Source organism: Lytechinus variegatus, chromosome 1, assembly GCF_018143015.1.
Source record: "Lytechinus variegatus isolate NC3 chromosome 1, Lvar_3.0, whole genome shotgun sequence".
NCBI classification, from domain to species: domain Eukaryota; kingdom Metazoa; phylum Echinodermata; class Echinoidea; order Temnopleuroida; family Toxopneustidae; genus Lytechinus; species Lytechinus variegatus.
Window position 1 is genome coordinate 20,069,380 of NC_054740.1, and position 60,948 is coordinate 20,130,327.

At 37.3% G+C, this 60,948-nt stretch overlaps 2 protein-coding genes and 1 pseudogene across 3 annotated transcripts; all 3 read right to left on the reverse strand.

Annotated features, from left to right (window-relative positions):
• Nucleotides 1-2,438: 2,438 nt before the first annotated feature.
• LOC121408562 lies at nt 2,439-3,644 on the reverse strand (annotated as a pseudogene).
• On the reverse strand, nt 3,643-9,500 carry LOC121429695. Its single transcript, XM_041626861.1, has 5 exons — nt 6,148-9,500; nt 5,665-5,851; nt 4,343-5,340; nt 3,884-4,092; nt 3,643-3,715 (listed from the first exon to the last, which is right to left on the reverse strand). The coding sequence occupies exons 1-5, from the start codon at nt 6,277-6,279 to the stop codon at nt 3,643-3,645; spliced, it is 1,599 nt and encodes a 532-aa protein (XP_041482795.1). The 5' UTR covers nt 6,280-9,500.
• Nucleotides 9,501-25,219: 15,719 nt separating this feature from the next.
• Nucleotides 25,220-55,820, reverse strand: LOC121408571 (F-box/LRR-repeat protein 21-like). Of its 2 annotated transcripts, none has more exons than XM_041600087.1 (6): nt 55,705-55,820; nt 47,306-47,493; nt 34,484-34,704; nt 29,316-29,584; nt 27,626-27,905; nt 25,220-27,067 (listed from the first exon to the last, which is right to left on the reverse strand). In XM_041600087.1, the coding sequence occupies exons 3-6, from the start codon at nt 34,677-34,679 to the stop codon at nt 26,412-26,414; spliced, it is 1,401 nt and encodes a 466-aa protein (XP_041456021.1). In that variant the 5' UTR covers nt 34,680-34,704; nt 47,306-47,493; nt 55,705-55,820; the 3' UTR covers nt 25,220-26,411. The 2 variants fall into 2 exon arrangements, with proteins under 2 accessions (XP_041456021.1, XP_041456028.1); XM_041600094.1 differs by lacking the exon at nt 55,705-55,820 and adding an exon at nt 55,091-55,158.
• Between the last annotated feature and the right edge of the window lie 5,128 nt (nt 55,821-60,948).

Below are 60,948 nucleotides of genomic sequence, written 5' to 3' on the forward strand. Positions count from 1 at the left end.
ACCTAACTTGTTAATTTCTTCCTCCTGTTTAGCTGCCTTTGCGTTTTCTTCTTTAGTCTTACTACGAGTTACGACTAAGCTCGCAGCCTGGTTAATTGTCTGAGGGATACCCAATTCTACATCATCAACTAGCTCATTACCCACTATCAGATCAACTGGCAGGACATCTAGTAATCCTACTTTAACCCATCCAGCTATACCATAGGGCTTGCTAACGAGATATACTCTGGCAACAGAAACCACTGTTCCAGCCAGAAGTCCCTTTATCTCAAGTGTTTCCCCAGGTATGACCAGATTGGGATCCACCAAATCTGTCCTGGCTAATGATTGTGTGCAGCCGCAATCTCTCAACAGCTCTATTTCCTTGCCTCCTAACATACCCTTACTCATATAATTTCTTAACCCGCTATGGGTTTCCCTCTCTACTGCCCGAGTCCTACACAAATATGTTCTCTGACTTCTTTCTCGTGAATCACCGTGCTTATTAGGACAATTTACGGCAATGTGACCTAATTTGTCACACTTGTAACATCTTTGGGGCCTGTTATTACCTTGGGTATATCTCTTGTTTTGATGGGTCTTATCTCCTCTCCCATTACTAGAATACTGGGACCTATCCTCCCTTCCACCAGCTTGCTGGGCAGCTCCCACATTTCTTATTGGGCTATAACCCCCTGCTTTTCCCCCTCCTGACTTTCTACTAGTTACATATTGATCGGCAAGCCTAGCCATTTCTTCAAGAGTATCCGGTTCATGATCCAAAAGCCATACCTTTAGGTCATAGGGGACCTTTGTGAGCATCTGCTCTTTGAGAATTTCTTGTTTTAGTTTATTCAGATCCCAGGCGGCATCTGCACCCTCTAGCCACCTACTTAACAAGTCGGTCAACTGTACCGAGTATTCTAAGTACGTCTCGTCCTTTTTAGCGTAGCGATCCCTAAATTTCACCCTGTATGCCTCGGCAGTGAGGTCATATCTTCTCAAAATTGCCTCCTTTACTACATTATAGTTACCTATGTAGTCAGGGGATACCCTGGGAATGGGGTACGACCCCCCCCCCACAAGTACCTGAGATCACCGGCGAGTGATTCAATCACTAGTGATTCTTCAACATGTGCAACAGCACCCTCATCCGGCGAAACAGAAACAGGTCGTCTGCTTGGGACCTCTCATCCGGCCAATCTCTACTTCCATTTCGTGTCTGTTTCTTGTTTATTTTGGTGACGTTTCTTTGTTACCTTTTCTTTCTTTCTCTTTACTTTTGTTTTATTTTATTTTTTGTTGAGATTCTGGTTTTTTTATTAAAATAAGAGCTGATTATTTGTATTAATTTTGTAACAAAAAAAAATTAAACAAGCAATCCCATTTTTTCATGGGGGGGGGGGGTATTTTGGCTTTTTATTTCATTTCTTCCAATGTCTCTTTGGCATCTTTTTGTTTTCAATAACAAATCCAACCAGATAAAAATATGCAACTAAAACAATAACAAGAAACAAAGAAAAGGAAACAGAGATATGCAGAACACACATAAAAACAAATATTCTCACAAAGAATCATGCCCTATACAGTAACACACACACATAAAGATACATAAACACCCATGAACATACCCAAACACAAATCAAACACAAATATTTATCAAAACATACATACACAAACTGACTGATAAGCACAATCCAAGTATGCCTACACGCCAAAACATGCACCAACAAACAACCAAAATTTCACAATCATAAATATTCACCAATATGCACAAATAAACAACCTTAAACAAACAAGCACAAGCACAAACAATTGCATATTGCATTCAACCAAAAAGATTTACCCAAAAATGAGATACACAGTGATTGTTCTTCTAGTATTCTTTTAGTGTAATTCTCTTTCCTTTCTTTTTTTTTTGACAATATATACCAACTAATGTAAAAACACCTTTCATATGTGTGCATGGCATATTACGGAAGTAAAACAAAGAATACTATTGAGAAATACTACATGGCAATATGAATGAAATAAAATACTACATGGCAATATGAAACATATGAATTTGATCACATAAAAACAACAAAAGGTTAGGGTTGTGAATATTGAATTCCTGAGTATAACAATGTATTGAATTCCTGAGTATAACAATGTATTGAATTCCGGAGTACAATTGAATTCCTGAGTATAACAATGTATTGAATACTAATAATCAGCAATGTTTATAATGTAGAATATAAATACTGATAAAACTTGGTAATATTTGAACACACTTGAGCATAGAGCACACAATTGATATTTGGCACAAAAAAAACTCTGCTTGAGTCAATATCTTGGACATCAATTCTGTTATGTTATGCTTTGAATAGAATTGATAACATATCCACATCAAAAAATTGTTTGACACAAGGCAAACATTTTTAACAATCAAACTTTAACGATCATGATATGAATTCAAATATAAACTGTTTTTCTTGTGGAATGTAAGAACAAAAAAAACGTTTTATTAGTGTTTGGCAAGTTCCGCATTGAACAAAAAAAAACGTTTTACTAATGTTTGGCAAGTTCCGCATCAACAGCTGCTTTGAAATGGTCATAGCTTTCATAAACTCTATCTGTGTAGCCGGGAGACACTGACGAGTCAGAGAACAAAATGTGAAAGACTTTCGCATGCTTCTCTGCACTTTATCTTTAGAAGGCACATACCGCTTTCTTTGTCCATCGCAGTTTGGTTTGCCACAAGCCGCACATGGCTTCTTGGACTGCTTTGGCATGATTGGTTTGGGAGGAGGTGGGAGTGGAGGGGACGAAAGGGTGAATGGTGCCACACCCGAGGGCACGAAGGAAACTGAAGGAGCACTGGGTTGAGATGGCACTACCATCAGAATGGGGGCCTGGGACAAAGGAGATGCTTTTACAGACGGACGCGGCAAAAGTGAGGGTAAAGTAGGTGCAGCTTGTGGAGTATGCGTCTGTGACGAGTCAAAGTTCAGCTTCCTCTTCTGATCACGGACTTCACGGATTTCCAGAGGCACCGTTGGATACTGTACCTGCGGCCTGTCAGGGGGTACTAGAGATTTTGGAAGGGAAGGCGCATCTGGAACGGGTTTACTTGTCAATACCCTACGATGACTTGGAGCCTTGGGAATGACGGTGGACAGATAGTTCGTCCTCTTGTTCTCCTTATTGAGGAAATTGGTCACTGACTTTACATTGATATTCGGAAGGGGGATCCCAAGCTCAGCCAGAACCTTGTCATCTCGAACCCTATCGACTATTCGCTTGTACTGACCTTTCACTAGGCTTGCAATCTTCGTGGGAGATGACAAGCTACTGACTTTTGGCCGATTTTTCAACATTTTGATGACAACATAAAGAAGTCGGGACTCTTCTGTGATACTTGATGCCTGTGCGTATCTCATCCAGCCGAATTTGGTTTTCTGTGCAGCGCTGTTTTGAGGTGAGTCTGGACCTTGAACTCTGCCAAACAATGTATGGCCCCATTTTGATTCATACTTTTTGACGAATAATTTAGCAGATCTGTCATGATCTAAGAGAGCGGTGGCCGCGTTAGAGATCTGAAGACGTAAGTTGGCTGGAATGAGATGCTCGTCCGAATCATCTGTGAGCTTTATCAAGAGCAAAGCCAGTTTTTCGACTTCTTCATAGCCAGCATAGCATGCCATCCCGTACCCAGTCCTGGAACAAAGACTCCATCCACGAAGTACCACCATCCCTACAAATAAAAAGAATGAAAAAAGAGAACATTTTCTTTTTAATTTAAAAGAATTAAAGTATTTCGCTTGATTCATAAAAAAAATAAGTTCTTTTTACTTCTTTAGAGGTGAGCACCTACTGACATTCCATTACATAAAACAAGAGCTAAAGAATTATAGATGCCAACCTGCAGCAGTTATTGTCTGTGTACATCACTTTAGGGGCTGGGGCATTAGCACGGCGGAATCTCGAACATAGACCGCGAGCCATCCGTTGGTAGCACTCCTCCGACTCAGAAGCAACCACCACTGCTGTGACGAATTGCCCCCACTCATTAAGAATGCTTGTCAAGAAATGCATGGTATCCTGGCCATCACCATATACCTTCTTCAGGATCTGTAAAATAATGAAAAAAATTATCATATAGCCTAACCATAATACTTGCTTCAAATATTTTCTTTTGTAGGTACGTAGAAAAAAAATCAATAGCAATAATAGTAATAATAATAATAATAGCTGGTGCAATACAATACAAGTGGGTTTTTTAAGGCAACTTTATCGTCACATTATGGGCACTATTTTCTTCTATTATTAAAAATTTAGTTCTTTCATCATCATCAGCATTTATTCACAGTTAAGTACTCACCTGTTTGGTTCCATCAATGCACAAAATTTCTCCAGTGACACTAAGGATGCTCTGGCGGTAGACAGACATCCTCTCCATCTCCATGATCATATGGGCACGGCAGAGAGTCCGTGGGGAAGGGAGCACTGACTGTGAGATAGGGGGCATGTAGGAGCCTGGAGCCTTGATGAAGGAGAGGATTCCTCGCTGAGATGCCTCTGAGGTGTCTGCAGAGTGAGCCTTGAACAGCAGTGTCTGGTACAAATCCCTCCTCTCTGCATACCATTTACTGTGGCCCATCTCAAGTACTCGGTACACTTTGGTCATTGAGATAGAGTTGACCCGGTCGCTATGGAGGGTGACGACTTCCTTGTCAATGGCCCGTTTCCCTACAATGACTGCTGGAAACATGCTCTTCACTGCAGGGGCTAGCTGTTGCAGGATGCTGAGACTTGACGCATTCCAAGAGTATTGCCGTTTGTCATCATCGCCAGCAGACTTGCGCTTGTCCTTGCAGTGGTTACAACTGAGGCGCTCTGTTAGTAACGTGTACGGGAATCTTATCCCATACACAGTCCGAGCGATACTCCCATATCCGTGGCGGATAAGGCTGTAGCCTGGTTGTGCTGGGCAGTCTCGGTTGGGGCAAGGGACTTTCAGCTGCATCACCCCTACTGGCCTCCAGAAGAATGCTGTAGTGGTGAAGAAAGACAGCATCGGTGGAAGTGCACCTTGGATCTGACTGATGAGTGGCGGTGGGCTGAAGTTCATTATGGGCTTCAGAACCTTCTTTGATCCCTGTTTGGTATAGAGCCCATACACCAGATCGTTTTTCAGCCAGTGGATGTTTGGCTTGAACATCGGTTGAGTGTTGGGTGGAGGCTCCTCCCACGACTTCTGCCATCCCTCCAGTCCTGGATTACTGCTGCTCTCCTGGCTGTGCTGGCTAACTTTCAGCAGATCCCCAGCTGTTGTCAAATGTGCTTTAACACCCAGCTCAGAAGATGAAACAAGGGTATCTGAACAAAATGAAGGGGGGGGGAGACATGTTGAAATCATTCAATGACTAAGCTATAATCATAAACATGAATCTGTTGCAACAAGATTAATCAAAACCACACACCTAATATGCAATGCTTAAAAAAAAATGATAATAATAATTGCATACGGCAATCACATGCATATTCATTTCATCTCCTAAAATGTTTTGACAAGTAGCCACACTTATATAGCGAGTCAAGTTTGAAGCTGATTGGTTTACCATTTTGTGGAAAATTAAATTCTTAAGTTACAATTAGGCTTAACCATAAATTAACACTAAAGCTATTAATAGAGAAGTTTACCTGCCATGTCCAATAGCTCCTGGTCATCTGCGAAGTCCCAGTGCATGTCATCTATCTCCTCAATTTTTCCCTTGAGAGGCTCCTGAGGCATCAGCGGCTCCAAAGGCTTGGAGGACTCCTGGAGAGTTGGAGGTGTTTTAGACTTGGGCAGCTCCTTGGCTTTGGGTGGCTGTTGGGACTTTGTCTTCTGATTTGGATGGAAAAAATGAATTACGAAAATGCCAAAAATTATGATGTCATTTTGCTCCCTAAACTGGTACTATAAATCACTGTTTGAAATTGCAAATTTGAAACTTTTCACAAAATTGTGCCATTATCATATAATGGCATGATTCACGTTTGCTTATATATATATTTTTCTCATATTAAAAAAAAATAATGAATGTTGCCAGATTGATGAACAAAAGAAGATTCAATTTCACCGTATAGATGCTGTGTACCTCTTTGATTTTGAGCAATATACATTTTATCATGTACACTCACCTTGAGAACAGAGTGTACGTGACACATAACTTGTGGAAACTGGTCCGCATACTCCCAAAGAGTTGACTTCAACCACAGCATGAGTGGGTTTGTATCTTTCTTGATGCCATGCTCGACAAGGATGAACTTCATCCATCCCACATCATTTTCAATTAGCCATTTGAACGTTTTGTTGAGGTACTTTCCAAAGGTGAGATGCACCTCACCCCTCCAAGCTTCACCAGCCTTGCTCCTTGCCAGGGCCTCAGCACTTACCGGGTCGCACCAGACCTTGTCAACAATTATCTTCTCCACTTTGGCAATTTTTCATAGCTCTTGGCAGCAGGACTTGGTTTGAGCAGGGCTTCCCCCGGCTTATAAAGGCGAATGGTTGGGGTTTGGTCTTGTCTCTGATGCTTTTTCACATGAATGTCAAGGTGCTGCTTCAACGTGAATAACTTGCCACATCGCTCACACTTGAAGGCCTTGGTTTCATGGGTCTTCAAGTGCCGATTCAAATTTGAACTGGTACTGCACTTTTTGTGACAAATCTTGCAGTGCCAATGACCTGAAGGCAGCTCCATAACGTAGCTTCAACATTTCTGCAGTTGAAAAATAAACAATGTTTGCACACTGTTACATTCTTCATTTGCCCACCTCAACCCCCTTTTTTCTGCCATGTTACTGTTATAAATTCATGTATTGTAATTAGGCTGAACTACAGTACAGTACACACACATTTACATGAAAGGGGGGGGGGAGTGACACTATATTGTGAACACATGCGGAAACTCAAACAATTTGACCGGGAGTGTAGTGGGCTGGCCTCGTGGAGCTTCTGTACATTTCTGAGGAGCCTCTTTTTATCTTGTTTACAGCAAATTTTCATGAACATGGGGGTTGTAACACACATCATAATGAGTCATAATGTACCAGGAATGTTTCTTTTTAATCCACAAGCCATATTAAAAGCGATATCACTCGTAAATCACTTGCAATCAAGCTGAATCTACTCCTTAAACACCCGCGGAAACCCAAACGATCTGACCGGGAGAGTTGCAGGCTGGCTCCGTGGAGCTTCCGCACAATTCTGCGGGGCATTCATTTCATCTCGTTTTTCAAAAAATATAGCAACTCATACGTTTCTACTCACCATACACACGAGGAATGATCCCAATTTTCACGTCCATATGTAAAAAAATATAGAAAGTCCAGAAAAGGGTGAATTCATCGAGAAAACAATGCTGGATTTGAGAACGAATTCGAAGAGTCCGCCGAAGACATGAATATTCATAATTGTCAGTGACGTAGACTCAGCGAGCTGATCAACGAGAGGTAGTGATTGGTCTGTTGAAGAGAGGTGAAGAGACGGAAATTTCAGTGATTTTTCAACATAGCAATCCGATTGGTCTGTTCCTCACGAGCCCTGAGGAACAGAGAGCAATGATTGGTCTGTTGCTCAGGGCTCATGTACTTGGTTGGGAATTTACCTGGGAATTGCCTCTCTTGCCTTACCTGAGAGTAGTGGGACCAATTGACATGCCCAAATTTCCTCTGGCCACTGATATAATTTAGCCAAATTTTCAAATGTACGAAGAAAAACATCAATATCTTCCCCTTCGACAAATTTGGGTAGTGTTGGCTTGACCCCCATATACTGCGCATTTCCCCTTTCGCGCTGTCCCTGCAAATTTAGTGCTTTAGCTGCACTAACATCATTGTCTTCAATATTGAGGGGATTAGAATCTGACACATTTTCGCTTAGTGCCCGTACTAATCCATCCTTATTCAAACCTTCAAATGGCAACCCCCGTTCTTCACACATTTCTCTTAATCTCTTAACCCTAAGCTGCGATAAATTAGATACATCACTCATCATTGTAATCTAAATGAAATAATCACCATGTAATATTTCAAATAATAATCTACTAATATCTTTCTGATGCCTAACTCTGCCTTGCTCACTGTCTTACTAAGAGCTCACTTACCCTTTCTTCCAGTGTCCTGAATTGGCCTTGACTCTTTTGGACTTGAAGCTCCGTCTTGATCTGTCCAGCACTGTCTGCTCTTGGTCAGCCTTTTTACGAGCCTCTCAATCTGTCATCTGTCCTCAGTCTGCCCATGGACGGTCTGCCACAGTTAGTCTTGCTTCCACTCCCAGTTGTGCCTTCTCATCCAGGTCTGCTTTCTTTAGAAGCCCTTGAACTGCTACTTGTTAGCTTACTGCTCTCATTTGTTGAATAGCACCAGACAACCAAGTTCTCATTCCAGACCTTTGTAAATCTGATAACTCTGCTAAAGCGTCTCTGAATAGGCTTTGCAAATAACTGTAGTATAAGCCTGCTGGATGCTGCACTGAATAGAAGCTTCTCAGGTTGCTGAACTAATTATCCCTGCGAGCAATTCTCGTTCTCACAATCCTTGTTTCTAGTTACTCGTTGTCACCGAACATTGGCCTACCAGATCCGTTAGCTCTTGGCACTGCCTTTTAATCAGACTTTTCGACGAAACTGTTCTGTGGGAAATTTTTCGATCCCACCGCTGCCACCAAAATGTCACGAAACCAAGCTGAAGTATATTCTCGCCTTGACGCAAAGAAATACCCCGTCACTAAAAACTTGCGAGAAGAAGTTGATTTTATTACAGGTTCAAGACTTCAAGATGAATCTTCAACACACATGTGTATATATTTCAACACAAGCGCAATAAAATACCAGCTCTGAGACATACGTCTCCCTCTCTTTCGTAGCTATACTATCTTCTGACTAAAAGTCACTTTCCTTCCACTATTTATAACGTACCGTTACATAAATATAACCCACTGTTACATAAAAATATATAAAGCAATACATAGAGAATTCTCTACCCTATGTTTCTCCTTGTCCGAAATTACATAAACTACTCTAGCCAATCAAGACCCAGGACTGACTTATATAAGTTATATTATTCCTTATCTTGGGGTGGGTATAAAGGGATACATAAAGAAACTACTTGGAACCAATCATCTAACAGGACCACCTTACATAAGCATCGGGAGGCGTCTTTAAAGAAATACATAACAAAACTTCTTTGGACCAATCATATCATAGGAGTTCCTTACATAAGTTAAGTTGTTCCTTGTCTGAAGATGGATACAATGAGTTACAAAGAATAACCACTCTTGGCCAATGATACTATAGGGCTATCTTACATAAGTGTCTGGAAATGAACTAAAGTTTTGTAAAGAGAAACTCTTCCTGACCAATCACAGTTTAGTACTTTCTTACATAAACTGTGTTTTTCCAGACAGGGGTAATGATTGTTTATCCCTCCCTTGACGTTTGTATCAAGGACAAAGACTCCTGTTGTAGTAGAAAAGGCCCTGGCCTACTTGAAGCCATATGAACGTAAATCCTGGCATGTGAAATGGGTAACTGTATAAACTATTAGAACTTTCACATGCCTACTTTAATCTTAGGTACACACCTATCATTTAGAGCAAATATAATTTAACTGTGAGGACTACTTCGTCACACCAACTTTAAATCAAATCTGATCATGACGTTTGAAAAAGAAGATGAAAATATCAGAAATTAACGCCAACGGATAATGGACAAAATAAAATGAAAAATGGCAACTTAGCTCACATGACCACTAAAAGCACAGACCCTGTTGTACAAAGAGTTACGATTGAATCGATCAATCTCACCTATGGATGGCCATCGACGTCAACATCTATTATGCATGCTTCAAAATATTTTGTAGCTGTGATGTATATTCATGCATTCATTGTTTTTTTGAAAATTCACTGCGCTCTCTTTGCATAAAAAAGGACATTATGCACATTTTTCGTAGAAAAAATTATGAAACTGATAGATTTCCATAGAGTTACAATTGATTGGATTAAACATAACTCCCAAACCCAAAATAAGTTTTATATACAAATTCAACTTACCTCATTAGATATTGAATTCACAGAATTCAGCCACTTCAATTTGGACCTCCTTTCCATACAAACAGTAAGGGGACCAATTGTCACCTCCTCACCAGTTAATACCCTCAGATCTGATTTGTCTCCCCACAAACACACAGTCACACACCCGGCCACTGTTGTCAGCAATTTCAACCTCACGCATGCGTTTCTGTTCACCTCCTCTGATTTCACTGACCTAAAAATATAAACAATAAATGCACAAAAAAATTATTTAACATAGTTTCACAAATACAATAAATAAAACATTAAAACCTACTATTGACAGATCCATGTCATATTTATCTGTCAGACACAAGTTTCCAATCCTGTCTAGGAGGAGCTGTTCTTGCTGGTCTTGCCACAAGATCATTTGTTTCATGTCCAGCATTGTCATGTTTTCAATTCAGCATTTATTTCCAAATTCATTAAAAAGAACATAATGAGAACAAATGTATATATACACAAAGTAAAAATAAATAGCTGTTAAACATAAAACAAAGCAAAGGTATCAACAGAACAGAACTGAAACAAAAAGTGGTGATGATAAAATTATGGTTGGCACATAATTATAAAAATATGGATGAACAAAATAATGAATGGAAATCGGGCGTGCACAAAAAAGCCATAAAAAGGCTTGTTGAAACGCACATACCCAAGAAATATGAATCGTTAAAATGAAATTCAGTATATGGTATATTCATGCATTCATTGTTTTCTTGAAAATTCACTGGGCTCTCTTTGCATAAAAAGGACATTATGCAAATTTTTTGGAGAAAAAATTATGACACTGATAGATTTCCATAGAGTTACAATTGATTGGATTAAACGTAACTCCCAAACCCAAAATAAGTTTTAGCTACGTAAAAAAGTATACAAATTCAACTTACCTCAAAAGATGTTGAATTCACAGAATTCAACCGCTTCAATTTGGACCTCCTTTCCAAACCAACAGTAAGAGGACCAATTGTCACCTCCTCACCAGTTAATACCCTCAGATCTGATCTGTCTCCCCACAAACACACAGTAACACGCCCATTGTTGTCAGTGATCTCAACCTCGCGCATACGTTTTTGTTCACTTCCTGTGATTTCACTGACCTAATATATCAACGTTGAACGTACATATTCCTGTAAGAACATAAAATGAAATATTCAAAACATCCCAATACACAAAACACATTCTTACTAACCATAACATACACACCCTCAACATAAATGTGATAGACCCTGTTTCCAGTAACAAAAAACAAAGGCCACCGAAACCACAGCTGACCCAACAAAGCCATGCCCAACCTCACTGTAAACATAAACTGATCCAACTACATTACCAAATGTGGTCCCGAAAGTCAATTTAATCAAACAGTCATGCAGTATCATTACATAAATGCCACTACCACAGAAACAGTCATAAATACAAGTAAACTTTACAACTTACCCTGAATAAGGTAAATGGGAAATTGTAATACAAATACTTTAAAACTACACCACTTAACCCACCACAAAAACACTAAAATATCACACATTCATGTAATAAGTTTTTACCATAATCATATGTTCCAATCATATGTTCAAAATTTCAAACACAAATTAGTTTTATACTAAATTATAAACATTTCCCGTACATCTACACATATCTTTTACAACTTCCTATGACAAACCAAAATATTTATCTTCAAACACATCTAAGTCTTCATCATACAATAACACACGTAAAAATAATGATCAGTAAAAAAAATACTACACAACCACCTACAAATTTTTTTTAAATCAAATTATATGTAGTATGCAGGGGCGGATCCAGTCTACGCCGATAAGGGGGCCCCGGAATTTTTTCAGCCACATTTTCCGCAAACGGCCACTCGAACATGATTTTTTTTTTCTTCGAAGGGGTAGTCCTAATTGTTACTTAGCTTTATTCTTATAAATTAGCATAAATATATAATATCATAATCCATATAGTGCGAGCGCGAATCAATTTTTTTTTTTTTTCTTTTGTATTTTTCCTAAGATTCGTAAATTACTCCTCCGATACAAATTGAATACCACCGTTTTAATGTGATGATTAAAAAAAAAACTAATGATATGGCGGGCAATATTTATCAGAAATATAAATTGTAATTTCTATATTTTTTATTATTCATCAACTCATTTTTTTTAAATATTATTGATTTTTTTATGATCACCTTTTCCTCGTTAAGCAATAGTTGCTAAACACGTGAACATGGTGAAGCTGTACTGTATACCGGCATGCAGTACCGATCATGTATGTAAGTAAATACACAACCTGAGCGCGTGTTTCTCGCGGAAATTTCGCGCCATATATTCATGACTTTTCGCCACGTTGTCTGTGATTGGTTACTGCTTAGCCCACTTTCCTTAGCCCGGTTTCGATTCACACTGCATCTCTTAGCACCGCAATTGTGGTGCTAGCACCGCAATATGCCGGCTAACCCTGCTTTTTTGCAGGGCCAGATAGTACCGTACTATTTACCGTGCTCGCCCACTTTGCTAAAACGTGTGAAAACGAAGTGGGCTAAGCTTAACCCCGGGAAAATGGTGGGGCTAAGACCCCCCCCTTAGCCCCACCAATTTAGGACAAAAAGTTCAGTGTGAAAAGCATATAACAGTCTTGGTCATTTTAACCTGAGTACCTGTGAAGGACAACAAAAGATATTTGAAAAGTAGTTTGTCTCGTTTGCCTTTGTAATATCCAGACAAACTAAAAGCTACATCATCTACACCTAGGCCATATAGCACCAGGACAATTACCCATAGAAAATTACCCACTTAGAGAGGTGGGGAAGAGCCTGGCATGCCTTCCCCCCCATCCAATTTTTAGAAAAAAATCTTGCCTAAAATTTGAAATTTAGGACCTTTGGTCTCCTGCCCCTCTGTCACACCAACTTAGCTGAAACTTTGCTCTGAACTCCCCCCCCCCCTCCTCGAGCAGGATCCAGCATGACAAAGAAAATTTTGGCAAGACCTTTTTTTTGTTCTGTTGACGCAATGTCCAAATTGAGTATGATAAAGGATGGATTGTGTTGTTTACAAACTTTAACAAACGAAAAAAATGAAATGATTAGTATCTTGACAGCCTATTACTTAATTTTGAAACACACTGGCATTTAGAAGACAAAACAAACAAATCAATTCAACTTCTCGTTCTGCAGTCTACATGTCTCTTTGCATCAGAAGATTGGTTAAACTTTCTGATATTAGTCTCAAGTTGTTGCTGCATATCAATCAGGGCTAAACACTTCTAATAAATCAATGAAATTTGAAAAGGAGATATCAGTCATGATAAAGAGCAAGAAGGAGGGTCATTCATCATTTACTCTTATTATGTCAGGTGCAAATCTAGGGAGGGGGGTTGGAAGGTGTGGACCTACCTCATCAACTTTAAAAAAGATAATACCCAGTATTCATCTCGATCTATGCCTGCAAGTGCAAAAATTAGTTTGCTAATAGATATCTGATGGATGTTGTTGCTTAACAAGCCAGTTGCTGCCGCATGCAGGAACATCACCTGCACTTGACCTTTGTCATACCTCCCACCTGAGCCGGCTTCTTGACAGGCAAAAAGAACCTTCTGCTTAAAGTCCATGGCCCTCAGGATGAAGTCATGCTGGGATTCTCGGCTTACCTTTGCTGCTTTGAAAAACTTGTATAATAACTCTGTAGCATTCTTCCCTAATCTGAGGAGTTTACAAAGTGTTGGTAAGTCAAGATTCAACCTCCCCTCCAGGTAGCTACGGATATGAAGGCCTGGATCACCTGCTCTATGACTTTCTCTTCTGGGTACTTCTTTCAAAGGCCACTGTGTATTTGCTGGGCAAGGCTAGAGAATGTTAGCTTGTCTTTCTGTTAGGGCTTTCCTATTTGCCCAACAGACCAGAACACCTTTCTGATTGATTGCAAATTGTCCTCATCCTTGGCTGGGGCTTCCATGGTGTTTCTTTCCTTCCTGTTTCCCCATTTCAAACCATCAACCAGTGTACCTCCATCATGTTACCCCACACTGCCTTAGCTTCATCTTCAAGCTCATCAATTCCTCACTGCACAGATACATGTAGCATTGTAGTAGCCAAGGAAGCACTATGCGTCCCTTCAACCTAGCCTTGTTGACATCAGCCACCGGCCTTTCCAGAACCTTAGCCACTGTTAGGAGCTTGTTTTTCCGTACCTTCTTCCAGCTGATTGAGTACTTCAGCTAACAGATCCTCCAAGCCCTCTTATTTTATTTTGGAGGTTAAGTCCTGAGATTCTTCTTTTGCTTGTAATCTGAATGTCATAAGGTCATGTCTGTTGTGGTTACAAAAAGTTGGGTCTGGTGTTCACGTCGCTTTGTGATCCTTCTTTTACAATTTTCTCTCTTTTTTTTTTTGGGGGGGAATATAGTTAACTTTTATAGTCCCGTAAAATTAATCTTCATACACATGTGACACTCCAGTTGACAACATTAGGAAGGTCAGTTATACTTCATTATAGGTTGTCCAGGTTTGAGGGAGGAAAGGGTAGATGTTCTCATGAAGGAAGTGACAGATTGATTTTAGAACAGTGAAGGGAAGGGGAGGTGTAGACACAATTTCAGAAGATAAATGTCAAATTATAGATGGTGTTGTGCATGGCTAAAGAGAAGATGAAGATCAATACAGAATAATTACAAGAATTAGGAGGGGGAGGAGCAGGAATGGTGGGAGGTTGATAATTCGCCATTTTATTTCAAGCTGTGAAAACGAAAAAAAAAAGGACAAAACCATGGCATGATAGGACCTGTATGGTGATTTTAGCAGTAGTGAAGACAAAAATGTGAAAGTGATGCGCAAACTAAACATCATTATTTGGAATTCGATCATAACTAAATACGTAACTACATGAACATACATTTCCATGCACATATCAGCATCCTAAGTGCATTGTTGCACACTGCTGAGCCTTCTCCACCAACCAGGCTGATGATGCGAGCCTATTCATTTCTGGCTGAGTGAAAATTTTCAAGAATGGTATTTAGCTTTTCCAGAGCCTCCATGCTCTCACAGGGAAGTGGTGATAGAACAACTTCCTCGCCAATCTGCCCATCCACGGGCAATTGTACTTGCTAGCGCTTAGCAATGTGCATGGGCAGCTGCTCATGCCTGTCAATTCTTTATAATACCCTCTCAAGAAGAGTGAACACTCTCATTTGCAGTACTGGGAATGGGTTCCGCCTCTCTTACTGTTGTCAACTGAGGTCCCTGCACTCTCTGCTCCCTTTGTATGGATGTATTTGGGTCGTTCCCTTTGGTGGTGTTCTTTGCTGACGTGCAGATGCTTCATTTGGGCTATTGTTCTTGCCAAACAAGGTTCTTCCCTTGAATTTGATGGTAGAAGGTGTCACTGGTAAATACGGAGAAACAACACAAACTTCATCAGGCGAGCTTTCTTCGGAGTGATCCATGTCAGCATGAGATAGTCCTGGTCTGGATCCTGGCTCTCATCTTCCTCAAATCTAGCTGTAGGTTTCCTTTTCCTCTTCTTTGGAACAGCTTCAGTCTCACTATTGCTTTGGTTGGAATTTAGGGTGGTCTTATTACACCGCCTCCATTTCCTGATTCATTCTAAAGTTTCCCGGAGTTCTAGCACCTACTACACGAATGAACCCCTTGCATCTCCTGGACAATATGATAAAGAACATAATATCAGGAACGCCCCTCCCCTTGGCAACAGAAATTACAAATCAATAGCTCAGTGAAGTGTTTTTGGCATGCATTTTCATATGAAGAATGCTGACAAGACTTCCCTTCCAAATATTGCTGACTAGTAAAAAAAATGTTAAATAAAGGTTAAAACTGGACATGGGATACCCAATGGCAAGAAGTGAATACCTTCTTCCAGTTCACGACATGTGATGAATGGCCTAAAAAGACCTGGTAATGCCTTCAAGTACATGTTCTAAGAATGTTGTCATTTGCTGTATATGAGGTCTTCCAAGCTACCCCTATTTGATTCTACTGCATCCATTCCACATCTAAGACTCAATAAACTTCATATACTCAGCCCAAATAATCAACCCAGTACATGACCCAAATCACTTCTAAAACTTCCTGAATTATATTTTTCTTTCATTTTTTTATGTTTATAAATGTACATGAACGTTTAAAACTGAACATTCTTTTACTTTGTACTGTCACTATTACTGCCACTGTAAGTCCTATTGTTACTCGCTTTATGTGGATAAGCATGTATGTGAAGCCTATGTGTTTATTGAGATTAATTATATCATTATGTCGATGTAAAATGCGATTTGTAAGACATCAATTCTATGGGTCACACTTATGAAATTTATGCAACAAAGATAAAACTCATATATCATGTATATATTTGAACTCATATTTTTATATGTATGAGATGTATGGTATTGTATTTAATTTATGCATTGTAATTAAATTATGTATTGTAGAGATTATTTACTTATATGTTTGCATTGATATTAATGAATTAAATACATTTCTGAGCTATAAATCTTTAGTCAGTGTATCTTATTTCATTTGCGGAAATTGCAAATTTTTGATTTTTTTTTCGAACTGGTATGAAATTAAGAGAAGTAGAGACGCAGACCAAGCTAAAAGTGAAATTGACAAATGGTAAAATATATAAGCAACATTATACAACAATGTAAGTTTAATGCATAATTACTCTGGACAGCTGAGTATTTTGGTTTAGAATAATTGAAATTAATGGTTTCTACAATAGGCTTTATCATGCTTCTTAACGGCCTGAATTATGTGATATCAGGTTGTTATTCCCTAGTTGTGGGTATGAAAAGGATTACTTTTTTGATTTCCAGGATTTTTTTTGACAATTATCCAGTTCGCAGATGGATGAAAACCTTGAACTCTTTGCAATGTTTTTTTCTGTGATTTCTTTGTTTGGCTCTTATTGGGCCTGAATTTAAAAAGAAAAATTGTTACACAATAAAATATGCCAAAAACTAGATTTCATTAATTCCATCTTGCAGGAAAAGAAATTTGTGATAGAAATTAAAAAAAAAATCACCCAGTTTTTCTGGGTACAGACCTATTGAATCACAACGCTTCTAACAAAACATGATGTCACGATCTTGAGCCCAGTGAAAGAGCCTATTTTAGAAGCACGATAATTGAAGCTACATGTTGTAACGGAAATACTCGGCTGAACACTCAGACACTCAGCTAAACCTCCCTTTTCTCCCGCCACAGACTCTTCTACCTCCCCATGTACATGTACTGTTCTCCCTCCTTGATATAAGGGGGGGGGGGTGTTTTATCAATATTGTCTCCTGTTTTTTACCTCTCCTCGCACAAGCATACACACACTGTTCTCTTCTTCCTGAGGCCTACTTTCTCCATTTCTCTCTCTCACACACACCCATCCACCCACTCTTTATACCCTCCACTCTGTCTCCCCATCTCTTTCCCTCTCCACTCCCCTCTTTCTTCGTCTTCCACTACCTTTCATCTTAATGTTCCTTTCTATCACAATCACAACTGGGCCTGCAACCAGCAACGTCAACATCTAAAATACATATTTTTTACAATATTTTCCAGATGTAATGTATAATCAATGAAAGAGAACAATGGAAGATTTGAAGTTCAATTGGGTTTACTTTTACACTAGTCATAGCACCAAACTATTAATGATGTTATTTGTTTATATCATTTTATTAATCATCAGGTGTAGATATCAAAGGAACACAGTCTGATATTATACAATTAATGCACATTTATGAGTGTGTTATGACGATGCAGCACACTCGAGGGTATTTACAATTATGCGAAAGCAAGAGGCGCTTGCGCCGAGTGCTTTTGCATAATATTGTGAATGCCCGAGAGTTGCTCGCATCGTCACTAACATCACGAATCTTAAAATGTGCATTAATTGTTTTATAAAACGGGTCGGCAAAAAGAATTTTTCATGGAAATCTTGTTCAAATCCCTCCAACTTGTGTACGATCGCACAGACGAAGAGATCACAAGACTATCAATTATGACATCACAGGCGTATCTACTATGCGCGCCTAAGTAAGCGCATGAAAATCCTAGCCATCCTCTTTTACTGAATGCGTATCAGTTTTTACGTGCTATTGGAACTAATGCTGCACAAAAATTGCATAGTGCTGCACAAAAAATGCACAGTGCTGCACGAAAAATGCACGACTGGAAGGTTGCGCATAATTAAAGCATGAACACGTGACTTGAATACGCACTCACCATTGGCTACATCCTTGAACCCGTTTTATAAATCAATATAAAAACCAACACTGAACTTCAAATCAACCCTTGAACTTGCAACAAACACACTAAAACTAAGGTTTGACTTCAATATTGGGAGAGCAGGGAAGGTTTATCATCAGGGAAGCATTTCATGAAATGACTTGTCAGACATTTTATCCGACAAGTCCTGTCATATCCGACAGTTACCATAGTAACAGTGCCTCTCGGCCAATCAGATTCAAGGAAAGTTGTCAGATCTGACAACTTGTCGGACAAAAATGTTGATGAAACACTCCCCAGAACTGCCAACTCACACACAATCCCTATCCCACTTCTGGGGTGAAAGCACTTACACAACACCTGACAAAACACTCAACACACTCTAGTTCACAATTATATGAAGTATATTTGAACCAGAATTCTTCATAAAAAACATTTTTCATGATAGTGCTGCCAAATTCCACTGAAGGCCATTACACATTTTAACTCGCAAATATGATACAAGATATAATATTACACTCATGTAGACATCCAAGTAAAACCACTCAAAAGACAAAACTATGAACTAAGCACAAAGTGCATTCAACAGGTGTACAAAAATATAATTCACAACTGCTTTCCTGCATATAAAGGTGCATACAGGTATCCCACACATGTTTCTGTCTGTATACTGTAAGAATAAATCAAGCAACTGAATATTAGCCAGCGCTTCAGATCTGTCTATAATAATTGCCCCTAGATAGTAAACTTTAAAAATAGGAGCTTTTTTTACAAAACAAAATTCTTTACTTCCATTGGCTTGAGTAAATGACATAATGTAATAATGAGTGCATATCTGTTCACTTTTTCCAATTCAAATTTTGAAAATATCTTCACATCAAACTAACAAGGATAAATGGAATACTGATTACATACAATTTAAATAAATATAGAATCCTCTATTCAATCTAAAAGTTGCATCTTTTGCTCAAATAAAAAGTTGATTTTTTATTTCAATCAATGAAAAAAAAAGCATAACACTAAACATTTCATCAATATTAAGGTTGTATATTTAGGTGCATGGCTGGGTTTAGGCATTATTAGCATTAAATGGCTGGAGAGCAAGACTAGCACTACAGATGAACACTATTTTCACCACAAAGTATGGTCTCAAGACTAGTATACAAAAGGTTCTAGGCTAAAATACTGCATACATGCCTATCCCTTTTTTCTTTGATAGTTGGCGACATTGGCACTTATTTTGGCAATGAAAACTCTCCCGTATGAACAGGGTCTGTACATGTAAATAGACCGCATGCGTGATATGCCGAAAGTGTCACACACTCACTTTCTCTTTTGCATTTTATTACATATGGAATATCAACTTCATGTATTCACATTTTTTGTTTGCGGCCCCATGGAAATTTTAAAATCATATTTATAACAATCTGGTGTGGTTTGGTTAATGTCTTCTTTATCATACAAAGACTGGAAATATATCAATCTAGAAATTCAAATTTGTTTACTTGAAATGATAAAATAAGAATGAAACGAGTTAGAGTGGATGACATCATCAGCTTCCTCATATTCTTGAGGACGTGTACTCAGTTATATTGTGAAATAATAACTTTGTTTTTTAATTCAATTTCAGCATTATGCTTGTATGATTTTAACATTAGACATGCTTCAGAACTTCAAATCAATTTTTTTTCTAGATAACTTGGCCTTTGAATTCTAGCCCGGTCAATACTCTACATTACATGTAAGTAGTCCACATTTAAGTGAGAAGCTAGAATCATAACACAACTTTCTTGAATAAGAGGAAACTTCATAGACATGTAACTTGAGTACACAGCAATTGTTTGTTTTAACACACTGCTTATAATCAATAATATGTCAACAGTTTGTGCAACTGTACTGGCCACAAAGAGACATTGTTAGTGGTAACAGAGGCATCTGTTTTAACTGGTAATGTCCAAGTAATGCCTTATGTCATATTTACATGTTGGATCAACGTTTGACTCACAATCAACAGATGTGACTGGACCTACTGCTAAAGCTCTGTTGGCACGAAAAACATTTCTATGTGGCCTGTACAGGATGATAGGGCCAAATAAGAATCAAAGTCTAACTTGATGCCTATACATTTGATCTTCAGAACAGTTTCTTCGGAAAAAATAAATCAAAGAAAATGTATATAAAAGGGAGTTAAAAGCATCAGAGCTCATGATAGACTTGCCTAATTAATACAAAGTAAGATATCACATTGATTCATCTCCATGCAAACTGGTTCTACTATCAATGATACAGTAATTGCTCACAACAGCACGTACGTGAATCCCTCCAACTCAGTGTAAAAAGTGGGCGGAGCTAAATCGGATTTTCGCGCCTAGCAACCCCGTTAGCAACGCATGTAAGCATCGTTCTGCTCACTCTCCATAATGTCTGCGATATTAAAATCCTAAAAACCAATAGAATCCTTAAAATTTAGTAAGGCTATGAATGTTTATCATTAACATTGACTATCGGTGTACAAACTCATACCGAATTTACCAGCAAGTGATGGTTATATTACGAATTATCAGCAATTTTAATGAGTGATACAAAGTGCCAAAATTTATGAGAATATAGTGTAAATTTTGTATAGCATTTCAAAATCCTTAATTTAAATATTTTCATAATTTTTCATTGCTTTAAAAAACATCTTATCACATTTAGTATAATTTTCCCGAACTGATAACGTTGATAGATTACTGTTTCTCGGCTTTATGAGGAAATGGCAGGCCTTCAAAATCAGGTTAATTTTTGTTATATTTCTAAAAGAAAATTGTTAGATTCGAACTACTATACCAACTGTTTGCCAGAAGGAGGGTTATCATCTCATAATGTTGTGTAAATGATACATTACAATATATTTTAGGAGTGTAGTAATCCATGTTAGATAACATTTTTTTAGGATGAGTTTCGTAATGAAGAGAAAAATCAAGTTCATTCTTAGCACGCGAGCCGCAGAACGATAATTTTTAGCGCGCGCAGACATGGCTGATCCCCTGGTGTGTCGCGCGGGATTATCTAGTCCCATACTGGTGTCGGGTGGTATATTCCACGTACCTTGTCCCCTTACAGTGACCACTGTAGAGTTATATAGTGCTTCATTTTGATACTCAATCTGTGAAATACCGATATCGAAAAATGCTCGGAATATACCTGACACATATTAATGATTTTATTTTCGAGAATTATTATTTCTTTCCTGCATGAATTACAAAACGTCAATCTTATAGGTCAAGAATCATGATAGAAATTGTCAAGATTTGGAAAATATCATGTTAAGTTTGTCCAATGTCATCAGTATCTCACTGTATGTTAAACAGAAAATATAGAACAACTGTATTTTTTGTAAATTCCACGGCCGCCTCACGAACTTAAAGAGATGGTATATACAGAAGAAGAGGAAGGGCCGGGAGCCGGGTTCAGGTGTCTCAAGCGGATCGGGAGAAAGGGGGGGGGGGGTCCTTTTCCCACTCTCTTTCAAATAACCTTATTTTCTAATATTAATTCCTGTTGTTTATCGTGGAATTTTACCTTTTATCATAATTATAATTCTATACAATATGAGGATCCTACTATAAGTTTTCAAGCTGTCCTGTTCAAGATTACTGATTTTTTTCTGCGGGTCCCATTAGCCCCTTTTTCATCAATCATCTTCTCGGTGTCTCTGCTACCAAGATTGACTAGGGAGTGGAGGGAGGGGGGGGGGGCATAAGTTATCATCACTCACTTTCGCCCCAGACAAGTGCCTGTTTGATATATTTTATTGCAAGAGCTTCTCTTTTCCTCCTATCTCCCTGTTCTCTCTTTTTTTTTGTGTTTGTGACATTTTATATCTCAAAGATCAGCTCTCCCAATCTAAATTTCAACCGTCTCATATTATTCCTTCCCTTCTGTTATGGTCAAGCTCTCCTCCAATAAAACTAACCTATTAATATTTGCCCCTCTTATTTCTACCGGCCTGCAATCTCATTTTGGTCCTTTTCAGTATCCCTCATCGACCCCTCCCCATTGCAACTCACCATTATTTTAAGTCATTATCACGAGAGCATGGATAGGAAGATCTATAAAATTGCTATTACTTTGATTTTAAAATAATTTGAGTACCCCCCCCCCCCCCCGGCGGCCATGCACGTCGGTTTCATATGTCGCATGATGGTATAGGTGGCCGTGGAATTTACAAAATATACTCTTGTTCTATATTTTCTGTTTAACATATACCTTGAGATACTGATGACATTGGGCAAACTTAACAAGATATTTCCCAAACCTTGATAATGTTGTAATTTTATACAGTCAATGTTACACATTCTTGACACTAGGCAGTTTGACTTTTTTGTAGTTCAGGAAAGAAATAATAATTACCGAAAATGAAATAATTTATGTGTCAGGTATATTCCAAGCATTTTTAGATATCGGTAAACTATTAATTTCACAGATTGAGTATCAAAATTAAACACTAAAACTGCACAGTGGTCATCGCAAGGGGAAAAGGTACGTGGAATATACAACCCGACGCGGTATCGGACTGGATAATCCGAACGGACAGTCAGGGCGATCAGCCCTGACTGCACACGCTAAAATTTATTATTCTGCGGCTCGCGTGCTAAGAATGAACCTAATTTTTCTCTTCATTACGAAACTCATACTGAAAAATGTTATCCAACATGGACTGCTACACTCGTAAGTTTTATTGTTATGTATCATTTTCACAACATTATGAGATGATAACCCTTCTTCGGGAGAACAATGGTATAGTAGCTCGAATCTAACGATTTTCTTTTAGAAATATAACAAAAATTAACCTATTTCGAAAGCCCGACATTCCATTTTAAGCGATGGAGAAAATAGCCTACCAACGTTATCAGTTCGGGAAAATTATAGTTTAAGTAATAAGATGTTTTTTAAAACAATGAAAAATTGTGAAGATATTGAAAATAACGATTTTGAAATGCTATATGAAATTTACGCTATATTTTCATAAATTTTGGCATATTGTATCACTCATCAAAATTACTGGTAATTCGAAATCTTATCCACACTTGCTTGTAAATCTGATATAGGTTGATACACTGATAGTCAATGTAAATGATAAGTATTCATAGCCTTACTAAATTTTAACGATTCCATTAGTTTTTAGGATTTTAATATCGCATACATTTTGGAGAGTGAGCAAGACGGTGCTCACATGCGTCGCTAACAAGATTGCTTGGCGACCTACCGCGAGAGGGCTTTTATAATGGCGGGCTCCACTGAGTTGATACATAGCCTATAGGTAGTTCACGTACGTGACAGATGTTGAACCCACTGATTTAATGTCTAGGGGCATGGATTTATTGTTTGTAAACATCTTTTGCTGTAAGAAAAGACAATGACATCACTAATCTTGTAAACTATTGAACAAAATATGAAGTACATTTACACACATGTCTGCGTATAATTCATCATACAATGGTTGCTAGTGGCATAGTAAACATACTCATTGATGTCCAAGTGCATGGATTTCTTGTTTGTAAACAGCCGTCTGACTGCAACAAAGAATATGACATCATCAATCTGGTATTAATTGACATGATATCACAAATTATAAATGAAAACACAAAAGTATGTATGCCACTAGACTTCGCTTTAACTCAATTTTTGGTATACTTCCCATATGTGTCACATGATAATAGATTGATAGTATATAGATTTGAGGGATGGTCTTTGTGAAATATTTTATATGTAAAGAATACACATGACTAAACAATGCAGAACAAACATCACATCACAGATCTCTACATGTACATATATACATACATGGGTGCACATAATTGTCTTTATACATGTATATATTTGTTTAGAACCATCCTTACATGGGCATACATAAGAAAAGCACATGAAGTACAAATACATTCATTACAGGTATACACTATGAAATGTACAAAAATAGTATGTCAGAGATGATGATCGGCATTTTTTGGTGGGGAGTAACATGTATAGTGAAACTGCAAAGCCAAATCATCACACATTTTACATATTTTAGTGCCTCATATTATTTACAGGAGAGTATCAATCTTACAAGCTACTATGCTTTGAAAGATGTGAAAAAACAAAGTGCACTTTTGAACCTTTATTAATGCTCAATCATATAGAATACATCATGTGAAACAAAAAGCACAATGTTGGGGAGTAGTATTAAATCTGCACAAATTTACCAAATAGTTTACATCTAATAGATTAAGGTCTAAGGCTTACAGTACTCCTTAGATTGTCAATGTTCTCGACCCCAAAGGTGAAGTGTAAACACTTTTAAGAATATATGTGTATTAATTCCAACAGTATTAAGCATTGCTTCATTTACTTCTGGAATTTCTGTATAATTCAATTTTTGCCTACATGCCTGATCTCCCTTTATTTAAATATAAATACAATCATAAATATAAACTTTTTTTTGAATTGTGTTATCTTACAATAATACCATACATTCAAATGATTAATTTGGTTCATTTCATGTTCTTTCAAACATGATGTACATGTAGCCTCATATGAACATGACACAATGAAGACTGGTAAAATTTTGTGTACAAAGTTAATGGGAGAGGTGGCATCAAATAAAATGGAAATGCTTTGGAGAACAAAGCGAACTACACGACATAGCTTACGCAGAGCATAATGTATAAGTAACCAACATCATGACTATGACATAACAACTGACACCTTCAATTCAAAAAGGCAATACTGATACACTTCTCTATTATCATAAAGAAAGGCTGTACATGATTATGTACGTCACTAGTACAAGTAACCAATACCAAGAAAAGTTTATCACTGAACATGTATCTAAGAGGGGGGGGGGCAAATTCTGACAAATGGTCTATTTCATGATTTTAAGAAAAGGAGAAAAGTGTTCTATCCTAGAATTATACCTTACTGCAGAGTCGTGGTCTAGTGGTTATGACTCTCGTCTTTCAATCTGAGGGACATGGGTTTGATTCCCAGCCATGGTCAGTTTTCCTTCAGCAGCAAGAAATTTACCCACATTGTGCTGCACTCAGCCTACATGTAGGTGAATGGGTGCCCGAAATGAAGAAATACCTTGGACGCCAGAGCGCCTAAGGGCAGCGCGGCTATAGTCGGGGTAATAGCAGCACTTTGTATCCTTGGGCAAAAAATCCAGCTATTACTATTATTCATTACAGGTGTAAATGTATACTCATTTGTACTCTTTATTTGGAAATTCATATTTAACTCATGGAGAGTACAATTTATCAAGCACAAAAGACATTCAAAAAGCTGATATGCATAAAAGATTTTTCTGAAAAACATTTTTCTTGGTAATTGAATTACAATATAATATTCATGTGGGGATAACATATTTCTTTCTTATCAGTGCAAGTGTAATAAAGATGTTCACACAGATGATCTTGAAACTTTCTGAATAACAAAATAAATTACATTCCTTAATTTCACAGTTTAAATTTATATATAATATATAACATATATATGTATTTCTGTACAGAATGGCAGTCAACTTATGTACATAAATCCATGCTGTTATGGCATAACTTTATCAATACTTTACACAATCAGTCATGCAAGATGAAACCCAGAGACTGCTGTAAATTCTCATTGCCATATAATTGATACAGAAGCAACCACATTCCTCATGGCAATACATTAATATATAAATATATCTTATGCCAACTTTTAGTTGCATGCTCCCTATTAGATTTTACACAAGTAGGAACAAATCATACCGGAAACCATGGGAACTGGTGATGATTTACCCTCTGAAATATGTTAATAATGATTCTTTAGAAGATCTAAGCATTTGCTTTTTATCACAAATATGATCATATAAAATAACCTCACACATCTATAGATGGAGGTTAAAAAAGATAAGGTCATTAGTCTTCAATGAGAATAATCAGTTCTTTTCCATGACATACCTCTTGGAAGATCTAGAAGCTAATCTAGCAATTCTAGAAAGACACCTGATCATTCATGTGAGGCCACATTGACGATCATAATGTTCATATTGATTCTTTTTCAATTTTTAAAAAGTCCAGTACGGCTTTTAAAGTTAAGAGTTTATTCATTCCAGAACGGCATGCACTCTGCACTCCAGGTCCTGCCCAGGTACTGGCATACCTCGCTAGTCATTGTGTCAAGGTCGTATTCATCATCTTCAAAGACCACTTCTTCTCTGACAAAGAACTCTGTCAGCCTCTCACCGCAGAGCCTTGCTACCTTCACCAGACATGAACAAGAAACCTCACACTCACCAAGACCAAGGGAATGAAGTTCCTTGCATTTACGAGCGATTGTAACGATTGGTTCGTCAAGAGGTTGATTACCATTAGCACAGATCACCAGCTCTTGCAGCTTGGGGCAGTTCTCACCCATGCGAATCAGGACATCTCTGGACACAGAACGCCCAAAGTAGACATGCGTGGCAGGTGTCACATAGGTGAAGAAGGGTGTGAAATCTGTGTCTCGAAGCACATAGAAGCACATTGAGACGATGGTGCTAGGAGAATGGCTGGCGAGGGCGTCCCAGCTCTGTTTCTTGATGACATGATGCTGCATTGGTGTGTCATTGTTCTCACAGATGACATTAACACATAGGTGCTTCAACTTGACATGTTCCTCCCTTGATAGAGCTAGTAGTAAGCTGTCACTCACATGGACGTAGTTTATATTCAGCTCATGCAGCTGTCTACATGTGTCTGCAACATGGAGCATGCCTGAAACAAAACAAAACATATAAAACTTTTATCATCTCAAAGAATTACTTCTATTCCATTAGATTACATGTACATCAAAATAGAACAAAAATCAATCCAATCTCATTGTATTTTAATGTTGATATTTCAAGACACTTTATATACACTCTGAATGAACCAATCATACATTGCTTGACAAATAATGCCATGATTCTTTTTCATATACAGTCATTACAAAATTTTAGTATTTTATGGGAAGAAATAAAGAGGGTATGAAATATCTTATTTAAAATCCAATCTACAATATAGCAGCGCACAGAGAAAAATTGGCCAGATAGTATTTTCTTTTTAAATGTGAGTCCCTCTCCACTTTTTATAAGAAATTTAATCTGACTCTGATACCATGAATTTCCATTCTTTGTTGTTTCTTTCATTACTTTAAATTCAGGCAGATAAATTGGAAAAATTCAAATGAGAGAAAAGGAATTTAAAGATTAATAAGAAAGAGATAATAGTTGTTTTTTATCAAAATGGTCAGATGTCTATAAAAGAGATATCAGGATTGGATGAGATTCTAACCTTTGGAGGAGACGAGTGGACAGCTTGCTATCTTAAGGAGCATAAGAGAGTCTTTGTTTGAGATGGCCATATTCTCGAGCCATGGATCATCAACAGGTGTCTCGTCCAAGGCTAGAGATGACAAGGTGGGTGAATTGACCAGTACAACGGTCAATGGAGTTAGAAGCTTGACAGGATTGACCAAATGAAAGCTAGGTCTGGCCGTTAACATCAATTCTAGGGTCTTGAGAGAACAGTTGACCAGCTGAGATAAGATATCACATGCTGCTTCCGCTGACGCCTACGTAGGAAAAAAAGAGTGGAGTTGCAAAAGATGAAAATGATGACTTATAGTCACAGTGTGAAAAACTTTCATTTGAAATGTTTTTGATAGCATAAATATAAGACACACATTGTTTATTAGTAATAGTTTTCTTGATATATTAAAGAAATCATATTTCATGATACTAACTATGTGCATTTCAAGTACTTTGTTGGTGTTCTTGACAGTGTGATAATGGTTACTGACAAAGCTCAAATACATGCAAAAGTCAGAGACGATACTGATCAGGCTCAACACCAGATGATGTCACACCTCTGCCAATGATCTTAACTTCATGCAAGCAGTTGTGACAATAAAGAGAAATTACAATAAAATGTCTTTGTAACGAATGTAATGTCTGAAATCAGCTTCAAGAAACCAAATAAGTCCATTTTAAATCCTATTCAAATTCATCATTTCTTTGCATTTGTCTTTGTAGAAGTGTATTTAAATATAATATTTTCATTCTGTTCATGGGCTTCAAACAAAAGCACTGAAATCAAACTCGAAATCACAATTTTTTCCAATTTCTGGAGGCTGGTGTTGGTGAATGAGGAAATTGCACGAGAATGTCAACACCAGCTGAAATGCTCAGACTAAGGAAACTTGTCAAAAGCCTGTGCCGCGTACATTAGCAAGAATCCAGCTTCAGTATGTACAAAGATAATGTGTGTCTTTTCATAGTGGCTTTCCTGCACTCCCCATTTTTTGTCCATAATGAAGTGCAAAAATTGAGAATGAAAGGCGGCTTGCAGGGTTCCTGCACAAAACATGCAGCTCTGACTTTTAACAAGGTAACTAACAGAGAGCCTACACAACATATTCACGGTTTCAATCCAAACATTAGCCTCATTTCAAGTAGATGTTATTAAAGCTGGTGTTGGTCTTGCTATAACACAAATACTTTTTTTTTAATGACCCAATGTACGTCTAGAGCAAGCTGCATTCTGAAAACAAAACTAATCAGAATTTTCACTTGAATAGAAAAACTGTCCCTGAACAAGAAACGCTAAATAAAAACAACACTAAACCTGAAACCTACAAGACAACCAAAAGTAAAACTGAGGTTCAGCTCTTGTCCTGTGAATTGTACATTGGGCACATTAAACTTTAGTCTGAACAACTCGGCCTCTTTTCATTTAATACTAATCTCATTTCGACATAGACAGCACATTGGGGAATGTAGAAAAACTGTTGGGAAAGCAGCTTTAAAAGACGCTGGGTGGGATCCCTGTTAAAAACATTTTTTCCTTAATATTCCTACCATTTCAACATAGACAGCAAGCACATTGGGGAATGCAAGAGAGCTGCTGGAAAAGCTACTGCAAAAGACGCTGAGCGGGATCCCTGCTAATAGATGACAATGCATAGAACTTTGCTTTAACTGACCTGATGACTATCTACTTTAATGGTGACATATTTCAGGTGCTTAGCATACTGTTGGATGACCTGCTTCACCAATCTGGGCGGAGTAGACTTGATGTAAGATGTCGACTCTTGCGTAAACTCAAACTCAAATTTATGCCAGAGTTCCGGTAGCTTGTAGATGTCATGCCAGTGTTTGCAGACGCTCGAAGCCCTCGCTCGGTCTAAGAACGACAGGTTCTTGTAGATCTTGATAAGCACCACATCAGGGATGTTGCTCCAAGTTAGTTGACCTGAAAATTCAGTGCAATGAAATAGCATTAACAGCACTTTACAGTATATATTTGAATATTGATATCATTTGAGCAGGGTTTTATTTCGGGAACGCAACATTTGCTCCTGCACGATTGCTCTAGGCTTAATTGTCTAATATGTAGGGTTAGGGTTGCATAAGGGTTTTATGTTAGGTTTAGGGTAGGATATAGTGTTAAACCCAGGGTTGAAGTTGGTAATTTGATTAGTGTGTGGAATTTAGTTCGATTCAGCACCGTAATACCTTTCCTTCTCCATAATATCCTTTTTTACAATTTATCATCATGATTTCTTTTTAAATTGGATTGTTTTTAATCAATACAACATTAAAGTGACTTTTAGTTTTATACTGAATTATTGTATTTCATTAATAATTGTAGGCCTCCATCCAACACCTCATTTGCTCAATGGTCTGAAAAAAAATTCTCCATTCAAATGTTTGTTAATAATGGAAAGTTTTAATCTATAAAGATTGGACATCAACTTGAGCTCATAGAAATAAAACAAAAATGATAATCTGATTCAGCATCTACCATCCATGAAAGGGCTAGCTACCACTTGCATTTAACATCAAAATAAGAATTTTATGCAACACCATGGCATACCAAAAGTACAGGTACTTGCCTAAAGACTAGGATAAAACCACAGAAAATGTTTAGTAGATTCTGACTCGTATGCATAGTTTTTAATCATTAATTTCCCTTTACCCACTATCCAAATGTGATTTGTATTCTGAAAAGACAAGAGAATTAGCACTTCTTAAGAAGTATATTCAATCAAACATTAGCAGCCTAATATTGCATTAAAAAGAGGATTTGGTGATAGCAAATAACATTAAATACTAGTATTGATTTAATTAATTTGATGTATGCATCCCTGAACACAATATGGGCATGAAAGTGAGATTTAAAAACCACTGAATCTTAATAGGAGAGAGGGAGAGAGAGAGGAAGCGGTTGAGGGAGGAAGATATGGCACGGTGTTAGGGGGGTATGGAGACGTGGGTAGAGTCCCCCACAATTAAGATAGTTTTTCAATTTGAAGATCAAATTCATGCAATCTGCTGTATGTATATGTACATTTTCACTGGAATCCCATATTTACATTTATTTAATTTCACTAATTTCAAGGCTGTAAAAGGGGAGATACTATTAGCATGCATATAGAGTAAAAAAAAAAAAAGAGAATGCTTATTAACATGAATGTGTACACGTACATTACATACTCCAATCTCATCTGAAGGACAAACTCTTATGCAACTTTGCAAGTAAAGATATGAAATCCATGGAAAATAAAAACAAATCTTCATGCCTGACAACAATCACTGAATCAATGAATGCCATGTGCCCAAATAGCATTAATGATGGTAAAACTTGCACTTCAGGCTAAATATGCCAACAGGACGGTAACCACATATTAAAGATTCTATGGAATTTATTCATATTCACAAAAAGTGAAATTTTTAATTTCTATATTTTCTTAAAAAGGTGAAAATCCTGTACTGTATATCAGGGAGAGTTTGAGAAAAGGTCATTCCAAATCTCAAACTGATGGTACACCTTATGATTTATCATGCAATAATACATTAATTTATCTTTACAAATTGAGGCTGACGAAAGATAGCATAGATCTAATAGCTTCATGCTCTCATGAAAGGAAAAGGGAGGCACTTCTTCATGTTTTTCCCACTCAAAAGAATGCCTCAAATATATACTTTTTTTCCTGAATCCTTAATAGTCCTTACATATATCCAGGCAGCTGAAAATTATAGGTACTTTTTTTACAGGTAATTTTTCAAGCAAGCTGTACATACATGTATATGTGCATGTGGGTAAAGTACACAGTGCAACCATCGCAAATTCACATCGTATAATGCACTTTTGTAACCAAAGATAGTACATGTGAAAGACTTTGATAAACACATAGGTTCACAGACTTATAGATGCACAGACTAGATAGATAGATTAGATAGATAGATAGATAGATACAGATAGATTAGAGTTTTTATAAAGAATCATTTGGGAGATAGTAAAAAAAAAAAAAGTTGAACGCCTCTGGCAGTCTCCCCTGCATTACGCGATTCGATATAGCAGCAGTGCTGACTTTGAAAACAGCTACTGAATAATTATTCACAAAAGAAAACACTCATGTGATAATAAAATGCTATGTCCATTGACCCAAAATGATCTTTCACCATGATCATGTGACCTAAGATGTGTGCAAAACAATCATTTATACTTGATTACCCATATGTCTATGTTTCATGAACTAGATCCATAAACTTTTTATTAATTAAAATGCTGCCAATTCAACAAATACCCCCAGCATGACAAAAGTTCATTGACCCTAAATGACCTTTAACCTTGGTCATGTGACCTGAAACTTGCACAGGATGTTCAGTGATACTTGACTACTCTTATGTCTAAGTTTTATGAACTAGATCCATAAACTTTCAAAGTTTGATGGTAATTCAACAAATACCCCCAACATGGCCAAAAATTATTGACCCTAAATGACCTTTAACCTTGGTCATGTGACCTGAAACTCAGGCAGGATGTTCAATAACACTTGATTATCTATGTCCAAGTTTAAAGAACTAGGTCCATATACTTTCTAGGTTATGATGACATTTCAAAAACTTAACCTTGGTTAAGATCTTAATGTTGACGACACCGCCGTCGTCGTCGGAAAAGCGGCACCTATAGTCTCACTCTGCTATGCAGGCGAGAGAAAAAATCATTTGTTGCTATTTGTTCCGGGTACATGTATTTTGGTCGTATATTATTATTTCATTTTTTTTCACCTTTTTTATAGTGTCTTTGCCTATTCGAGATAACAAAAATTATTCCAAACTTCTCTGACAGATCATCTCTTTTGCTTTCTTTTCAAATTGTACTTCTAATGTGACTGATAAGTAGTGAAAGTTTATTACCCTCTCAAAATGTATCAAATATTTTGACTTTATGCAAAGAATTTTGGAACTGGATTGAACTTCTCTTTGTTAGTTGATTGTTGTGGAGTTTTTTTTATAGTCTGAACAGTTCTTACAAAAAGTCTGACTTTGATTTCAAAAGATTTCACCGGTGTGTTGGCTCAGTTGGTAGAGCGTCCGTCTCACAACCGGGAGGTCGGGGGTTCAAACCCCGGCCGCGTCAGACCAAAAGACGTTAAAAGATGGGAGTTGCTGCTACCCTGTTTGGCGTTCAACGATTTAAGGGAAAGAGCCTCGTCGATCTGGCGCTGCACAGCGGCTGCCGGGCCCACGATCAATTGGGCAAAGCAAATTTTCGGAGTATTTCATTTCATGTCTATTTCGAACAATAAAATTTGGATGGATTTTTTATAAAAGGTCTACATAATATATGGCAAACATACATGTATTGAACTACCCATTTGTGCATTTTTTGACTGACATTTCCTGATTCTATCATCAACACTAATTTTGTAATGCCCTGATATGCCGATTGCCGACCAGGGCTCCGTAACACAAAGGTTTGCGATGAATTTCAAATATGAAAGAACTGCATTTTTTGGTTCCCAGTCAGTACATGGTGCACATGCAACAATGATCTTGATTGGTCATTGGTATTTAGCGATTGATTGCAAACCTTTGTGTTACAGAACCCACATGCTTTTTTAACAGAGAAACCAAATTATATTTTAAAACTACAAAATTCATATTGGTGATACATGTAGGCCTATGCATCATGATTCATGATTAAAATGCACTTATTTTCACCTTCTCTGTATACAGAAATATACATCATTGGACATAGATTTATGAATTACATGTAGCTAGAAATTAAACAGAATGACAATTTGTTTTGATTAAAATATCAATAAAAATGTAAGTATGATAATAATGATAATAAATTCAGGGGCCAATTTCATATAACGAAATACTATTGTGGTTATTCAAAGTACATACCATAGTAAAAGGAACCAGCAGTCGATTAAAATCAACATACGTGCTGCTTTAATAACCCCCTTTTTCAGTTCTCTAGATACTCCGAATGACAAAAGTTCCATTCAGAAGCTGCCCCACCCCACTCACAAGACCCCCGTTACGAAACATCTTGGTTCCCTAGCCCTGCCAAAATTGTCCAGCACCGCATGCGAGAGCTGCACGCACGGCTTCATAACTCCCTCCGCTAGCAGCTCCATGCACCGCTAGCGCCCCATTAGTCTGCTGTGCAAACCCTTCACTCGAGTAAAGGGTCTGAATTGCAGCCTACTCAAGCCTTTGTTTGTTTTGTTTGCTTGAAATTTATTTCTGCGTTCCACATGTTCAACATAATACAACATAATCAATTATTACATAGATTTTACATATATATACATTTTAGACACACGTATCATTTACAATCTCTTTCTGAATATCAAAAAAGTATATGAAAAATATTATTTAACTAAATTTCAGAACGCAAGGAGACCGTCGTCATGAGCGACCTGCTTGAAGTTGACGACGACCTTTGTGTACTGAAGGCCCTCCTGAATTGAAACAGCAAGTTTTGTAAGTGTTAGTCTTTGCGTGGAGACACTCTTGTTGATCAAAGTTTCAATCAGGGTCTGTGCCTGCAGACTACGCCTTCATACATGTATACATGCTCAGCGCTAGCGAGCACCATACCTACTGTACCGCAATCCCGTTCCGTAGACTGTTTTTTACACCGCCGCCCGGTATATATTCAGTTCCCATACCCTGTATTGTACCCTTGTGGTCAGTTCCTTAGACCCCCATTTCAGGGTTTCGTGAGGCACACCCCCATCAAAATTTAAGTGCCTATCACCCCCCCCCCCCCCCGGAATATCACTGCATTGGATTGGATATCACAAGCATTTATAAAATAGACCTATTTAAAATAAGTAAAACTTCTTACAGTGGTTGGCTGAAGATGAAGCCAAATTCTTGTAGATGAGCCCTCTGATACATTGCTTCTTATCAGTAGTGGTTACTCTGGAGAAAGGTGTATAGATGACCTTCTTACTACTGATGGGTGGAGGAGGACCAACGATACAACTCATCGGGTCCTTGGCGGTAGTTACAGCTTTCATGAAAGGACTGCTGTAAGCCATGCCTCGATACTACACTACTCCAGTGCTGAAATGAAGCAAAGAAAAGAAAAAAAATGATTACACCGAGTGATGCAACAAGTATCTTCTCTTGAAGGGAAGCACAATTAATGAATGTTAAAGAGGAGGTTCACCCTGACTAAGTTTGTTGTAAAAATAGCAGAAAAAATAATTTAAAAAATAGTGAAGGCTTGAGGAAAAAATTTCAAAAATTATGAAAGTTACTAAAATCTTGATTTTTTGATCTGTGACACCATATACGAGCAGCTTCCCCATACATGTAATGTAATAAAGAAATGCACAAATTCCATTTTTGTAATGGTTCATGATGACTTTTTTTGGAGCGGGTGTGAAATGATTTGCCAATTATATACTGAAGGTACAATAGAAAGCCATTTTCAATTTTCTAAGAAAATAACATTTCATTGATTTTTTAACCTACGATACATGTATAGGAAAGTTAATCGCAGATGACATCATAGATCAAATAAATGAAATTCTAATGACTGTTTTATTCTTTGTTGGATTCTTCTCAAACCTTCTCCAATATCCCTTTATTTCAGTTATTTTCACAATAACATTTTGCCAGGGTTTACTCCTCCTTTAATACAGGGAGTAGCCAAGATAAAGCCAATTGCTTTTTGCTTCTCCCTCACATATACATCATCACTGATGTCTTCTTTTTTAGGGGGGTGGGGTATTTTGGTTATTTTTTTCCATTTGTACAATTCTTGAATTTATTATAATATTACCTACGGTATCTTTCAGACCACAACTGTCTTGAAGTAAAATGGATTAGTGACAATGTGATTTACAAAAAAAGCTTGCACTAAATGTCTGTACTCTGTGGTAAATAAAAAGCAAGGCGACTCTTTATACTGCAGTCACATTTTCCCTATTGCGACCATACATGTACAAAGACAGCTGTTTTATCCATTTTTATTCAAACCAAAAAATTGGTAAATGCTTAAACAGCTGTTTTTGTCTTGCCTATGAGTGTGACTGAGGTATAAAATTTTACTCCTAGGCCAGAAAATGGTTGATCTAGAGATTGAGATTGATTGACACTAATGAGGAATGAAGATACATCTCGGAAAAAAAAGGAAAGACAAAATTCCATCAAATAATATCAGAAGATGGGATATTGGTATATTCAAGGCTCGACATTAGCGGTGGCCCGGTGGCCCGGGGCCACCAAAAATTCATCTCGGGCAACCATTATTGAAAAAATGTTAAGTTTTGGTGGCCCGAATCGGGCAACCAATAATTTTCAAAGTAGCGCAATTTTTCTCCCGATTTGCATGCATTTATCAACTTTCTACAGTTCAAATTGCAAGTCAATTCGTCATGCGCCTTTTTTGTTAATCTACACACAAATACACACACACAAAGATTGCACAGTCATGACAGTATGTAGGCCTATGTCTGGCTGAGCTTTGCATGCGTGAAACCAGTGCAGCTGGCTGTGCGCTAGCAGACTATTCAGACTCAGGGAGCTGCGATGCGAAATGTTACTGCTAAGAAATCTTCCCCAGAACTTTGAAAATCTACGTCAAAGTCACATTTTAAACCAATGAAATGCCCTTCTACAGTCCATATTACTGAAACCTGATAATTTGCAAGCATTAAAAGGAGGAATTATGACCTCTCTTTTGACTCAAAAAGACCGATTTCCAAATGCATTAATACACATAGGTGAGTACATCACAGTCCCACATGTGCATTTGTATGTATGTTGATATTTGGTTTATTTTCAAAGCTTTTTTCTTTGTTTATAAATGACTTCTTAAACCACTCTTAAGGAAGTAAATACTTTGGGAAGGCATTTTATTGATATGAAATGTGAATTTTTCCATCATTTTGTCAAATATAGGGAAGGAATTTTCTCACTGTTTTTTTCCAGATAACTTGCCGTTTTCTTATTTTTTTCTGTCATTTTTTTTAAGTGATAAAACCATTTATACCCCTTCCCATTGAATATGCCTGATTAAAGAACATGTTTCTACTGAATAATAATAATTTCCCCCATTTTTTCTGATAATTTTGTCTTATTCATTTTTCTTACATTTTCTTTTGTTTTTTTTCTCAATTTTTTTTTCTTCATTTTTTATTTGTATATTTCACTTATTCATTTTTACAATTTTTTTTTCAATATACTATTCTAAAAATTATTTTTGTTTATTTCCCCCTTTTATACATTGTTCTAATTCTGCAGCATATTTTCTGTGATTTTCTCCTGCTATAATATGCTGGAAAAGAGAAAATAAACTGGATTTGGGGCCTGCATAATCTAGGTTTTACGATCAAAAAGGAAGGAAAATCATTGTTTTGTAAATCAATCTGAGTTTGCTTTATGCACTATTTATTTACTTTACCATTATGAGTGTGTGTCTATACGGAGATTAAAAGTCCACACATCCTGGGAGCAATACAATTCTTTTATTCTCTTTCAATCATTTCATATTCACAATGATAGAACAATTTATATATTACCACAAAATAAGCAAAGTAAAATAACAGCAAGCACGATTTACATACAAGATGTACAAAGAATAGTGGTACGTGGTAGTGACTGCAGAATATTTCAGTTTGTTTTATTCATTTTTAATTAATGTTTTTCTTTATATTTTTCGGGCCACCAAACTTTACTAATGGGCCACCAAAAAAAATTATTTGAAGGTTTTGGTGGCCCGAACGGGCCACCACCAAAAAAAGTTAATGTGGAGCCTTGGTATATTCCATGAAAATCCTTTCAGCTACTCAATTTCTGCTGCTGGTCAACGTTCCTATCATATGACATGGCAATCCTCACAATCACACATTCATTCTGATAATTACTATGGGGGATGGTATGCCCCACTGGTATCATGAAAGTAGGAGTCCATCCCAACAAATACTTGACTTTAATAAAAAGAGAAAAATCAAGCAAGCATACTGTAAGACTGAAAAATTTCATCAAAATCAGATAAGAAATCTATGTGATATTTTAAATTTTTGCTTCTTTTTTCTTTACTAAACAGCTGTATGCACAGCTAAAAAATATAGTAGGTGAAATCACTCACTATATTTTTTTTTATTGTTTGAAATTAGTAATATTTATCTTCCTCCTAATTTTCATGTGAAACAATGTTTTATTACTCCCTGAACAAATGTAATACCCATCATTATAACATTTTGAGGTTTTTATAATAAAGAGTGTCCTTATTGTCAAATGTTCAAATATTGAAATATTATAGTTCAAATGATAAAAGCAATAAAAAGATATAGACTTACCAATGGGTTGTGTATTTGAAAAAAAAACAAGCAAAACTTGAAAAGAGCATAACCTATTTTTTCTGCATCCGATTTTGAAGAAAATTTAAGTATAGGGGAAGGCGGGGTAAGTTGAGCATAGGGGCAAGTTGAGCCACCAGCCCCAGGCCAATAATGAATGAGTCAGACATTGTGGTGGTGTCATGTATTGATGACCCATAGCATAACCCCTAACCCCACCACATTGTTTCCAACTTTGAAACAAAAAGTAGTTTTTTAGAGGGAAAAATATCAATTTCAGCCAAAAAAGTAAAAAAGAGTGTGAAATAGATAAGTGCTTTATAAACACACACGTCTCTAAATATAATAAAGACATGATAACAACATTATTAGTCCAGGTATGGATCTTCATTCTTGTCATAGTCTTTTATATGATGGATGTATAATAAATGTGTGGATACAAAATTATCGCACTAAGTTCGGACTGGGGTAAGTTGAGCCAAACAGCATGGGGCAAGTTGAGCCATGGTAATTCCTATGGTAATGTATCTTAAAAAACAAACAAACCATATAAATCGATTGAAATGCAGGCTGAAACTTTGAGCAAATTTACATGACTGCTCTTTTCCTTTTACAGGATGTTAGTATTTATAGAGAATTAGCAAGTGAAAAGACTTTGAACAAAAAATTGACATGCTGGTTCTCCCCCATACATTTTGTACATAGTTTTTGTGGCTCAACTTACCCCAGAAGGTGGCTCAAACTTACCCCATATATGGGGCAAGTTGAGCCATTTGACATCGTTTTTTTCAAAGGTCACGATGACTTTCAGTGTGGGGATAGAAAGTTATATATAGGTGGAAAATATTTCAGAAGAATTAAATTTCAAGGCAAGGTACTTATTTCGACAAAATTATTAATCATATCAATTCTAACATGCAAAAAGCAAAAACTGTCACAACTTACCCCGCCTTCCCCTACTTTTAAGTATACAGTTACGTTCGTTTGATTCTAATTAATTCTTTTCTGGGTCAGACTGGACCTTTTAAAGAATTAGAATAGCCTTTTTATTTCAAAGTAAAACTTAAGCAAGACCAAGTTCTTTTTGACAGGGAACTTTTGGGTATCCTTTCTTCGAAAATCATTTTTCCTCACTCCTGCATGAAACTCATGAAAGAGTAATTATATTAGAACAGATATAAGATACTAAGCTTTACAATGATACATGTAGGTCATTTGTTGATTAAATTTATGGTTAAATTATAATGAACAATAATTATTGGTTTCATTTTTGTCAGACTCACATTTTATTTTTTTTTACCAAAATAGCATTAATTTCAATTCAGAGCTTTTTGTAAGTAAGGTTGGTCACATATAGGTTTTGAATTCCTCTTTGGCAGAGCTACCCTCTCAGTATACAGGTAAAATACTATTGACACGTGTCATACATGTATTTGTAATTGCACGTATTTTGCGGGGGAAAAAATAAATTGAACTGAAATGAGCTGAACACTTGTGACAAAAACATGTAACAACTCCAGCTTCTGATCACATCTAATGGAAGGGAATCAAGTTTCAATATGCTCAAGATCTTATCATCAACCACTTCTATTTCCAACGCCTACTTGTGACATATTCCTCTATAGAGCTAGCTAGCTCCCTAGATTCCTCAGAAACATGTATGTACATATAGGTAAATGTAGAACCAACTGATTACCATAAATTCTGGGCCAGAGGCATTTGCATCCCTACAGTGTACAAATGATTGCTGAATGAGATTCATGTATGTGGAAATTTTATTGTGCAAGTGTCTGAAACATAGTTATTTTTCCTTATTTTTTCCTGTTACCAGTAAACACAATTGTGTATGGAAATAGCAAAATAAATAAAGCCTAGGTCAGGACAATTAAGATGCAGATCATTCCAGTATTCTGACGAAACAATATATCAAACATGATAAAATGACAGATCTTCCAACATCAAAGATTAATGCAGATCGAACGAGACATGTTTTAAAATTATTTTTAGGTGCTAACGATACAAAATAAATTTTTGATACCCTAAAGGAATTATCCCTTACACTCCAAGAAGAAATGACGCATCTTCTAGACCTACATGTACATGTGCTCAGAGTATGGTCAGAATTAGGGCGGAGACAAAACGTTCCAACAGTGTTCAAACGACCATTAAAATTGTTAATCTATTTTGAATGTAAGAAAGAGCAGATATTCTTCATTTTACTGAGAATTTCAAGGAATGGAAAATAGATGGCCATTTCGGGGATTTAAAAAATGCAAAATATGAAATTTCAGCAACATTTGGTGAAGGTTTTTTTTTTTATCCCCGCTGGAAAACCACAAACTAGTACATCCATTTAATATCAACATTTTTTAAAGGTCAAGTCCACCTCAGAAAAATGTTGATTTGAATCAATAGAGAAAAATCAGACAAGCACAATGCTGACAATTTCATCAAAATCGGATGTAAAATAAGAAAGTTATGACATTTCAAAGTTTCGCCTATATCTAACAAAATAGTTACATGAATGAGCCAGTTACATCCAAATGAGAGAGTCGATGATGTCACTCACTCACTATTTCTTTTGTTTTTTATTGTTTGAATTATACAATATTTCAATTTTTACGAATTTGACGCTTAGGACCTCCTTGTCTGAAGCACAAAATGTTGAAATAATGGAATTCCACGTATTCAGGGAGGAATGAAACTTCATTTCACATGAAAATGACAAGAAAATAAAAATATTTCATACTTCATATAATAAAATACAAAAGACATAGTGAGTGAGTGATGTCATCAGTTGCTCATTTGCATATCGACCGAGATGTGCATACTGTTTTGTGAAATGAAGCAAAACTTTAAAATGCCATAACTTTTTATTTTACATCTGATTTTGATAAAATATTCAGTGTTATGCTTGTTGAGTTTTTCTCTTTTTATTCAAATCAAGTTTTTGTTGGGGTGGACTTACTCTGGTCTACATGTAGGCCTATCTGATATTTGCAGACCTTTTTGTCAAAATTTCAAAATTCTAAAAACAGAGAAAATTAGGTATCACTTGAAAGCTAAGACAATGACATGCATGAATCTGAAAGAAATAATTTCAAATAATGTATGGTTTCATTTTGGCAAGGCATTGAAGTCACCATAGCAACAAAATAGAATTTTCATTATTTTAAAGGTCAAGTTAACAACAAATTTTAAACCTTAAATACGTATGAGCTTTGAAATAATCAAAGTTGGATGTTGTCCTAGTTTTATTATTATGTAAGGTTTCTAAAAGATAAGTTAGGTTTTTTCTATTTTTCTTATATATTTTTTTAAACCAAATATATTAAAAGCAGGCACTTTCAAATGCACGTCCGACCCCTTTTCACATTCAATTTTTTTTCTTACAAGCTAAACAAAAGCAGACAAATTTCCCCAAAGTCAGATGCAAAGCAAGCTTGGTTTGATTAATACACACGAAGGTAGCTCACCACTAGTCCGGGATTTCAAGTTAAATGGGGGACGGACGTACAACTTTTTTGTACATCTGACCGCCTGTACGTCCGACTACTTTGCAACTTTTTTTTTATGAAGTTATCTTGCACTGCTTAGATGTTTTTTGCAAAATTTGAATATCATAACATCTTTTACTCAAATTAATTTTTCAATATCAAATACAAATTTCAATTTTATCTTAGTTTGACAATGACCTTTTTGTATTTTTTTTTTAACCCAACAAATACTGGGGGCAAAAATCACCTTTCATCTTTAACATTTTGCATGATAATACCATGATGTTACAAGGTAATATCGCTGTATAATTTTATGATTCTTTTCTTTGAAGTCTTGCACAAGTTTTGAGACCATTTTCACAAAAATACCACACATTTTATATGTAGATTTTCATATGATGATATCATCTACAAGAAATGATTTACTTGTGTTTTGCGTAAATATTCAATGGAAACCGTCTTCCTTCATCTCAAATTATCACTCAACTTCATGAATTTAGTGGTAATTATGATTGAATAATAGCCTGCATGAAATTAAAAAGAAAATCAAATAAGAAATATACAAATACATGAGAAATTCAATAAACAAAGAAGTTCCATATAAAAGAAGAAATAGTACCTTCCCCTCAATCTCAGGTACAGCAATTTCCCTCTATGGGAAAAAGATCTGCCCATTTGCTACATGTATAATGATAAATGCATGTTAAGACTATTCTACTTATGCCTATAGGGGTGTAAGTTGTGATAATGTGAAGAGTTATTCATTTAAGTTTGACTTATTTGTTAAAGAGGATGGAGAGGTCAAAGGTCATCTAGGGGTGAAAACGCCAAATGATGTATTTCTGCATTAATTTTGCTCAAACTTGGAACATCAGTGGGAAATACAATGTGTTCTTGGGGATGGAGAGATCAAAGGTCATAAGGTCATAATGCATGTTTTACTTATTGCAACATCAGGGATCATGGTTGGTAACCCACCTTGTTTAAACAAAGTTTGTAAAGGATAAGTTTTTTAATGTTGAAGAAATTCTGTCATTTCTTTTGCAAACCATTAAAAGAGATACATTTTACTTGAAGTTTAAAAATAAAAAATATCTGCATTGTGTGAATAGTGGCGTTGTTTTGTTATTGATGTGATCTAAAAATGTAGATATCAAAATAGAAATAGTTTAACCCCTCTGATTCATTTGAAATAAGATACGAGGAGCATTTTGCTTGAATGTAAGAAAATCAGTATGGGGGTTGGACGTACACTATCTGAATACATGTCAAGCATAACTATTCATCAGCATCAGATTCATTTGTTAATTCTGTCTTATGTGAAAGACAACTATTAAACAGTTTGTACAAAAAAATTTCCAGTTTAGAATTTCTTTTTGTGTAACTGATCTTCAAAGGGGGTCGGACGTAGTGTGCAAATGTTTTGCACAATGTATGTCCGACCCCTTCAAAGTGTACAACCGACCCAAAATAGATCAGCCTGTTTCAACTAAAACAAGGCAATGCCAATCAATTTCTTTGCTTCATTTCTTTTAAGATTCATCCTTCAGCTAATAGCTTATATTAGAATTTTAGTACCTGCATCACAAAAATCACAGATTTTGACATGAACTCTAAAAGTGCAAGAACTGGCTTTTGTCTGATGTACGTCCAACCCCACACATTTTTGCCCATGACATTTTCTTTTCTTCATATTGCAGCTTGGTACTGTCATGGTGTAATGATTACCTACATGTAGATCACATGTTATGATATACATGTACTGGAAAAAATAAAACACTGCTATTCAAAGGAGATACAGCCCTTAAATGTGTCAGAATGTACGTCCGACCTTTATGGAATGACCCAATTATTAAATTCCCACTCATGGAAATTTGAAACAAAGAATTAAAAAATTTAAAAAAAAAACCTGATTTTGGTGTACAAATACATCATAAAACATATAGGAAAAATACAATAAAACAAAACCCTGAATCAGAAATCTACATCAAAACTTATATTTAACTTAATGCTTTGGCCTGTATTCGGGAAGTGTCTTGTAAAAAAATCAGCTTTATTTCTGTTATCTGTGAAATTTGTATCCTATTCATGAAACCTCAAACTTTATTCCACTGGATTAAAAAGAATTATTTTCCTTATATTGGAAGCCTTCTGTTTATTGAACCTCCGAGATGAAAAGTGCAGTAAACTAGCAGTTTCAAAGGTCTCAGCCCTTTTTTCCTGAACCTACTTTCTTAGTGACAGGCACTGCCGTTCAAGGAAAGTCTACATGTACATGCATCACTCGTTTTGTTTTCTTGTTGATAAGGCATAGGCTCTGCACATGACAAAAACTGATTCTGATGATGTGATAATGCAATCAATCTTGCATGTATCATCCATCGACATGTATACACTGTATTAACTGCTACATCAGTTTCATTTCCAATTTCAGTACAAGCACAAATTTTGATTATTTGGTAACAAAAAATGCCCAAGTGGCAAAATGTTTAGTCAACAATATAAAGAAATACCTAGTTTATGAGATTCCTATTTATTATTGTGTAATATTTACCGAGTGGGGTTACAATGCAAATTTCTGAACATGCTACAACAATGTAGCTATCTCCTTGCTTTTTGCAAAGTCATAGTCCATCCAGGCTGAAAGGCCTATTAAAGTACATGTGGGGGGGGGGGGGGCAGTAGGTGGTTTCAAACCGCCTCGATCACAAGAATCCCCGTTAAATTATGAGAACATTTTAGGCTAAAAAAATACCCATTATTTTTGCATTCACACACCACCCTGAAACAGACCCTTCGGGATAAGTTCCTGAAGTTACGAGCATGCGCAGTATGGTCTGATAAGCAGGCAAGGCGCGAGATTCAAAATCACTAGCCCAGCAGCCACCCACAGCTCCCGCGCCCAACGACGACCAACGACACGCTGGGCAAAAAGTTCCCGTAAATTGCTTTTTACATTGCCAAAATACCTGTGACCTTGGAAAAATCCCCGCGAAATTTCTCGTAATTTCGCCAAGTACCTACTATTTAGCAGGTATTTTCTTTCGGGGAAATTAGGCGTAGTTTGCTTTCACATTACCAAAATACCTGGTATTTTCTGATCGGGGTCAATTTCCGATCAGAGAATACCTGGAACTGACGAACTTCGAGGCGGTCTGAAACCACCTAGTCAAACACATGTGTATTGCTGTACGCATTCATGCCCCAAAGAAATGAAGGGGTGTTTCTTCAGTTTTGGACACAGCCTGTGCTTGCACTCATTAATACGGTACCCCCATCTCACTAAATAGTGATTCCGCTGTGATCATAAAAAATCGACAAAGCGTGGTATATCATAGCTTGATTGTGGTTTGATCTTTTCAATCTTATCCATCATACCTTGATCTTTTCTGAAGCGGCAAGGAAAGCCACCATTTTACTGGTCGCCACAAAATTTTGAACATGTTCAAAAATATCTTGTTGAAAATAAGCGAAACTTTAAAATTCCATAACTTTCTTATTTTACATCCCATTTTGATGAAATTTTCAGTGTTATGCTTGTTGAATTTTTCTCTTTTTATTCAAATCAAGTTTTTGTTGGGGTGGACTTGTCCTTTAAAGGTTTATACCGGTTTCCACTCATCTAGAAAACGTACATGTAGATGTGAATATGGTGAAATATATCCTACATGTACATGTACCAGCCACTTACTAATGTTTTAGGAATCACTTGTATGCACCTAGAGGCTCCTATCAATAAATTACAGCTCAAGTATACATGTACATGTATGTACAGTGTACTGTGTGTACATGTATGTACACATACATGTACACTACAAGCCTACTACAAACCTACGATGATGAAAAGATAAAATGCCAGTTGTGGTAATGACCTCAAAATTATTCGGAATCCAAAAAATTAGGCCTAGCATCCAAGTGTTTGTATAGTCCAATATGTGTTTAGGAAGAAAATGTTGCATATCTCGCCTGTGCCCCCCCCCCCCCGTCTTTTGGAAGCGACTCAAGCGAGGACCTTTTTTCTTTTGTCAATTTTTCCTGGGGAAAATGTGCCCCATCCTCGGAAAATCCTGGATCTGCCCATGAGCATAAGCACATTTCATTGTATTTTCATACACTACCACCCATGTGACATTCTTTGTTTAATCTGAAGTCAAGAGTTATTTGTTTTTGGCTAAGATTTCATGATTTCACAAAGTGAAGTTATTAATTACCGGTATAAGATCTGTATCTATGATTACGTGGCCAGAATTAACTTTGATTTAAAGATTTTCTCATGAAATAATTATTTGCTGCAAAGGTTATTTTACCTTTAACTGAAATATACCTCAACTGAAAAAAAAATACTCCTTCATATTGCAAAATATTCTTGCATTTAACCTCACTGGTGCATTTTCTGTTATATTCTGAGGTGAGCCAGACATTGACATGTATTTAACCCAAAGACATTAGAAGGATAAACGCAAACCAACCTCAGCAAAATGGACAACATCATGGCGATGTTTTTACCACCAGGACATGCATGTATCAAGCTAATATTCCACTTTTATATAGCGCTTTATCAGAACAACATGTCTATTAAGCGCTTTACAAATATTACCCCAGTCATCTGATTCAATCAGTCATTCCCACACACAATGTACATGTATGCACAGTCTCCACTTCCTAGGGAGTATTCCAGCCAGAAGCCGTTTGAGCGCATTCACACAGTACGGAATATGCCGCAATGTACAATGACTTCCTTGACTCTTCATTGAAACATTAAAGGTTAAAGCAACGGTTTCAGGAGGAATAGAACTTTTTTTATACTTCACATCATATTATTAAAGAAATAGTGAGTTGGTGACATAATCAGTTCCTGACTAGCACAATGACCAGAATGTTTTTGTTTATAAATTAAGCTTCGATTTTTTTTTTTTTTTCAAATAATTTTCAAGCTGAAGAATGAGGTGGAGGAAGGTGTGGTAGAAGAGGTTGAGGAGCAGGATGAAGAGGAAGAAGAAAATAAGAGATGAACAGAAGGGAGAGTGAGAGCAAGGAGGGGAGTGGGAAGGGGAGGAGGAGGTAATGTAGTCTGCCAGTACAGACTCATATCTGACACTTTAACCAATAACAGGTCTAGAGTGTAAAAGACTAGGCGCCAAATACTGTCTGTAGAGCCAGCCACAATACATGTACATGTAAAGTGAATCTAGTCTCACTACTTCAGACTCTGCATTATGCACTATGTGAATTGCAAAAAAAAACAGGGTCTGTGCCTGTAGACTAGTGACAGTGGTGGTGGATGAGGAGGAAAAACAAAAGAAAAAAAATAAGACAATGGCATCAAAGAAGATGGACAGCAGGGAGAATAAAGAGGAGGAGGAGTGGGAGAAGGAGGAAGAGGGGAGGTGAAAGACGAAGGGAAGAAAACAGAATCAGATATAGGCAACCAAAGAGATGAACAACAGGGAGAATAAAGAGGAGTAGGTTTATGAGGAGGTGGTGGTGATGGTGCTGGTGGTTGAGGAGGAAAAGTAGAAAAAGAATAAGGCATTGGCAGCAAATGATATTAACAACGGGGAGAATGAAAATGAGAAGAAAGAGGCAGAGGAGGAGGAGGAGGGCATGGTGGTTGTGTTGGTGGTGGAGGAGGAAGAGAAGGAAAAAAAATAAGACATTGGCAAAAGAGGAGATCGATAACAATGAGAATGAGAAGAGAAATAGACAAAGAATTATTACCTGCAAAATCTGTTTCTAACATACACATTAATTCAGATCCCCAATATCTTTTCCAAATCTTGTACATCTACACTATTGACTAAAGAATAATTGACAACAAACCCCTCAGCATACACGTAATACTCAGAAGAATTTGCCTACCTGTAATACAGTATGTAGCGCTCGGTTGTAAACACCTCTCTTTGGTAGAAATCCCTCTTTAGTTCTCTTCAATCTGAGATGGCAATCAGCTTCAATGAGATTCAGGTAATCTATCAATCGTAATGTGATTTGTGCAATTCCGGTGATCAGCCCATGATGATCAGCAAAGAGTATTAGAGCCAAAATGGCTGATAGAAGAAAGAAATGTTCAATCAAAATTATCGTATTTGGTAGACTCTATATTACCATGCAACCAAAATTCATTGGGGTTGGGGCTGTGACAGTGAGCTTTATGATTCCTTTGCAAGATTTCCGGCGTGAAAATGTTTTGCAACATGCAGATGTAAACTGCAAAGTTTTTCAGTTTGGGAATTCCATTGTCTTTATTTTCTCATTGTTTAGCAATAATAATGGATAGGTCTTAATAAAAGACAAGCATACAGGCCTTGAATCAGCAAGCATACATGTACAGTACATGTAAATGTAACCTCAAATTTGGATTCTTTTTACCGTATACAAACTCAAAGCACATTTTGATGTGCCTAAAGGTTAAGTCCACCCCAGAAATATGTTGATTTGAATAAATAAAGAAAATAAAACTAGCATAACACTGAAAAATTCATCAAAATCGGATGTACATATACATGTAAAGAAAGTTATGACATTAAAAAGTTTCACATATTTTTCACATAACAGTGATATGCACAACTCAGTGAAATGCAAAGGAGACAGCCGATGATGTCCTTCACTATCTTTTTTGTTTTTGTTTGAATGATACAATATTTCATTTTTTACAGATTTAAAAATAAGGACCAACTTGACTGAACCATAAAGTATTAAACAATGCTAATTCCACATGTTCAGGGAGGAATTAATCGTTGCTTCAATTGACAATGAGGAGAAAATCAGAATATTTCATATTTTATATAATAAAATACAAAATGAATAGTGAGTGGATAATGTCATCAGTCTCCTCACGTGCATTGCATAAAACTGTTTTGTGAAATTAAGTGAAATTTTAACATGTCTTAGCTTTCTTATTTTACATTGGATTTTGATGTGTAATGCTTGTTGGATTTTTCTCTTTCTAATCAAATCAACTTATTGTTGGAATGGACAAACATAGAATGTACCTTGACTGAATGAGAGGTACTACAATATATCATCCTGATTAAACGTTCTATACAGAATCAGGGCTGAAAATATCAGTGCACTTTAGCATACGAATACAAGACAAGTTGCCTGATGATAAAATGAAAAGTAGCAAGCATGGATACATAGGGAGCATTAATGTAGGATGGCCAAGGGTGAAGTAGTAAAACACAGTATAAATCCTACAAAAGCAACACTTTTGGTGCATTAAACACACTTGTACAGTATGTAAGTTTCCCATGGGGGCCACTTCCATTCACGAGTGGATACCATGCGCGACCATGGGGTCCCGAAAAGCACCCTAAACACCTAATTTCCATATTCTGAAAATGCACCCCTTAACAAGTACTGCCGTGTGAAACCCTACCCTTAACAAGTATTGGAAACAAAACTATACTATTGGCAACCCCTGAAATGAACCCCTAAACAAGTAAAGGAATGTTTATTGTTACGGGTCCTTCGGTCATCGGCTTTACCTTATTTGGTTTAGTACGACCCCACCTTCTACACCTCATGCAAATCGGACTCTAAACACGAAGTGTTGGGGCAAAAAGGACATCCTTATCATTCCCGCAAATTCGACCCTAAACACATAATTTTCCTAGCGAAATAGATACCCTTTTTTCGTTATTTTTGTGTTTTTGACACCCTTATCACGTTACGTACGTAACGTGCCCAATCGTGAAAAAGACATCCTTTTTACGTGTTTTTTTGGTCACGCATGGTATCCACTCGTCAATGTAAGTGGCCCCCCCCCCCCTCCCCCGGGTAAGTTTCTATTTTTTGTCACATTTTACAGCTTGATATGGCAGGTAATAGCAAGATGATCATGACGATATTGATGATCTGCACAAGATTTTGATGATTTACAGATTCACGATCTTTGTCATCATCATAATCATCATAATATGATCTCTGAATTCATCAGTTAATCAGGGATTTGATCACCTGATCATTTCTCAATAAACAAAATTCATTATGGCATCATAACTTTAATAAGACTATGATAATCATAAAAATTGTTGACAGATTACCAAATTGGTCCTCATGAAAAAATTCTAGTCCATATATTTAAACTATCAAATATTGAAGATGTATAATATATAAATAGACCTTTTGATTTTTTTTATTCCTGCTTTGTTTGTAGAGCTACTTGAACTGTAACCATGAAAGGGAAAGTTCGCCCTGATAATAAGTTGGTTTTAAATTCAATTTATTGGAGAAGATTGGAAAATCCAGAAAGAATAAGTTAGATCTATATGAATGCTTAAATTTTGTTAATTTGTGAAGCCAGCTGCCCCATACTGCATGTAATATAAATTCCAATTCCATAAATTCAAAATTTTTAATAGAACAGGATGAATAAAGATATGCTTCTTACTGAATTGGATATGAAGTGATTTGTCTGAGGATATATAAAAAAAAATTATACATATTTTTCAATTTTTTGAGAAAATGACATATTTAGAGTGCCCATCTGTGATATCACAAAATCAAAACTTAAAAAAAAATAACTGTATTTTTGTAACAGATTTTATTCAAACACTCACTAATGATTTTTTTCTATTTTTTTTTCTTTTATGAAAACTCATCATTAGGGTGAATTAGGTTTATATTGACTTGATTTCCGTTGCTCTGAGTAGATATGAAGGATTTATTCAGGTTTTGATGATATAAAGTTGATAAAAATCTTTTTCTTTTGAGTAAAAAAATAAAACTAACACAAAAAATTCAAATGATTTTTTTTTAAATCATAGTAATTTACATCAATAATCCTCAAAAGTAGTCTAACTGTAGAAGAAGAAAAAAATCAACATTGTGAGTATAAAATGCTTCTTTTACATCAGATTATAACTTGATTTCGCTCTTATTTTTATCAATTTAAAAGAGAAATAGATATTTGTCATGGCCATCTGCAGCAATATGAGAAGAGGAGTAATTGAATACACTGATTTCTATCTGTAATTTAAGTTTTATGATAGTTGATACATTGACAGAAAATTTTGGTGTAACCATGGTAATATAGAGATCTAATTAGATCTAGCTTATATTTCGAACAAAGTGTTCGATTGAGTTAGTCTTCATGATCTCCAAGTAATTAAAAAATGTAAGTTTGTACAATAACAAACGAGTTGCTCAAAGTCACAATCTGAACATTGTCTTGAGTCAGCAAAATACAATAAACAAGGTTTATGCAAAAATGGATGGCACATCATGCTAACTTAATTGGAAAGGAAAATCACAATTAACCTCACAAAATGATCCTGTAATCCAAACTCAAATTCAAACATAAAAAATCATGATGAAGAACTGACTTTTTAGTCATGTTGATGCAAGATTGTTATTTTAATTTGACTTTGATCGTTTGGCAGTGGATTTCTAACTAGTGGGTCATGCATGCTGCGATCCCACTTCTGGACCCCGTCTTACAAAGAGTTACGAATGATCCGATCAATCGTAACTATGGACGGCCAGCAACGTCAACATCTATTATGCATGTTTGTTTAAAATATTTTATATTTTATCTATGATGAATATTCAAGCATTTGTTGTTTTCACTCTGCTTCTCTTTGTATACAGAGGACATTGTGCAAGTTTTTCATAGAAAATAATTATGACACTGATGGATTTCCATAGAGTTACGATTGACTGGATCAATCGTAACTCTTTGTAAGATGAAGCCCAGGTGTCCACAACACACAACTTCTATGGCTTGATTTTTTGGTAAGAGTTCCATATGCACCCCCCACAAAATTGAAAGTAAAAACATAGAGAAGGTTCAGAATAATATATCTAGCCCTAAAGGCCGGCTCACACCTTTGCGTTTTTAGCTGCGTATTGCTGCGATAGCCGAACGCAGCCTAAACGCAGCCTTAAGCAGCACGACGCAGCAAAACATTCGGCAGCCCTCACACTGTTGCGTATGGAGCTCGTTATATCTCGTACATTTTTTTGAAAAATGACTGCTTACGGTCGCTTTAGCTTGCGTTTTACCTCGCTCTAGCTCGCTTTTGCTCGTAGCAGTACGATGCAATACGAAGTTTGCTCGCCACGTTGCGTGTTTATCTCGTTAGCCACTCGTTTGTTGCTCGCTAGCCGCTCGCCCTACCTCGTCTCGCCTCGACTCACTGCTCATTCACTCGCTTTATCTCGACTGCTGCTCGTTCCGCGGCGTAACAGTTCGCTCTGCTGCGTACACGTGTGGTCGTATATTGCAGCGGTGATGATCATTTTGTGGTACTAGCCCGGGGGGGGGGGCACTTCCATTCACGAGTGGATACCATGCGCGACCATGGGGTCTCGAAAAGCACCCTAAACACGTAATTTCCATATTCTGAAAATGCACCCCTTAACAAGTATTGGCGTGTGAAACCCTACCCTTAACAAGTATTGGAAACAAAACGATACTTAAGCTTGGCAAATATTCCCTGAAATGAACCCCTAAACAAGTACAGGAATGTTTTATTGTTACGGGTCCTTCGGTCGTCTGCTTTACCTTATTTGGTTTAGTACGACCCCACCTCTACACCTCGCGCAAATCGGACTCTAAACACGAAGTGTTGGGGCAAAAAGGACATCCTTTATAAAACATTTTAATTTTGTTTTAACATCCCAGCAAATTCGACCTTTTTTTCATTATTTTTGTGTTTTTGACACCCTTATCACGTTACGTACGTAACGTGTCCTATCGTGAAAAAGACATCCTTTTTACTTGTTTTTTTGGTCGCGCATGGTATCCACTCGTCAATGTAAGTGGCCCCTCCGGGGGTACTAGTCATAATCTTTTGACGAATCTACAGGCAAACATCGCTTTGTGAACTATGACTTCTCTGCAAAGCTCTTCTATACAAAAAATTAAGCTTTTGCTTCAGCTGGAAGAGGCCACTGACGATTATGCGCAAGGGGAATTGCTGCTTGAGTTGCATCGACGAAGTCGTATCCGGCCTCGAAGTTGTTGGATTCGGTCTTGGATCTGCAGGAGGAATGAGCAGGGCCATTTCAACCAGCTGATGAGGGAACTAGAAGCTGAAGACCAAGAAGCATTCGCAAACTATTTGAGAATAAGTCCTGCAATGTTCAGTGAGTTAGAACAAAGACTCCATGGGAGACTGGAGAAGCAGGACACCTTCTTCAGGGAAGCTCTTTCACCTGCACTAAAGCTAGCCGTCACCCTTAGACACTTGGCCACTGGGGACAGTTACAAAACGCTCATGTATAGTTTCAGGGTAGCCGATAACACAATTTCACTCATAGTCCGTGAAGTGTGCTCTGCCATCATCGAGGAGTTCTCAGACGAGCTTGTTAGGTGCCCCACCAGTCCTCATGAGTGAGGGTTCTCTGTCAAAGGCAGATATCCGCAGTGCTGGTTAGCCAAAGCGAGCAGGAACGAGCTAAAATGAGCAGGAACGAGGTAAAACGAGCGAAAGACGAGCTAGACTCGCAGTTAAGATCCAAGACGAACGCAGTGCACCGAGCTACATCCGTAACGGTCCTTGTTGTTGCGAACAGCGTGCGAGGTATAGCGCAACGAGATACGCGTTGATGCGAGCTAAAGCGAGGTAAGTCGAGGTAAATCGAGCCGGTAACGCAGCTTTAGGCAGTGAAACGCAGCTCAAAGTAGCGCTGCGTTGGCCTGCGTCAAGCTGCTCGCTGTTGCTCGTCCTTGCTCGCATCAGCTGGTTGCCACTCGTCTTTGCTCGTATGGATTTTTCTCTTGCGTTCAGTTGCGGAAGTTTGAAAAAAAATCAAACTAGCGAGCTAGAACGCAATGCCTCTACGTTGGTCTGCGTATTGACCTCGTATTAGCTCGTTTAATCGCGTTGTGTTGCGTTTATCTGCGTTCGGGCAATACGCAGCTGAACGCAAGCTAAAAACGCAAAGGTGTGAGCCGGGCTTAACATAGAACATACGTATATGATGGGGGGGTGGAAATACAGTTGTCCTAAAAATTATTCATACCCCTTGTGGAAAAACATTCTTCGGTAGATTCTTTACTTTTAAAAGCTATTATGATGTAACTTTCTTTGTATCTTTTGTCTGCTTGTTGATATGCATGATTTGACATATGAGCTGGCAAGTCTTCATTAGCATAATAATAGATAGGGTCGAAAGTTATTTTTTGCACTTGTTCAGAATTATTCATACCCTTGCCAATACCTCAACAAAAATGTCCTTTTATGACAATGCGCATTATTTTCACTGTCTGGGAATGTGCTATTCTTTGTTCTATAGTTATTTCAAGATGTTCCAATGAATTAAATACCCTCTTTGTTAAACAAGCCATTGAACAATGATGGAAAATAGCATCTTTCTAAAAGGGTATAAATAGAGGAAAGCATTCTGGTTATTCTCAGTCTCTGATAATCATGGCCAAGTAGAAGGAGCTCAGTGAGGACCTACGGCAACTTCTTGTGAAGGCCCACATTGAGGGAAAAGGTTACAAGGCCATTTCAAAGCAGTATGACGTCCCTGTGGCAACAGTCCAGAGCGTAATCAAGAAGCACAAGAGGTACAGCACTGTGAAGAACCTTAGTGGGCGTGGCAGGAAGTGCAAGGTGTCCCCTAAACTTGCCAGGAAAATCTGCAGAGAGGTCAACAACAACCCCCGGACCACAACCAAGGCCCTACTTGAAACGCTTGACCGGTCAGGGACGAAGGTGTCCCGGTCCACCATCGAGCGAGTCTTGCACAAAGGAGGTCTCCATGGACGCAGGCCTCGGAAGACACCGTTGCTCAGGAAGAAACACCTGAAGGCTCGACTGGCCTTTGCTAGAGGTCATCTGAAGCAAAATCCAAGCTTTTGGTCAACCATCCTGTGGTCTGATGAGACGAAGTTGGAGTTATTTGGCCATATGGATGTTGAATACGTCTGGAGGAAGAAAGGGGAAGCATACAATCCAAAGAACACTGTGCCAACCGTCAAGCATGGTGGTGGGCACATAATGCTATGGGGATGTTTCTCTTCCAGTGGCAAAGGGAACCTCGTTAGAGTCAAAGGAATCATGAAAAAGGAGGATTACATCCAGATCCTTGATGAGAACTTGAAGGAATCTGCCGAAAAACTCCAGCTTGGCCCCAACTGGAAGTACCAACAAGACAATGACCCAAAGCATACCGCCAAGCTGGTGAAGAAATGGTTCAAGGACCATGATGTCAACGTCCTAGAATGGCCAAGTCAGAGTCCTGACCTGAATCCGATCGAGAACTTGTGACGAGACCTGAAAGTCAGAGTGATGGCTAGGAACCCGACCAACCTGACCCAGCTTGAGGCCTACGCCAAGGAAGAATGGGCCAACATCCCGCAGGAGACGTGCAGGAAGCTTGTGGACACTTACAGGAATCGTCTAGAAGCAGTCGTAAAGAACAAAGGCTATGCTATTGACTATTAATGAAAGACATTGGACTCAGAAAACCTAGGGTATGAATAATTTTGAACATGACATTGTTTGAATATCTATGAATAAAATACCCCTGAAAAGAGAAATTTCTTGAATTGTGCATTGTTGTTATTCTTTCACTAGTAGGTCACACATAAATCATAGAGAAAGTTGATAAAATGCATTTATTTCATCACAAACATGAAAAATCACAAATATCAACAAGGGTATGAATAATTTTGAGGACTGTACATACCAAAATATGGCTTTATTCCGTCAAATTTCGAGCAGGATCTAGTGCGTGTAATTGTCCATAGACATCGGTTTATTTAGTCAGTAAAGGGTCTGTGAGCCGAACTATCGGCTGATAATCGTTAAAATACCCCTTCCGGTTAAAGAGCTTCTCGCCAGCACAGCGGGAAAGGTCTTGACTGCCGATAAAACAAGGTGAGTTCGAGTCCCAACTAAGGTAAGTAAAAGTAAAAAAAATGATTAGAAAAATCTGAATTGAATGAGCCGAAAGTCTGGACAATCTTTTGATATTTTTGGTGGGGGTGGTTTATGGAACTCTTTCCTATTTTTCTGTGCACGGCGGCATGTACATCACTACATGATTGATGTAATGAACCCTTGATAAAAAACCTAGACCAAAAGCTTCGGTCTGTGTTAATTATGTTGGTTGTTCAGCTGAACTCCGTTAGCCTCACTCACCAAATACAGAGGAGAAATTAAAAAACTAAAAAAATGTTTAAAAACTCCTTGAAACAGACGGCTGCCAGCTGTCTATAAAAAAAACTCAGCCTCACTTGATTTGTTTTTTTTTCTAAACCAACTTAGACATGTGAAGGCTATGAAACATTTTCTACAAACCTCGTCACATACGGTGCACTGTTCCAATCGAACTTAAAAAGAAAGGGCGGTCCTTGAAGTTCAAGGCTCAACTACTTCCTTGCCAGTCTATCTGGCCACTCCAGCTCAAGTCTGCAAGTCTACAAGTCCGCCTGGCCCGCGCCCGCCTGGTGAGGATAGCTCGATAGTTAAGTTAGTCGGTGCGCTGCGCTGCTCTTAGCTGCGGCAAGGCTGTTACCGATACCGTACGGTATGTCTTTTGAACACAAACTCAGTCAAGGACTCCGTTTGGATTCGATCAACTGTTAGGTAATAACGAGATTGTTCATCAGAAAAACAATAGGTCACCTTAAACTTTACAAAGAAAGAGTCAAAGCTAGGCCTATACCCATTACTTCAACTGAAAAAGAGCAATTTTCCATGTCCAAACAAGTAGAAGAGCTTCGCGAATGCCCAATGTCATCCGCTTCCATAAGATTACTAAATTAGCCTAAGTTCCATGAATTGGGGACAGTATTTTTCCAGCAAGATTTGTTATAATCGAGGAGATTACTTCAAAAAGTGCCATTCTGAAATAAAATTTGACGTATGTATTTACAAAATATGTATGGAAATCAACAAAGAGTATTAATCTGTAATATTTTTATTTTTTAATATTAATAATATTTTATCTTGCCTGGGAATCTTACAATATTAAATGGGTGCTACACTTTTCAGCTCGACGCTCAACCAGATATAGTGCAAGCAGCAAGGAGCGTGTTTACTCATGTGAAATTATTGATACACTATGTAATTTGCACCGAAAACAAATGCACCACGCGCGTGACTACACTCTGTCCTTAAACTGGCTTGCAGAAGGCTATGGCACCTAGACGTTGGCGGTGGAAGCATATTATGAAGCATATCGGCCTACAAATTTTTCAAAAGCTGATTTTTTGTTTTTAGAGGGCAGTAGCAGTATTCACTAAATTATAAATACTTGCTTGTCATTTTACGCGGGACAAAATGACCTTATTAGTGACATAACCCTTTTTTGTGTGTGTTGCAAATTTTCCTTGGGAAAATATGCCCCCCCCCCTTATGGAAAATCCTGGTTCTATCCCTTTCATTTTTATTCTTGCAAAACAATATCTCATTTTCCCACTTGCGTATACAGATTTCTCTACGAATAGAAAAGGAAAGAAAGAATTAAGGGTCACTGATCGATGAACGAACTGGGCATAGATGGGTAAGATGGTGATGCGCACATACAGAAAATTATTTCAAAAGCTCAGGCTATAGGTTTGGTAAGGAGGTCATTTTTTATGAAGATACGTTTAAGAAACCTTTAAGGCTTTTTTTTTTTACCAAACAACAATCAACCATAGTTTAACTCAAATGAAAATGACAACCACTCAATACTAATCGAGTATATTTTGGAAAGGGGACACTCATAGAACTGATAGGCCTGTTATTCATCGGTGTCGATCCAGGCCGGGGGGCGGGATGGGGGATATATATTTAAAAATCAGGTGGAGGGACCCGTGAGGGACGGCCTGTACATTCACCCCCCCCCCCCCAAAAAAAAAAAAAGATATTTCGAGGGCACGAAAAAAACATATCAATTTGTTGTGTACAAAAAACGCTCCTCTATAAGGCATAGAAATGGGACGTTTAACGCACAGTCAATAATACGCGCCGCTGTCTTCGCATCGTGCAGGCAGTCTACGTGTATATTGGCGGGCTGCTACCTTGCGGTGCAGGGGTGTTCAACTTACATATCGTGAGCGCACTCAGCTGCGTGTTTTCACTTCTTCTCCTTTCTCTCCTTTTCTTGTCATTTTTTCTCGCATTACTTGTTTTCATAAATTTCCCTCTCACTTTCCTTGTTTTCTCACTCCCTTCAGTTTTGTAACTCTTCTTGATCACTTGCATTCATTGGCACACCCCCCGGTCAAAAATGGTACGGTCCTATCCAATATACACTCAAGTCGTCGCTGTGTACGAATAGTGAAATTCTTCACGCGCTGCGTTGCCTAGCTATGCGTGTGTACTGTGTACTATACTGTGTACACACAATGCCATCGACTGAACCCGCCAAACTATAGTGACCAATTATTGCAAAAGCTTTTGCAAATGTGAAAAGTGACAGAGGTTTTTTTATCCAATCAAAATCATTCTTAGGTATTCGCAATCTACAGCATTTTCTGCAAATGTCTTTTTTTGATAGGGTCTATTGTGACGTATATATTTTTTTACAACAATGTGCAAGTCGCACCAAACGTTTCGTTTCCCGCACTTGCCCATTGGCTCATGTACAAATGGATTTCCAAAATCATCAAGAAAGGTTCCAAAAACCTCAAAAGTGACACAACTTAATTTGACTAAAATTAAATGAAAATCATATCATGTTCAAGGTGAGAATCTGCTCTATTCTATTCTGTTTTGATAGATCACCTTGTTGACGCGTTTGGGAGATATCTTAGCAAATCCCTCAAAAACGGCCTATTTTCTATTATTCTCCATAGGGAAATAATTTAACACGCTACGCACTGCAAAAAAGGAGCGCAAACAAATTGATATGAAACAGTAGGCCTATATCTCAAAAAAAAAATGATAAACCTATCAAAATATATGAAAATAACCCGGGAAAATGAAAATTGACAACCGGCAAAAATACAAAGAAAAGCAAACAATTGTTCCCTAAATCAGTTATCCTAAGTTTTTCTTTTTTCCTGAATTTTTTGAAACAGTTAACGCACTCTTATCCAACACGAAACTCTGACAAATTTCATCTCACGAATCCAAAACTAATAATAGCACACGAATCAATTAGACATTACGGTGCAGATTTATGGAATAATTTATCACCTGACATAGGCGGCGGAAGCGGGGGGGGGACGGGGGGGACGTGTCCGCCCCCTAAATTTGAGGAGGGGGACGGTCCCCCCCCCCTAAATTTTTTGTTGACCTTTTTTTTTTTTTTTTGCTTGTCAATTTATTTTCCTACGTCCCCCCTAAAATTTTTAGGTTGAGAACCTTTATTTTTTTTTTGCTTGTCAAAAATTTTTTGGTTGTCCCCTCCTAAAATTTTTTGCTTCCGCCGCCAATGTCACCTGACACTAAGTTATGCTCTACACTTTATTCATTTAAGGCTGTTCTGAAGAGAAATACACTGTTAAAATATGATACCTAAAATCTGTCTGTGTTACGTACCAACCATAGAGATATATACTTAATAATTAGTATAAATCTCTATGGTACCAACCGATATTACAACCTCCCCCCCCCCCCCTGCACTTGCACTCTCGCACACTTGCACTTGCACCTTCTCTTTTATCAACATGATTATAACTTCCTTATTTTAAATTTTCTTTCCCTTTCTACTTTTTTGGTAATATTCCTATTATTTTGTGCAGTAAAGGATAAGTCTCTTTTATTACACTGTTTGTCTGATATTCATTCCCCTTCCCTTTGAGGCCTTCATTAATTTCAAGCTCTAAGCTTAAGATGAAGGTCTCCCACATTTCAAAATGTACTATGTTGATATATGTATATATATATATGATTTTCTGCTATTTTTTGTAACAATTAAAAAAAATATCAGGTATAAATATATTTTGATTAGATTATTAGATTGTATATATGTGTATGTTATTAATTATATCATTTGCCTATGTTATGCTAAGAAAAAAAAATTCATTTGTATATGATTTTATTGCAATGTGGCAATAAATAAATAAAATAAAATATGTGATATTAACTTGCCGATATAGGGTAAAATCATGTGCCATGTGCCATGGATAAATGGATATAGGCCCTCTTTCATGTCGATGGTACATAAAAGCAAAATTGTTTAAACAACAAATTAATGCATTTTATGTTCTTATCAATTTAGCAAAAGTTACACTGGTTGGGAACATAGCTTTATCATTTTTGAATAACATATTTTTTCCCTTTGGTCCATAGGACTATAATATATGACAGGGCCGTTTGCGATGAATGACCAATGTAATTTAGGCCAATATCAGTTCAACTAAAAATTCATACACTCTAAATTACAAGGATTTGTAAAAATAAATCCATTACGACTGTGAATAGTGACCAGTCGATGTTAAAATTTAGAATTAATCCTGAAAGTTTGAAATAATTTGTATTTTAAAATAAATCTTTAAGATTTACATTTAAATCTTTATAGGGGTTAATTTCAATCCTAATATCGACTGGTCCAGGCGCGCCGGAACACTTTCAGTTTTGGTAGGGCAAAATCCCGAAGGGGGCACAATATTTTTGAAAGCGTGAGATACGGAAGCGATCGAGCGGGAGAGGGTGTGGACCCCCACGGTAAGAACTTTGTGTAAAAATTGAGTGTAAAAGTTGCGTTTCTAAGAGCATTCAAACATAAATTTCTTGAGAATTAAACAGTCTTGGAGTTCTTTTTGCTCCTTCTGTTTCCTCCCTTCTGACCCAGACTGGTGTTTCTTCATGATCAGGGTCGCGCAGTTCCAACAAATGACGAGCCTTATTGCAAACTCAGTTGTTTCAAACCAATGTAATATAGGCCTTTTAAAGACTTTAAGATGACAAACATGACCGTACGCAGCCGGGGGCCGCCGATCGAGAGGGCAAAATTCACCAAAAGTGTGCACGAAATCTTTCAATTCTATTCTAGAAAATGCAAAAGCTCCCCCGTCACCATGGGCGGAAATCCCCTGCAGGGGGGACGCGTCCCCCCGGGGTACATAATATCAAATGTCCCCCTACTATTTGTGCTCTTTTATTATGGAAAAACATAATTTAAAATCGAAATTATACACATGTATCCTCGAATTTCGAAATATATATAAACAGATAGTTTTTGTTAAGAACTTGGTTAGGAAAAGAAAAGGCATACCGGCCCAACTATTCTCGAACTCGCATCTAGCCCTATATGCCAGCCAAAGAGTGATGAAATTGATGACATCGATGGCCATTGTCAATTTCATAACTAATAAAAATGGCGAAAAAAGAAAATCGCCTCTGGATACTTATAAGTAAATTTAGTGCATAGACGGTTAGACGGGAATGTTCCATACCCAGTAAAATCATACCCTTTGTTAAGCCAGTTCACTTTCCCTTTATTCCAAATTTACTTGGAATATAAGAATATTTTCATAGTTCGCGTACTCAGTATAAAGAATAGTTTTCATGAGTTATGATTAATCCTTCACAGTGAACTTTAACTATGTTTAATCCCCCAAATTTGTTTTTAAACACTCTCCGTATATTCCATTTTTACACAAAATT

What these genes read in the sequence shown, in the direction of transcription:
- LOC121429695 (XM_041626861.1), bottom strand. Translation starts at nt 6,279, where the DNA reads ATGAAGTTCATCCTTGTCGAGCATGGCATCAAGAAAGATACAAACCCA. An exon ending in GGAGCTATTGGACATGGCAG is followed by an intron (nt 5,341 to 5,664) that starts GTAAACTTCTCT and finishes CATTTTGTTCAG; the next exon opens with ATACCCTTGTTTCATCTTCT. An exon ending in GCATTGATGGAACCAAACAG is followed by an intron (nt 4,093 to 4,342) that starts GTGAGTACTTAA and finishes ATTATTTTACAG; the next exon opens with ATCCTGAAGAAGGTATATGG.
- LOC121408571 (XM_041600087.1), bottom strand. Translation starts at nt 34,679, where the DNA reads ATGGCTTACAGCAGTCCTTTCATGAAAGCTGTAACTACCGCCAAGGAC. An exon ending in TTCATCTTCAGCCAACCACT is followed by an intron (nt 29,585 to 34,483) that starts GTAAGAAGTTTT and finishes CTGAATTTTCAG; the next exon opens with GTCAACTAACTTGGAGCAAC. An exon ending in TTAAAGTAGATAGTCATCAG is followed by an intron (nt 27,906 to 29,315) that starts GTCAGTTAAAGC and finishes TTTCCTACGTAG; the next exon opens with GCGTCAGCGGAAGCAGCATG.